We start from the raw sequence: 72,089 nt of genomic DNA on the forward strand, positions 1-72,089 counted from the left end.
AATAACTCACTGAAAATGTCAAGACAGTGTGTGGTTGCAATAAAAAAGGTCAACACCATGCTGGGAATTATTAGGAAGGGAATTGAAAACAAATCAGCCAGTATCACAATGCCCCTGTATAAATCGATAGTGTGGTCTCATTTGGACTACTGTGTACAATTTTGGTCACCACACCTCAAAAAGGATATTATAGCATTGGAAAAAGTCCAGAAAAGGGCAACTAGAATGATTAAAAGTTTGGAACACTTTCCCTATGAAGAAACGTTAAAACGCTTGGGGCTCTTTAGCTTGGAGAAACGTTGACTGCAGGGTGACATGATAGAGGTTTACAAGATAATGCATGAGATGGAGAAAGTAGAGAAAGAAGTACTTTTCTCCCTTTCTCACAATACAAGAACTCATGAGCATTCAATGAAATTGCTGAGCAGTCGGGTTAAAACAGATAAAAGGAAGTACTTCTTCACCAAAGGGTGATTAACATGTGGAATTCTCTGCCACAGGAGGTGATGGCGGCTACAAGCATAGCCAGCTTCAAGTGGGGACTGGATAAAAATATGGAGCAGAGTTCCATCAGTGGCTATTAGCCACAGTATATTAATGGAACTGTCTGGGGCAGTGATGCTCTGAATTCTTGGTGCTTGGGGGGGGGGGCAAAGTGGAAGGGCTTCTAGCCCCAGTTGTGAACCTCCTGATGGCACTTGGTTTTTGTTTTTGTTTTGGCCACTATGTGACACAGAGTGTTGGGCTGGATGAGCCATTGGCCTGATCCAACATGGCTTCTCTTATGTTCTTATGTTCTAAAAAGTCAATCGTGTAAGATGTCTACAGGAAATGCCAGCCAGTTGTCTTCATCTGACACTTTAAGAAAGGTACGGCTCTGTGACATCTAAATTTACAAGCAACATGGCTTCTAGAAGGTTCTAAAATGCCTCAAAGTTGGGTTTGCCAAAAACCTGGCTGTTCTTTTTTTTTTTAAAAATCATGCGCTCTTTTCCACACTGTGTAGGACTACAGGCTGTCAAATCCACACACGTACGCACATCTCTTTTTGCTCGACAAACGTTGGAATGCAGACAGCATAGACTGGGCTTTTGGGGAGATTTCACAAATGTAGGCCCCAGCATGTTTTTTCCTGCGCAGTTGCTACTCATATCCTCAGGAAAAGACTAGCAAGAGAGAGAGAGAGAGAGAGGTGTGGGGGTTCCAAATACCAGCTTGGTAGGATGCAAAAACACAGTTTCAGGCTGACCCACATAGAAAATTCTGCTGCAGAGAGGGGTTGCTTTTTGGGGGGCTTTGGACAAAAAGCCGGCATGGCTCAGTTCCCCCCCGGAACCCCACTTCCAGAACCGCCTCCCCTTATGCTGTCTTCTTTGCGTATTCCTAGCCTTGAAGGAGCATTAGTCTTTGGGGACCACATCACACAAGGCAGCTAAAATGTCTCCACAGCTTCTGAGAATCACAGAGAGATGCTTTGCTTCTGTCTCCTCTTCGCAGCCGACACCCCTCCCTCGCTCCTGTCATTTCGAGAACCTCAGAAGCCTTGAGGAAACCTTCCCCGCATCTCCCTCCCCCCCCCTCACCCCCATGAACCTGATCGATCTCTGCAATTATAGCGTAGATCAAACTGTGATTGTGACTGGGATGCTGTTGGAGCGTCTGAGTAAAGCACAAATACCCCAGCGGGGGAAGATGTATGTCGGCAGTTTGTAGCTGAGGCCGTGCGTTTGCCACAGCAGCTGGAGTTTTGGCAAGAACATCCCAGGATGGGGTGGGTGGGTGGGTGGGGTGGGAATGGGAAAGGCTAGACACTCTGCAAGGAACGGGCAACAGAAGGGGGTGATTTTCAGTTTCTCATCCTGACGGTTTTTGAATGGAAATTCTCCCGCTGTGAAAATCAAACCTGTGATTCTTTATTTTGCCTTCCCCATAAAACCTGCAATTCTCTGTTTTCCTTCCCCCTAAAATATATGCATTGTATGTCCATCAAACTATATTTGTATGTCCTCCTCCTTCTTCTGCAGCCCTGTGGCATAGAGTGGTAAAGCAGCAGTACTGCAGTCGGAGCCCTCTGCTCACAATCTGAGTTCGATCCCGGCGGAAGCTGGTTCAGGTAGCCAGCCCAAGGTTGACTCAGACTTCCATCCTTCTGAGGTCGGTCAAATGAGTCTCCAGCTTGCTGGGGGGGAAGTGTAGATGACTGGGGAACACAATGACAAACCATCCCATAAAAAGTCTGCTGTGAAAACGTTGTGAAAGCAACGTCACCCCAGAGTTGGAAACGACTGGTGCTTGCACAGGGGACCTTTCCTTTCCTCCTCCTCCACCATCACCATCTTCTTCTTCCTCCTCTTCTTCTTCCTCTTCTTCTTCTTCTCCTCCTGTCCTAATGGACTTCTAGGGGCTGGTGCCGCTGGTTTCCCCAAAGAGATGAAAGTTCTTCTTTGCTATTCATTCAAGCCAAGCCCTATAGCTCCTTTTAAAACTAGGCACACGTGATTAAAAAAACAACACCCCCAAGTCTTACTTGTTCTTTGCCTAGGACGGGTCTTTGATCGGGAAAGTATTAATTATGCTACAAAGTGAAGGCAGACGACTAATGAAGTCAAGATCAAAGTGGGAAGCAATGAATTGGAGTCCACAGCCATTTTTGCACTGTAGGGTTAATTTCTCTCTGCAGGGAATCAACCCAATATCAGTTTGGGGCCTGAAGATCCCATAGAATTACAACTGATCAGTCCCCCTGGAGAAAATGGCTGCTTTGGAGGGTGGACTTTAGGGCTGGGAAATACCAGGAGATTTGGGGAGCAGAGCCTGAGGAGGAAGGCGTTTGGGGAGGGACCTTCTCAGGGTACACAGTGCCCTCGGCCCCACTCTGCAAAGCAGCCATTTCCCCTGGGGGAACTGATCCCTATTGTGTGGAGAGCGGCTGGAACAGTGAGAGATTCTCCGTGGCATCACATCTTGCTGGGCTCTAGGGTTGCCGGGTCCAACTTAGGCAATATCTGGGGGTGGAGCCAGATTGTGACGAGCACGAATGAACTCCGATGGGAGTTCTGGCCATCACATTTAAAGGGACTGCGCTCTTTTAAAACGCCTTCCCGCCGCTGGAAATAATGGCGCATGGGGGCACCTTCTTTTGGCTCTCATAGAATCGGACCCCCTGGCCCAATCTTTTTGAAACTTGGGGAGGGTTTTGAGGAGAAGCACCAGATGCTATGCTGAGAATGTGGTGGCTCTGCCTCAAAAAACTGAACCCTTGAGCCCCAGATATCTACAGATTGATTCGCCATTATACCCTATGGGGACCAGTCTCCATTCCTATAATGCAGTGCCCTGTGGATATTCACTCCCCCTGCCACTTATTGATAACCCTGAAGCAGGGAGAGGGCCTCCAAACCAGGGGATCCCCTGACCCCAACTGGGGATTGGCAACCCTCGCTTCCTCCAATCCCCAAAGCGCTCTCCCCAGGCTCCGCCTCCAAACTTCCAGGAATTTCCCAACCCAGAGATGGCAACCCGACCCCAACCCCACCTGTTTCCATCTGGAAACCCGAAAAGGCAGTTCTCACAAACAAGACACTCAACAACCAAACCAAGCTTGTAATATCCATTGTTTTTTTCCTCTCCACCCAGGCACCCCATCTGTTCACATTGATGATTTGTTTGCAGATTAAACAAGCACTATTTCCAGCCTGTTTGCATCTCTGCACAGTTGGCAGCATTCATTATCACAGAGGCAGCTGGCTGGCAACAGCTGTCAGGGCATGCTCAGAATCAGAAACAATGGCATGGCATGATGGGAATGGTAGTTTTTTTTTTCAGCTTGGGAAGGCTGTGCAATCTAGCAAACCCATCCCTACCAGCAGGGCTTTTGTTTGTAGAAAAAGCCTGGCAGGAATAATTTGCATATTAGACCACACCCCCTGACATCACCATTGTTTTGCACAAGGCTTTTTTGTAGAAAAAGCCCAGCAGGAACTCATTGACATATTAGATCACACCCCTTAAAATCGTCATTGTTTTGCACAGGACTTTTTTTGCAGAAAAAGCCCAGTAGGAAGTCATTTGCATATTAGACCACACCCCCTGACATCATCATTGTTTTGCACAGGACTTTTTTTGTCGAAAAAGCCCAGCAGGAACTCCTTTGAATATTAGGCCACATCCCCTATTGCCAAGCCAGCCGGAACTGTATTCCAGCTCAAAAAAAGCCCTGAACACCTGAAGAGGGATTGATTGGAAATTAGAGCTCCAGAGCTTCTTCATTTTAAAGATGGTGGATTACTCCTCCCAGGGCTTTTTTGGTAGAAAAAGCCCAGCAGGAACTCTTTTGCATATTAGGCCACACCCCCTGATGCCAAGCTAGTCGGAACTGTGTTCCTGTGTGTTCCTGCTCAAAAAAAGCCCTGACTCCTCACTTTTTGGGAAAGGTGAAGTTTGTAGCTGGGGGAGGGGGGGAGAACTGGTCACGAACGGCCATGGCTCAGTGGTAGTGCATCTGTTTGGTATGCAGATAGCATTCGGTTAGGGTCACCAGCTCCAGGTTTGGGGGCCTGGTTCGGGGCCAGAGCATCTGCTTTGCCTGTGGAAGATCTCATGCTCACCCTGAGCATTGCCAGTTAGATGGATCTCAAGGACTGACTTGGAATAAGGCACTTCTGTGTGTACACAGAGAGCTGCAGATGGGCCTGAAGACAAGAGCCCTTGGGACAAGAGATCACATACAAAGAAGAATAAGCATCGATCCATGTTTAATTTATTCCTGGGGCTCCAAAGAAGGATTCTCTGTGATGTAAAACGTTGAGGAAGTAGCATCAAAACCACCTGTATAACGGGAGGGCGTCTCCCTTTTCTCTGTTTATGCAGTCTTCATATGTACAGGTGGAAGTGACTTTACCAGTTGAATGGAAATTACCGGTAGCTGGGGTAGCTGTTAAAGATTATTGAATTGTGGGAGAAACAAAGCTCTGATATGGTGGGTGCCAACAGGGACTGTCACTCAGCTTTATTTCAGTTTCTCCTGGAGGAGGAAGAGGCTATCTATCTATCTATCTATCTATCTATCTATCTATCTATCTATCTATCTATCTATCTATCTATCTATCTATCTATCTATCTATCTATCTATCTATCTATCTATCTATCTATCTATCTATCTATCTATCTATCCATCCATCCATCCATCCATCCATCCATCTAAACATAAGAGAAGCCATGTTGGATCAGGCCAATGGCCCATCCAGTCCAACACTCTGTGTCACACAGTGGCCAAAAAATTTATACACACACACACCCCGTGGCTAATAGCCACTGATATTTTTATCTAAACCCCTCTTGAAGGTGGCCATGCTTGTGGCCGCCACCACCTCCTGTGGCAGTGAATTCCACATGTTAATCACCCTTTGGGTGAAGAAGTACTTCCTTTTATCCGTTTTAACCTGTCTGCTCAGCAATTTCATCGAATGCCCACGAGTTCTTGTATTGTGAGAAAGGGAGAAAAGTACCTCTTTCTCTACTTTCTCCATTCCATTATCTTGTAACCTCTATCTACTTTGCACTTGGCCACACTGAACTATCTTCCACCCACCCACCCACCCATCCACCCACCCATCCATCCATCCATCCATCCATCCATCCATCCATCCATCCATCCATTATCTATCTATCTATCTATCTATCTATCTATCTATCTATCTATCTATCTATCTATCTATCTATCTATCTATCTATCTATCTATCTATCTATCATCTGGTTCAGAACATGCAGAACCTGAAAATCTTACAGACATGTTCTGAACCTTGTTGGTCTTTTATGAATGTATTGTAAAGATTGTGTTCCAGTGATAAATAAGCCTCCAAACTGAAGAAAGACGGATGAAACATCTTGATATCTAGAACTGACGTCTTTGGAAGGGCTTCCTTCTGTTCTTTGAACTAAATACTGGAATATTGTTACTGCTTTGTGATTGGAAAGACTGCTTTTGAACTGTCTTCTGTGAATGTATTTTTGCTACATGCTCTTGTCTATTTGAAGTTCTACGTGCAAGCTTTGTCAGAACACCACTGACCCCTACATTATACTGTCTTGTTTAAAATTTATGGTGTCTCTTAGCAGTTTTTTATTTACACAGCTGTACGCTAAGATCCTATCATTTCGCTAGCACCAGGAGGTTGGCAACCCTAAATATTTCTGTAGTCTGGCGATCCATCATGATTCCAGGAGTCCAGCTTCCACCTGGCGGTTGGCAACCCTGATCTGAGGCTTCAACCCCAAGCCCGTTTACTGCAGAGCAAGTCCCACTGAACTTTAGCGCTCGCCAGGGTGGAATTCTAGCAGGAGCTCCTTTGAATATTAGGCCACGCCCCCTGATGTAGCCAATCCTCCTGGAGCTTACAAGGCTCTTTTTTTGTAAGCTCTTGGAGGATTGGCTACATCAGGGAGGAGTGGCCTAATATGCAAAGGAGCTCCTGCTAGAATTCCACTCCCGGCGCTCACTCCTAGGAAGGCACGTGGGGGCTTCTTGTTAGCTCACCTCCGACGCCCTGCTGGTGACTCAGCTGGAAATCCAAAAGGCTTTGGGGCCAGATTTCCACTCTGGTGAGTTCACTGATGTACTTCTGCATCCCCGTTCTACGTCTTTGGGGAGCTGCTCCGTAGACCTCAGCATCAATTCTAATACGCAGCGGCAGGCTTTTCTCTCTTTTTTCCGGAGCATAATAGCGCACCCTGGGCTTTCCCCGGTAACAGAGATAAATTGCTTATGGGTGGTCTATATTCGGGGATTCTTATGCATGCATTGAAGGCTCAGGTTCATTTTATTCCACAGTATTCTGCATTCATTTTTTTTTTTTTGGTGGGTAGACCTCCTGTTCCTGTTCAAGCGCATTATGCGGTTTCTTCACCCATCTGGCAATTCTTTCCACTTCGTGACGGCATTAATCAGTCTTAATAAAAACCTAATCCCCACCCGCCCAGGTCCTCCGACGCTTCGGCTGGGAATCCAGATTCGGCTTTGTTATGTGCTAGAGGAGTCTCTAATGTCTATTCATGGCATTTTCTGAGCTTGTCACAACGTTTGCATCGCTAGCCATTAGGGGTTTTGTGTTTGGCTGGAATCAAATCAATCGGCACCTTTCCCATATCCAAGGGTGGAATTCTAGCTGGAGCTCCTTTGCATATTAGGCCACGCACCCCTGATGTGGCCAATCCTTCAAGAGCTTACAAGGCTCTTTTTTGAAAGCGATGTCTTAGAGGATTGGCACCTGGAGATCTCTCGGTATTACAGTTGATCTCTTGGTCATCAAGATCAGTTCCCCTGGAGAAAGTGGCTTTGGGGAGCAGACTTTTTGGCATTATACCCTGCTGAGGTCTCTCCCCTCCCCAAATCCCTCCCTCACTAGGCTACACCCCCAAAATCTCCCAGCATTTCCCAACCCAAAGCTGGCAACATAGGGCTACCAGTCCCCAGTTGGGGGCAGGGGATCCCCTGGTTTGGAGGCCTTCCCCCACTTCAGAATTATCAGAAAGTGTGGGGGACAAATTTCCACTGAACACTCCATTATACCCTATGGAGACCAGTCATCATAGGGGATAATGGATAATTTATTTTAATTTATTTATTTTTATTTTATTTTATTACATTTGTATCGTGTCCTCCCCTGACGGGCTTAGGGCGGCTGTGGGTATCTGTGGGAGTGCTGTGTTTTGAGGGAGAGACACCAAATTTTCTGCATAATATCTGGTGCCTCTCCTCAAAATCCTTCCCAAGGGTCAAAAAGATTGGACCAGGGAGTCCAGTTCTAAGAGCCCCCAAAGAAGAAGACTGCAGATTTATACCCCGCCCTTCTCTCTGACTCAGAGACTCAGAGTGACTTACAATCTCTTATATCTTCTCCCCCCACAACAGACACCCTGTGAGTTGGGTAAGGCTGAGAGGGCTCTCACAGCAGCTGCCCTTTTAAGGACAACCTCTGCCAGAGCTATGGCTGACCCAAGGCCATGCTAGCAGGTGCAAGTGGAGGAGTGGGGAATCAAACCTGGTTCTCCCAGATAAGAGTCCGCACACTTAACCACTACACCAAACAAGCACTTGCCTTGGAGATGTCTACACATCACAGTCCTGTTGGTGTTTGAGGAACAAGAAGACTGAAGATTTATACCCTGCCCTTCTCTCTGAATCAGAGACTCAGAGCGCCTCACAATCTCTTTTATTTTCTCCTCCCACAACAGACACCCTGTGAGGTGGGTGGGGCTGAGAGAGCTTGCCCAGAAGCTGCCCTTTCAAGGCCAACCTCTGCGAGAGCTATGGCTGACCCAAGGCCATTCCAGCAGCTGCAAGTGGAGGAGTGGGGAATCAAACCCGGTTCTCCCGGATAAGAGTCCGCGCACTTAACCACTACACCAAACTGGCTCCATCCCCCAGTATTTCCAATTGAGGGAAGGCATTTAAAAAGAACATGGCCCCTTTAAATGTGATGGCCAAAACTCCCTTTGGAGTTCAGTCATGCTTGTCACAACTTTGTTCCTGGCTCCACCCCCAAAGTCCCCGGATGTTTCCTGAGTCGGACCTGGCAACCCTAACTAGCCATGGCCTTCTGAAAAACCCGGGTTCTCTTTTGCTTCTCCCTCCTGTGAGTCAACAAGATCTTTTTTTCCTTCTGTCATATTCTATTTTTGTCACCCAACTTTTCCTGTATGCATTTTTCACCATAATTTGTGCACAGATAAATCAGGACTAGACATTATATGTACTCATTGTACAAACAAATGCTGTCTGCGTTGTGTACTGGAAAAATATATATATATGGTGTGTGTTCACAATACAAACAGGTCTCCAAATCCAAACAGAATACAGAACAGGGGAACCATAAAAATATAAAAGGATCCAAAGGGAGATGAAACAGGAAACCTCCAGACGAAAAGAAAGCAGTTTCTGACAACTTAGTTTGCCTCGGTTTTTCCTGGCGCATCCTTGCACCTCTCCCTTTTCATTCCTTCTGACCTCTCCCCTTCGAGCTGCTGGAGCATCTTCACACTTCTTTCCTGATTGGTACAGGACTGGCACACCTCCTGGACGGCTGCTAAATGGTTTGTGGCTTCCAGCGGCACAAATCTTCCCCAGAACAGTGTACTTTTAGGGGCTGATATTGGTTTAATAATAGCTGTGAGTGTCACTTGGTAAACATTATTTCGGGATAGGTGGATAAGGAAAAAAAAAAGACAATCCTATTGTCAGTGATAAATCTGATGCCGGTTTAATAGCTTTTGTGGGATGAAGATGCGGACTTGTTCTGCATGCTAGATTTGTTACTCATCTTGACCATAATAGACCCATTATTTTGAAGTGGCAGCATCAGACTTTTCATCTGCCAGGCCAGTCTGTCCCTCCCTCTGTCCCTCTGTCGCTCCCTCTGTCTGTCTGTCTGTCTATCTTCATCATCATCATCATCATCATCATCATCATCATCTATTTATCTACTGTATCTACTGTATCTACTATCATCATCAATCTTCCTTCCTTCCTTCTGCACACCAACACAGCTACCCTGTGAATCCATCCATCTGTCCATCCATCTGTCCGTCTGTCCATCTGTCTGTCCATCCCAAAGATACAGAGGGGTTTACAGCAGGTTTTTGTTTCAAAATGCATTTCCTGCACCAAAAGACTTATCATCTAAACAATTTTAAACAACTCACAGTAACTGAATCGATAATACAATAAAAGCCATTTCGTTTTGGCAAAACCGAGCAACTTAATTGGTTGGGACTGGATGAGACTGTGGTGAATCAACATTTGGCCCGTCAAACTATCAGTCAAGAGTACTTGTGTGACATTGGTTGAGTTCTCTACTCTCTCTCCTACCTTTACTGTTGCTAGCCAGCAAAGCTGATTCTGTCAGTAAAAGGCAACCGACCTTGGTTCTGGATCTGGCAGTTACTGGCTCTCCCTACTCTCTCAACCGCTGTTGTACTGATTCACAGAGGAAAGATAGAAAGAAACCTTTCCCTTGATGGCTGAGGGAGGGAGGAGGAAAACAGCCAGAGAAAGGCTTCCCTTTATTGGCTGAGGACTCCTCCCTATCATCCTCTCAAAAGGGGAAACCTCGGTGGGGTAGGACGGGATATAAATCGAATAAAAACCCCCAACAACAATGGCTTCCTGTGGCAACAGACCAGATACAGAGAGATATACAGAGGGAAAGCGAGACACAGAGAGAGACTGAAGTCCTGTGCTTAAGACCAACAAGGTTATCCGAGACCCACTGTTGGTCTGAAAGGTATCACTAAAGGCCTCTGAGGCAGAACTCATTGGGCCAGTCCTGACTACGGTTGCCAGTTCTAGGTTGAGGGGAAATTCCTGGAGATTCTGTGGTGGAGTTTGAGGAGGACATAGAAGTTAAGGCTTCAGAGAGGGGTCAGCTTAGACCCAGGTTTTTGCCGTGGAAGTTGACTGGGTGATTTTGGGCCAGTCACAGACTTCTAGCCTAACCTGCCTCACAGGGTTCAGATCAAAGTGGGAAAAGGAGAATGATGTAAGCTGCTTTGTTCCCATCCACACTGGTGAAAGACTGTCCTTTTCCTATGTAGAGGCTGCAGGGAGGGGAAAGGCAATTACTCATGGTTGTGAGAAACAAGCTGTGATTGCCCCTATATAAAATAAACAAAGGTTTGTTGTGATATCTGAATTTGGCCTCTATCAGAGTACAACTATCAGGAGGGAAAACCTATAAGCCTCTTACAGATTTTCATCTGTTGGTTGCTACATTTTAAAGAATGCTCTAGGACCTGCTGTTAACATTCCTCAATGTGCCAAAAATTTGCATGAGTTCCTCATTGGATTCCTTTCCCATGAATTGTCTCTTATTTTCTGGTTTCCCTTGCAGGAAAATGGTATGAATAGCACCACTGTTTGAACTGACTGTTTTCCAAAACTGCACGGGGAATGCACAATTGAAGCGATTCCCATGGAAACTTGATTCTTGGCCAGTGAGAAAGTTCAGCCCTGACCACATGATTTCCCAGTTGTCCTATGAAAAGGATCCCACATTTGAATATCAAGCGTTCCTAACGAGCCGTTGGCGAGAGAACCTAGTACTAAAAAAGAAATTAGGAGCAGGAAATTGTCTGTGGCTTTGCAAGCTGACAAGCTGGAGAAATATTGAGGAGGGTGGATTTGTCCCTGTTGCATCTAACACACATGGCAGATATCATGCTGGTTCTGACTTGAGAAACACGCATGATCTTCCCAGATAGTGCCATCCGGATACTAGTCGGGATCAACCCTGCTTAGCTTCTGAGATCCAATGGGATCAGGTTAGCCTGGGCTATCTAGGTGAGGGCTATGTGACTGTCTACTCAGCAGTAAATCCTACTACATTCAATGGGGCTTCTTATTCCCAGGTAAGCAGGATTTCTGCCCTAAGTACTGTGTTCTGCTTCCATCCAAGATGATGAAAGGATGGACCTCACCCCTCAGTACTCTTGACTGTCGAACAGTGACCACAAAGCAAGGTGTGACCTTGCAAGCACAGTGTAAAGCTCAAATCTTAGGAATTTTAAAACTTAGGAATTTCATCTTCCCCACAATTCATCTGTTTTTGAAAACTGGTTATCAATGTGGGAGGGGGGCAGAAGTTAGCCTTACCTAGGGCACCGGATAGTCTAGGGCTGGCCTTGGCTGTATAAGGCTGCCGTAGCAAAATTAAACAGACCTTACGCAAACACAGGGCTTTCTTTTTTGTAGCAGGGACTCCTTTGTAGCAGGAACTCTGTATGAAGAGCCCTGTAAGCTCCTGGAGGATTGGCTACATCAGGGGTGTGTGGCCTAATATGCAAAGCAGTTCCTGCTACAAAAAAAGCCCTGCACAAACATAAGAAGTGCCCAGCTGGATCAGACCGGTGGTTCATTGACTCCAACATCCAGTTTCACTCAGAGATCATCCAGTTGTCCTGGAGGGCCAACAAACCAGGGCGTGGGGGTCAAGGCCATCCCCTGATGCTATTTCTTAATATTAGTATTCAGAGGTTTCTTTTTCTGTATATGGAGGTTCACCTTAGTCGCTATGGCCAGTAGTCACTGATGGACCACTTCTCCGTGAATAATGACAATTCAAGGTGCTACTGCCCTTCTTTTTAATGATACCCAGATCTGCTTCAGTGAAAAGAAATAGGGGACAAGCCAGGGCCCATGAAAACAGAATCAGCCCAAAGGTCCCTCAAGTCCAGCATTGTATGTCCCCCTCCCCCCTTTTGTCAAGCTGTGGATAGCCTACGCAAGCTCATGGGTTTCTTCTCAGAATATCGTTCCAGCGAGGGCTTAGTTCATTAATCTTGCTAACTCGAAGGTTCCTTTTAGTAAATAAAGAAAGGAAAAAGAAGATAAAGAAGTAGAAGTGGTCAGTAGCAGGTCAGCCTACGGGGGCAAGTAGAGCATTTTAAATATTTAGGAATGGCCTTTCGAGTAAACCTTTCCTGGAAGGAACACTTGAATTCTGCTATTAGAGCTGCTATGAGCACTGAGAAGGCCATCTGAAGATATTATTGTTCCACAGGTGGCTGTTATGTTCCTGCAGCAGCTAAAGTATTCAGTGCTAAAGGTGCTGGGCAGATGCTATGTGCCACCAGAGTCTGGATCAGTGCAGGAACAGACAACATTGACAGACCTCAGGTGCAAAAACGGTAAAGACAATAGATCCCCCCTCTATTTTAATTTCCCCCCATAACATCTCTCAGTACAGGTTGATATACAGAATTAACATCTCTTTATCCACAGTTAAGTCCTGACTGGATAGCAAGGGCTAGCCCAACCTTGTCAGATCTCAGAAGCCAAGCAGGGTCAGCCTTGGTCAGTATATGGATGGGAGATCACCAGGGCTTTTTTTTTGACCGGAGCGCACCGGAGCGGAGCTCCGTCTGGGCTGGCCAGGACTGTTTAAATGCTTCCCTGATGGCTTCAGACTTCCCCAGTGTGCCTGCTGTGGTGGACGCACTGGGGATGGGATGGGGGGGCGCTCTTGCTGGGCTTTTTCTACAAAAAAAAAAGCCTTGGAGGACCACGAAGGGATGTCAGGATTGCTTTACAGAAACAGGCAATGGCAAACCACCTCTATTCTTCTGCCCTGATTTGGTTGGCCCAGGCTAGCTTGATCTCATACGGTTTTGGAAGCTAAGGATGACAGGCCCTTGTTAATACGTAGATGAGAGACCTCCAAGGAAGTCCAGGGTTGCTATACAAAGGCAAAGGCAAATCACCTCTGTCCTTCTCTTGCCTTGAAAACCCTACTGGGGCTGCCATGTCAGCTGTGACATCATGGCAAAAAAAAAATGACAATACAGGATGTAACAGCTAGAAAGGGAAGCAGAGTTTCAGCATCTTGTTTTATCATTTTAAAGTGTTCAGCTGCACCGCTTGTCCCATTATTGTTTGCAAGGCTTGCCCCACTGTTGTTTGCTACCCAGCCACCATTTTTCAGAATCAGCCTGCATCAAAACATAGAAACTCTGTTTAGTAACCATGGTTCTAATTGTTGGCAGTGTGGGGATCGCTCCATACTGCTGCCGTAGATTCTATCTATTGATAGATGCCTCGTCTGAAGGAAGATCTTCTTTTGTTCAACTTGAACCCCATGTCTGTTATGGGAACTCCTTGGCAACCAGAAGGTCCCAGGCTCAGTTCCTGGCATTGCTTCATGAAGACTGTCAGATGGAAGTGACCTTTGCCTGAGATTCTGGAGAGCTGCTGCCCATCAAAGTAGACAACACTTAGTGGGATGGACCAAGATTTTGCTCAGTGCTAGAGCGCGGCCTTTCCATGCAGCCTCCGATTGAGGGCTGTGGCCCATTGGAAGAGAATCTGCTTGGCATGCAGATGGTCCCAGGTTCAATCCCCGGCATCTCCAGTTATGTATCAGGTGATGTGAAAGACCCCCACCTGGGGCCCTGGAGAACTGCTGGAGTAGACATTACTGACTTTGATGGACCAAGAACCTGATTCATTATAAGGCAGCTTCACACATTCATGTAATTTCCTGGCAACCCACACAGCTCTTTCTTCTCAGGTACCACCTGGGAAGGTAGACAGGCACACCTCCAAATATTAACTCTTTCTTAGCTGTACCATTCTTTGTAACTCTTTAACATCATCCTATGTAGCCAGGTAGGAACCACATGGCACAGAGCGGTAGAATTGCAGTACTGCAGTCTGAACTCTCTGCTCGTGACCTGAGTTCGATCCCAGCGAAAGCTGGTTTCAGGTAGCCGGCTCAGGTTGACTCAGCCTTCCATCCTTCTGAGGTCGGTCAAATGAGTACCCAGCTTGCTGGGGGGGAAGGGTAGATGACCGGGGAAGGCAATGGCAAACCACCCTGTAAAAAAAAAAAGTCTGCCGTGAAAATGTTGTGAAAGCAACGTCACCCCAGAGTCGAAAATGACTGGTGCTTGCACAGGGGACTACCTTGACCTTTTTATGTAGCCAGGTAGAAAAATCAGGCAATAATATGGAGGGAGAACAGGACTTAGAAGAGGCATAACTTCTGAAGCCAAGTCCCTGTAGAACATTTATATGCTGCTTTTCTCAGAGCTTAAATCCATTTACAAATGTTCAAGCCGCAAACCATTTAAGACAGAGGTGTCAAACATGTGGTTAGAGTCCCGAATCAGGCCCCCAGAGGGCTCCTATCAGCCCCCAGAGCAATTGGCTGTCATCTGTTTCTTTCTCCCTCTCTCTTGCTTCCTTCTGCATAACAGCTTGCTTTGCTAGGCTTGCTCAATCACACAACAGAGCTACTGAGCCAAGTCTCTCGTGCGTCTATTGACTGAGGCTCCTTCCCCTCCTGTTCCTCTGGGAAAGGAAGGAAAGGCCTTCCTTTTATCCGTTTTAACCTGTCTGCTCAGAAATTTCATCGAATGTCCACGAGTTCTTGTATTGTGAGAAAGGGAGAAAAGTACCTCTTTCTCTACTTTCTCCATCCCATGCATTATCTTGTAAACCTCTATCATGTCACCCCGCAGTCGACGTTTCTCCAAGCTAAAGAGTCCCAAGCGTTTCAACCTTTCTTCATAGGGAAAGTGTTCCAGCCCTTTAATCATTCTAGTTGCCCTTTTCTGGACTTTCTCCAATGCTATAATATCCTTTTTGAGGTGCGGCGACCAAAACTGCACACAGTACTCCAAATGAGACGGCACCATCGATTTATACAGGGGCATTATGATACTGGCTGATTTGTTTTCAATTCCCTTCCTAATAATTCCCAGCATGGCGTTGGCCTTTTTTATTGCAAACGCACACTGTCTTGACATTTTCAGTGAGTTATCTACCACGACCCCAAGATCTCTCTCTTCTGTGTCATACTTTTAAAATAATATTTCATTCGATTCTTAGCCCGCCCTTCCTGCAGAACAGGCTCTGTGCGGGTTACATCATAAAACAGTCAACAGTAAAACCAGTAAAGGACCAATTTAAAATATATAAAATCTAAAATTACAAAGACTAAGATGGCAGATTCTGCCTCACAGATGTGACCTATTGACCAGGTCCGGCAGTTCTTGTAGTGCTGGGATGGAATGAGAGGGGGAGGCCGGTAACAAGTGATGCCCACTGCCTCAGCTGAAAGCCTGACAAAAGAGCTCTGTTTTACAGGCCCTGCGGAACTGAAGCAGATCCCGCAGGGCCCGGATCTCCAGGGGGAGCTCATTCCACCAGGCAGGGGCCAGGGCTGAAAAGGCCCTGGCCCTTGTCGAGGCCAGATGGACGTCTCTGGGGCCGGGTATTACCAAAAGTTGTTGGTTCTGAGCAGGGCTTTTTTTGTAGCAGGAACTCCTTTGCATATTAGGCCACACATCCCTGATGTAGCCAATCTTCCAAGAGCTTACAAGGGTCTTAGTACAGGGCCTACTGAAAGCTCCAGGAGGATTGGCTACATCAGGGGTGTGTAGCCTAATATGCAAAGGAGTTCCTGCTACAAAAAAAGCCCTGGTCCTGAGCTAAGATAAAAATGTGTGAGCTGGAGGCTAAAAAGTAAGCTAGCTCACACCAACTCAGCTTAGAGGGAACACTGGCCTGGAGATCTCCAGGAATTGCAACTGATGTCCAGACTGCAGTGATCACTTTCCCTGGAGGAAAGAGCTGCTTTGGAAGGTGGACTCTATGGTGTCACATGCCTGCTGATCTTCCCCTACCTCCTCAAGCCCTGAATTTGCCAGGTTCTGCCCCCCAAATATCCAGGAATTTCTCAAAGCCAGAGTTGGTAACCCTATCTCTAGCAACAGGATTGGAGCATTACAAAGCTCCTTAAATAATACCAAACATCTTGACTCATAACGCCCACAGTGCAACATGGATATTGCGAACTAAAAAAAGAGTGTCCCGTGGCCAAACTGTTGCTCTGAGCAGCCTTCTGCCCACCGTCCATGTCATTCGGCCATCTGTCCGTGTTCCTGCTGTCGTCCTCATGGCGATGACACCGAGCTTCTTGTAGAGACCCGGGGGTCAAACAGGATGCTCGGGAGGAGGAGGCAAGTGGCAACGAGCCTGTCAAGAGCTGTCAGCAGAAGTGTGAAGCTGGAGAGCTGACATCGGTAGACGCTGCAAGAACTGGCCATGCTGCCTTCTGCTCTCCAGGGCTATGTGGGATTGATGGGTGGGGAGCCCCTGTAGTCATCTCAGCCTCAGATTTTTGAGGAAGGGGATAGTCTGTATGGGGACAGAGGTGGTGTGTTATCGCCTGTGCTTTCCTTGCTCCCAATGATTGTGCCTATCAAGAGGGGCAAGGGGTCGTCTCTGGTTTTGCTATGCTCAGTGTAGGGTTAAGGGTGAGGAAACCAGACACTTTTGTTGCCTCTATAGAGCACCGCAGGGGAATAAGGTTGCCAGATCTGGATTGGGAAGTTCCTGGAGATTTGGGAGGTGGAGGTTTGGGGGAGGGGAAGGACCTCAGCAGGATATAAGGCTGAAGAGTCCAGCTTCCAAAGCAGCCATTTTCTCCAGGATGGGAGTGGCCAAACTGTGGCTCTTTCACACATTTGTGTGGTTTCTGAAGCCCCCACCATCCTGTTGGCTGGCTTGGAGAAGGCATTTCTCTCTTTAAAAGTCACTTCTCCAACCCAAGCCAGTCAGCAGCTTGGAGAAGGCATTTAAAGTTAAAGTTGCTTTCTTGCCACCCTTCCTTCCTTCCTTCCTTCCTTCCTTCCTTCCTTCCTTCCTTCCTTCCTTCCCTTCCTTCTTTCCTTCCTTCTTTCCTTCTTTCCTTCCTTCCTTCCTTCCTTCCTTCCTTCCTTCCTTCCTTCCTTCCTTCCTTCCTTCCTTCCTTCCTTCCTTCCTTCCTTCCTTCCTCTTACGTTCATGTCTTGCGGCTCTCAAACATATGACATTTATTCTACGTGGCTCTTATATTAAGCAAGTTTGGCCACCCCCAGTCCAGACCCGCCCAACTTTAACTTTAAAGGCATTCTCCAAGCCGCCAGCTGTCTTGGCTTGGAGAAGTGATTTAAAGAGAGAGAAATGCCTTCTCCAAGCCAGCTAATGGGGTGGGGTGCCACAGTTTGGCTACCCCTGGACTGGACCATCCTGTTGTCTCTAGCTGGACCTGTTAGCATTTCTTAAGAGGTCACTGAGGTGAGGATAGAAAGCCATTGAACTTGCTTCCCCCTTTCTGCTTGTTCTCTGCTCAGAGAGAAAAACTTTTAAACCTCTTGGTAAAGGTTTTACTCAGTTCAGACCTCTACCCCCAAAATGCATTTTTTCACTACCACCTTAAAAACACCCCCCCCCCTCACCTGGGGACTAAACAAGAGTGTAGCCACAACATTTTGGGTGTTGGGGTGTTGGGAAATCCTGTGGGGCAGGGGGTCTGGGGGAAAAAGAGAGAGGGAGAGAGAAAGAAGAGAGTTGGAAGCTGTTGACCACATGACTCCCTCACCCACAGCTCCTCTAACCAATGCTTCCTCTAAGCTGTCGAGTCTTGTGAGCAGAAATTCTACTTTGTGAGCTCCTGGCATTAAAGTTGTGAGCTCCTGCATCAATTATTGTGCTCCGGGGCCTTTTTTTCCTGAGCTAAGACAAAAAACGTGTGAGCCGGAGGCGAAAAAAAAATCTGTGAGCTAGCTCACGCTAACTCAGTTTAGACGGAACACTGCTCATGACTCTCCTGGCTTCCTTCCCTACCTGCGTCGGAGGAAATCTTTTGACTCCATCTCTGTCGCATTTTGCAATCCCGCCCCCCCCCAGTTTTTTTTTTATTTTGCATTTTCAAAATCCTATTTATTTCCTGCCCAGAAAAAAAAGAAAAGGAAATGCAACGGAAGCCTCCCTGACTGTGCCTGAGGTCATTTTAGAAAGTCCGCACACACCTGACATTAAAAAAATAAATAAAGCTTTGAATTGTTTTATTTTTAGAATATTTATTTTGGGTTCTTATTTTCTTCCTGCAGGGGCAGCATTCATCCAGGGGGGCACTGCCTCCAAATCTACCCCCTCCCAGTAAATTAATGCCTGGGAAATGGCAGTGCCTTGATAATAACTATGCGTCTCTCCCACCTGCAGATCCCTCTTTCCTCCGCTCCTCTCCCTTTCCTTCGCACCCCTCCTGACATCCTCTTGCATGGGGCGATTTGACAACAAGCAAAACAAAAGACGCTTGATTGGGAAAACGACAACAAATCCCACAGCAGGGTCCGTCCATCTCCCGCTTTCTCCGCCCCGAGAATGTCATTAATTTTGTTTTGTCGGAGGCACTAAAAAGGGAAAGGCATCTCATTAATGTGCCCGGATCACAGCATTGTAAAGCAAGAAAGGGACTCGAAAGGTCGTCTGGCTTGGGAAAAGATTAAGAAGGATCCGAGCGCACTTGAACCAAAGGATGTTTACAGCAGCCGCACAAGTGGGAGATGTCGGGGGAAAGCTGTATGTGCATGCACACGCCCACACACACGCCAGAGGAAGAGAAGATGATATTGGATTTATATCCCACCCTCCACTTCGAATCTCAGAGTCTCAGAGTGGCTCACTGTCATGAGCCCTGACAAGGAGGAGCTGGAAGGGTTAACAGACCTGGAAGAGTTGCCAGCCAGTTCCTCAGCTGAACAAACAGCAGCTGACCCATCAATCACTCTCTAGGCACCAGTGTCAGCTGTTGACGATCAATCTCCTCCAAGCTCTCCTCCTCCCATCTCAAGAGTTCGAAGCAGGCTCCAGAAAGAACTTTCAGAGCAAAGACATGAGGCACACTGATGCTTCAGATCTCTCAGCCCTGAGCTCAATCAGGGAGCAGGCTGATTGAGACTCCCATATAGCTTCCACCCAGGACCTAGTAACCTTGTGGAAGCAACAAGTCTATTCTCTGGCTTGCATCTACGCTCCTTCCTGATCCTGACCTGCTTGATTTCCTTGGCACCCTGACCTTTTGGCTTTTGGACATTGACTTTTGATTCTGGTTTGTGATTCTGCATTGGTGACTTGGCTCCTGCTTGACTTCCTGGACTTTGACCTTGGACTGGCTTTGGACTCCTGCCTGCCTGCACCCTGAGAACATGACACTCACAATCTCCTTTATCTTCCTCCCCTACAACAGACACCCTGTGAGGTGGGTCGGGCTGAGACGGCTCTAACAGCAGCTGCCCTTTCAAGGACAACCTCTGCAAGAGCTATGGCTGACCCAAGGCCATTCCAGCAGGTGCGAGTGGAGGAGTGGGGAATCAAACCCAGTTCTCCCAGGTAAGAGTCTGCACACTTCACCACTGCACTAAACTGGCTCTCCACATGGTGACACACCACATGGGGCAATACTTTAGGGAGGACAGGGGAGAGTTGATTCTTCACAATTCTGGACTTTCCTAATTCCTTTGGTTGTTGTAGATTTTCCGGGCTGTGTGGCCATGGTCTTGGCATTGTGAGCATGTGAGCATATGAACATATGAAGCTGCCTTATCCTGAATCAGACCCTCAGTCCATCAAAGTCAGTATTGTCTACTCAGACTGGCAGCGGCTCTCCAGGTTCTCAAGCTGAGGTTTTTCACACCTATTTGCCTGGACCCGTTTTTGGAAATGTCAGGGATTGAACCTGGGACTTTCTGCTTACCAAGCAGATGCTCTACCACTGAGCCACCATCCCTCCCCATATGAGACCTGATGTTTCGCCAGCAACTGTGACTGGCATTCTCAGAGGTGTAACTCAGAAAAGGGGAGTTCTCTCTGGGTTAAATTGAGCCACAAGATAATGACTCAGCCCTACCCCACCTGCCTGAGTAGATAAAAATTACCTGCCTTCTAACATCTTCTCAATTTGACCTCAAATGAATAGCAATAAAAAGCATATTTTGGAATAATACATTGTTCACTTAGGCACCCAACAACAGGAAACCAAACTACCTGAAACGATCTAAAATTGTTACCTGACTTAGAAGTTAGTATTTGCAGTTTTCCCTATTAAAAAATATTCCCGCCGTTTATTCTGCCGCATAAGAAGGGAAGGTAGGTTATTGTCCCTCCATTTAGATGCAATAACTATTCAATAACTATTCTCGCTATAGCAAGCAAAATGGATATTAAAAATGGATATTAAAATATTTGTGTTTTTATTACAGGCAGAGTCAGGCCAACAATACAAAAGAACAATTTCTGGCAAAGCTGGAACTGCAACCCCAGTTATTACCTGTATCTGTTGTAGAATTTGTTGGTACACATGGAGGCGAAGCCACCAGCAAGGTATGAAGTCCGCAAACTGCCCACTGTTTTTCCAGCATTTTGCAAAAGAGTCATTCTTGATGCAGTCATAAGAACAAAAGAACATAAGAGAAGTCATGTTGGATCAGACCAATGGCCCATCCAGTCCAACACTATGTCACACTGTGGCAAGAAAAAACCCCAGCAAGTGCTATCAGGAGGTCCACCAGTGGGGCCAGGACACTAGAAGCCCTCCCACTGTGCCCCCCCAAGCACCCAGAATACAGAGCATCACTGCCCCAGACAGAGAGTTCCAACGATAAGCTGTGGCTAATAGCCACTGATGGACCTCCTCTCCATACGCTTATCCAATCCCCTCTTGAAGCTGGCTATGCTTGGGGTGCGGTCACACTTACATTAAATCCATCACCAAACGCATCTTTAAAGCGTCTTTATCGCGTCTCTCAGATAATCCGTCACATCCAGTTTCCCGATCAGACAGCGTGGAGTTCCGATGCTATCCCATGTTGATCCCGTCGCTGCTCGATCACAGCGTCCTACCGGAACTATTTTCAGATGGCGGCAATCCGCATTAGTGCAGGCGCAGTGCTGGGCGCTAACAGCTTTTTGGATTCGTTTGAGCGCATGCGCGTTTGTGTTTGCGCTGGCCTAATTTAAAATAGTGGCAATCCGCATTAGCGCAGGCGCTGTGCTGCGTGCTATGCTTCTGCTGAGCGCATGCGCGTTTGCGTTTGCCATAGCTGGCCTATTTGCGCAGGCGCACTGCTGCGTGCTACAGCTGTGTCTCTGCTGAGCGCATGCGCGTTTGCAGTGGCGCGGTTTCCGGCTATTTAAAACCTTTTTTCCCCCCCGCCTCGTCTATCGCTGTATCGTTATATCGTTGCATCGATTCATCGACTCATCGTGATGATCCCCGAAATGGAATTTGATAGCCTTGCCACATTAGCATGCACGGTATCAAATGCCATGGTTATCATTGCCATGCTGCTTTCTTTCTTTGCTGCTTTCTTTGTTGCTTTCCGAGAGACGCCGATTGACCACGCTTCGGCAAAGGAGTGCTGTTCTGAGGCAACGGCGACGGCGTGCTGTTCTGAGGCGACGTTATGTCGCCATTCACAGAGCTCGCTGCCGCTACCGCCTTTCCCGTTTCTCCTTCTCTTCTTCCAGCCTAATTCGATTAGCGGAGGAGGTGCCTGCCCCGCTGGTGGTGGGTTTTCCCAAGGTCTTCGCAGTGGTGGAGGGTCTTTGTGAACTGGGTCTGGGAGGACGAGCATTGTACTTAATTTGACCACACTTGCTTTTTTCTTTTTCTTTTTCTTTTTTGCAGTGTTTTATCTAACCACATCCATATGCAGCACTAAGATAGATCCAGGTGGGCAGCCATGTTGGTCTGAAGCGGTAGAACAAAGCAGGAGTCAAGTTAGTACATGGACATCAATCTGCTTTGTTGTTGTTTCAGCACAGTTCACACTAACTGACGAACACCAGACCCCCCCCCCCTCCACTTGTGGTTCTTTTAATCTGCTAAAAAAACATTCCCATGACTCTGCGTACTAACTCACTGCCCACTTTCTCTACATTTAGGACTGTTTGCCTTTCCGCCCTATTGTCTGATGAAGCGTGCTTGGAGCACATGAAAGTTTACATTCTGAATAAAACTTGGTTGGTCCTAGAAGCGCAACTTGACTATATGCGGGACTAAAGTGGAACAATGAAAAAGTTGTTCTTGATATAGGCATACTTATGGTCAGGTCATGGTTGCTCTTTTGCAGTGTTTTATCAACTTGCATGCATACTTCAGTCATATAGATGTCTGTTTATTATCACATATTTGTCCAGCCCTTCTTCCAAGGAGCTCAGAGGGGTGCTTTATAAGTCTCCCTTCCCCCACCCCCTCTGACTTGCCTACCCAGATAAGCCTCCTAATCAGGGGTCATTTTGTAGAAAAATAGGTGGTGGAGCTCATCCACAGACTGTTATGCAGCTGTGCCTACTATTCAGTGGAGAAGGTAGGTAGGTGGGGAGGAGGAGGAGGGGGAACCCTCAGAAAGGTTCAGGAGCTGCGCTCCGGTGAGCTCCTGCTGAATTCAAGGCCTGTTCCTAAGGCTGTTCCAGATGTCAAAGGGCTATCTCCACTGGCTTCAAATTCTTGCTTTGCCTACAAACCTCCTCTCTATCTTTTTCTTTGGTATCACCCTCTCGCTGTTTATGTCTCTCCAGCAACCCACAGTGAATTGTCATGTTATACATAAAAGGTGGGATGACAATTCGGAAGAGATTGATAGCATACCGCTTTGGAGAGAAAGATCGAGGCGAGGGCGTCCCTCTGTGAAGAGCGAGAGAGTGCGCATCTCCTAAAAATAAACGTGGGTCGGATGCCATCCTGCCAATCATTCTCCAATAATCTCTTGAAGCGCAGGAGACACTGGGTAGTTCTTAGCCTAGCAACTGCTTCTTTTGATGTGTGGGTACTAAAGTCCAGTCTTCATACGTGGGTACTGAAGTCCACTTTCACTGGCCTTCCCTGAATTGCTGTTCACATCCATTGCCACTCTATCATCTGCCATTCACCTGTCTCGCCCTAGTATCAACTACCAGCAGGGGTGGAATTCTAGCAGGAACTCCTTTGCATATTAGGCCACACACCCCTGATGGAGCCAATCCTCCTGGAGCTTTCAAGGCTCTTTTTTGTAAGCTTTTGGAGGATTGGCTACATCGGGGGGGGGGGTGTGTGTGGCCTAATATGAAAAGGAACTCCTGCTAGAATTTCACCCCTGACTACTTAACTACAACACTGGAAAGTTTTGTGGGAGCAGAAGAAGCTAGAATAATTGAATGGCTGCCATTGACTACATTACTTGATATCAGGGGTGGAATTCTAGCAGGAGCTCCCTTGCATATTTGGCCACACCCCTGATGTAGCCAATCCTCCAAGAGCTTCCAAGGCTTTTTAGGGGGTGAGGCCTAATATGCAAAGGAACTCCTGCTAGAATTCCACCCCTGCTTGATATAGGAATTGATCTTACTGTAAACCGTGTTTATAATGGGATTTTAAACCATGGGTGTTTTCGCACTCACGTTTTACTGGTGCCACGACCCTCCTGACGCCGGCGAATCTGCATGGATTTCGCAACAGAAGCGCCGGCGCTCCCAGAAGCGCCGGCGCTTTCCGTCGCTAAGCCAGCGCAAACGTTTTCCTGCATCTTTGCGATTTCCGTTTGCGCTGGCTTAGCGATGGAAGTAGCCGGCGCTTCTGGGAGCGCCGGAGCTTCTGGTGCGAAAGCCATGCAGATTCGCCGGCGTCAGGATGGTCGTGGCGCCAGTAAAACGTGAGTGCGAAAACGGCCCATGTCTTGTGTATTATTGCTTGCTGTAATCCGCCCTGAGCCTGCTTCCAGGGGAGGGTGAGCTAGAAGTTAAATAAATAATAAATAAAGAATAATGGTACTAATAATAGAAGAAGAAGAAGAAGAAGAAGAAGATATTGGATTTATATCCCGCCTTACACTCTGAAGAGTCTCAGAGCGGCTCACAATCTCCTTTACCTTCCTCCCCCACAACAGACAGCCTGTGAAGTGGGTGGGGCTGAGAGGGCTCCCACAGCAGCTGCTCTTTCAAGGACAACTCCTACGAGAGCTATGGCTGACCCAAGGCCATTCCTGCAGCTGCAAGTGGAGGAGTGGGGAATCAGACCCGGTTCTCCCAGATAAGAGTCCGCGCACTTAACCACTACACCAAACTGTTTGCACTTACAGAAGCTCCCAAAATACTGTTCTCAGAATTTTGGAGTCCCAGGTTTCTAGGGGGTCTTGCTTCCAAAATGAAAGTGCTGCATTAAGAAATTTCCATTATTCAATGCAATTCTATACAGAGCTACTCCAGTCTAAGCCAATTGATTTCCATGGGCTTAGACTGGACTTGCAGGGGTGGTCGAACTGTGGCTTGGGAGCCACATGCGGCTCTTTCGCACATATTGTGTGGCTCTCGAAGCCCCCACTATTGGCCGGCTTGGAGAAGGCATTTGTCTCATTAAATGCATTCTCCAAGCCACCAGTTGCTTTCTTTCCACCTCTCCCACCCTCCCCCCATCTATTTTCCTTCCTTCCTTCTTTCCTTCCTTCCTGCAGCTCTCAAACACTTGGCATTCACGTCTTGTGGCTCTCCAACATTTGATGTTGATTCTATGTGGCTTTTATGTTAAGCAAGTTTGCCCCGCCCCCCCCCAGACTGGAGTAACTCTGCATAGGCTTTCTGAATTTTGTGACGAGCACGGCGGATGCACGATTCGCTGCCAATTTCGGTTTTGGTCATTTTGCTCTCTTCGCTTTTTCTCCTTGAGAGCCAGTGTTGTGTAGCAGTTAAGGTGCTGGGCTGAAATGGGGGAGACCTGAATTGGAGTCCCTGCTTCGCTGCCCAAACTCACCTTGTGCCTTACCTACCTCGCAGAAGCATTATGGGGAAGTGGGAAGAAGCACGCACTTCATCCCAAGCTTCTTGGAGGAAAGATGCTATAACATAGTGGGTTCTATGCAATGATGACACGAGGTGGTAGTGGATGTAGCTCTTTTATTGAATACAGCATAGTATAGAGCTGCCTCAGAAGACTGAAGACTGGGCCAACTATATATACACAGAAAGTTCCTGCACTAGCTTGCTATTGGACCACTCAAACCAGCAGGAGGCTCGTGATTGGAGCAGGGCAGCAGGGATTTGGATCCTACCGCCTATTGTTCCTGAGTCCCCAAGCTCAGTCCTACAGGCTCCAATGAGCCAGGCAAGAATTCCATACAATAGATACAATTCCAACCACATATACAACAGATGGGATTTTTTACAAAGCACAACAGTGCGATGCAAAAAAAAAAAAGCATCGTCCTGGATTTAGTTTGTCCGAATGGGAAGCCAAATGGAAACAGGGATGTTCGTGTCGAAACGGGGACCTTTACAGAATTCGAAATGGGTGGATCCAAGGAGCGCGGTCAGGTCACAGCAGGAAAGCCTGCGGCGGGAAATCCTCAGCAGAAGCACACCCATGAGCGTCAGGGGAAGGAAGGAACCTAGGCAACGCCGGCCTCCTGCTTGTGATGCCTTCCAAGAGCCGGGTGCCCTCATCTCCCGAGAGTTGCCAAAGAGCTTTCAGAGCTCCTCTGCTAACGAGGAGACACAGAAAGAAATATATTTCCGAAATGGGCTATTTGCTTCCCTTTACCATTCAACATAAACACCGCCTTCTGTCTCATAGCGAAGACTCGCGCCTGCTTTTATAAGCCGTCTTAAGTGGCACTTCTTACATCAATGACTTTAAATGGGGGGGGGGGAAGAAAAAAAAGGGGGGAGAATGCTCTTTGGAATACAAATGTGCCACTTCCTTGGCTAATGCCTCTCCAGCGCTAAGCTACCTTCAAGCCCATCAATGACACTTTAATATATTGAACAGAAGTCCCCTCATTTTGATGCTAATATCACTTTCCATGCAGGGACTGTGGGCGGATCATGCATTGAAAAAATACATTAAAGGTGAAAATCCTGCATTTCAGGAAGCCCACCTGTTGATTTGCCTGTCTTTCTTTTCCCCTTGGGAATCAACGCCATCTCAGGAGCATGGCACATGACACAGGGGTTCCGACCCAATGGACTGTCCTCATACAGCTCACTCTGGGACATTATGAATATTCTTAAGAATATAAGAGAAGCCATGTTGGATCAGGCCAGTGGCCCCTCCCATCCAACACTCTGTGTCACATAAGAACATCAGAGAAGCCATGTTGGATCAGGCCAATGGCCCATCCAGTCCAACACTCTGTGTCACATAAGAACATCAGAGAAGCCATGTTGGATCAGGCCAATGGCCCCTCCAGTCCAATGCTCTTTGTTACATAAGAACATCAGAGAAGCCATGTTGGATCAGGCCAATGGCCCCTCCAGTCCAATGCTCTGTGTTACATAAGAACATCAGAGAAGCCATGTTGAATCAGGCCAATGGCCCCTCCAGTCCAACACTCTGTTACATAAGAACATCAGAGAAGCCATGTTGGATCAGGCCAGTGGCCCATCCAGTTCAACACTCTGTGTCACATAAGAACATAAGAGAAGCCATGTTGGATCAGGCCAATGGCCCCTCCAGTCCAACACTCTGTTACATAAGAACATCAGAGAAGCCATGTTGGATCAGGCCAATGGCCCATCCAGTCCAACGCTCTGTGTCACATAAGAACATCAGAGAAGCTATGTTGGATCAGGCCAGTGGCCCATCCAGTTCAACACTCTGTGTCACATAAGAACATAAGAGAAGCCATGTTGGATCAGGCCAATGGCCCCTCCAGTCCAACACTCTGTGTTACATGTGAACATCAGAGAAGCCATGTTGGATCAGGCCAATGGCCCCTCCAGTCCAATGCTCTGTGTTACATAAGAACATCAGAGAAGCCATGTTGAATCAGGCCAATGGCCCCTCCAGTCCAATGCTCTGTGTCACATAAGAACATCAGAGAAGCCATGTTGGATCAGGCCAATGGCCCATCCAGTCCAACACTCTGTGTCACATAAAAACATCAGAGAAGACATATTGGATCAGGCCAGTGGCCCATCCAGTTCAACACTCTGTGTCACATAAGAACATAAGAGAAGCCATGTTGGATCAGGCCAATGGCCCCTCCAGTCCAACACTCTGTAACATAAGAACATCAGAGAAGCCATGTTGAATCAGGCCAATGGCCCCTCCAGTCCAATGCTCTGTGTTACATAAGAACATCGGAGAAGCCATGTTGGATCAGGCCAATGGCCCATCCCGTCCAACACTCTGTGTCACATAAGAACATAAGAGAAGCCATATTGGATCAGGCCAGTGGCCCATCCCGTCCAACACTCTGTGCCACACAGTGGCCAAAACCCCCCAGGTGTCATCGGGAGGTCCACCAGTGGGGCCAGGACACTAGAAGCCCCCCTCACTGTGCCCCCCAAGCACCCAGAAGACAGAGCATCACTGCCCCACTGCTTTTAAGCTCTGCCCCTCTGCATTTCCAGTGCTGAGCTTCTTGGCTATGCCAACACTCCTCAAAATGTCAGAGCCAGGGCGCTGACCTGGATAGCTTAGATCAGATCTCGGAAGTTAAGCAGGGCCAACCCTGGCAAGTACTTGGATGGGAGACCTCCTTGGAATATCAGGACTGGGAGGCAGGCTATATTGAGCCACTTCTCTGAGCGTCCTCCATGTGCCAGTAGAGAATGCCAGAAGTCGCCATGACTTCCAGACTGGAGAAGCAATTCCCGCAATTGGATTGCTTGAAGTCTGATCAGCCGGTACGTCATAGTGGTGAAGTTCATGGACTGTTATCTGGGAGAACCAGGTTTGATTCCCCACTCCTCCACTTGCACCTGCTGGAATGGCCTTGGATCAGCCGGAGCTCTTGCAGAGCTGCCCCTGAAAGGGCAGCTTCTGGGAGAGCTCTCTCAGCCTTACCTACCTCACAGGGTGTCTGTTGTGTGTGTGTGGGGGGGGGGGAAGGTAAAAGAGATTGTGACTCTGAGACTCTGAGATTCGGAGTATAGGGCAGGATATAAATCCAATATCATCATCTTCTTCTTCTTCTTCCTTTCATGACTGGTGCTTTGAAATATTAATCATGCTTTATATGGTAATTATGTTCTGCGTCTGAAGATGATTGGGAATGTTGACCAGATTAAGGAGCAGTGTCACTCAGTCATCTTTATCAACTTTTGAGGATGCCTTTATTGCAATCTTCGCTCCAGCTGGAAGACTTTCTGCTGATACGGGGCATTAGATACATTGTACATTTAAGTCCTATGGACTTGGTTGCTTGACTAGCGCTCTCCTTATTACATTTTTTTGGTAACTATTCCCTATTATGATTATTGTGGTTAATAATGACACAGAAAAACTGTGACGAAATAAGTTTATTGTAGTGCTACACAGCGGAATATTTTTTTTGGTTTAACTCAGGGCTTTTTTGGTAGCAGGAACTCCTTAGCATATAAGGCCACACACCCCTGATGGAGCCAACCCTCCAAGAGCTTACAGGGCTCTTAGTACAGGGTCCAGGGATAGAATTCTAGCAGGGGCTCCTTTGCATATTAGGCCACACACCTCTGATGTAGCCAATCCTCCAAGAGCTTACAGGGCTCTCAGTACAGGGCCCAGGTGTGGAATTCTAGCAGGGGCTCCATTGCATATTAGGCCACACACCCCTGATGGAGCCAATCCTCCAAAAGCGTACAGGTCTCTCAGTACAGGGTCCAGAGATAGAATTCTAGCAGGGCTCCTTTGCATATTAGGCCACACACCTCTGATGTAGCCAATCCTCCAAGAGCTTACAGGGCTCTCAGTACAGGGCCCAGGTGTGGAATTCTAGCAGGGGCTCCTTTGCATAATAGGCCACACACCCCTGGTGGAGCCAATCCTCCAAGAGCTTCCGGGTCTCTTATTCCAGGGCCTATTATAAGCTCTTGGAGGATGGCCTACATTAGGGGTGTGTGGCCCAATATGCAAAGGAGTTCCTGCTACAAAAAAAAAAAGCTCTGTTTTTAACTTCCAGGTAGCTGTCAGAATAATCAAGAACTCTGATCAGAAGTTGATGACGCCTTATTTTTCCTTTCTAATTTTTCTCTCCAGGACGATTGCATTCCGCTGCTTGGCCCCAGTCTCTGCCTCACTGATCAGGCTAGCATCAGCAAGCAAGGGCCACGATTATCTGGAGATCTCCTACCATAAATAGACCAATGGGAACCCAAGCCAGAACACATCAACCTGGACAACTCTTCTATCTGGAAAACAAAATGTAGATTACCTGCTGTCAGGAGAGTAGAGATTGACTTGCAGTTTCTATTATGCTGTGCCCTGGATTTTCTACAGTCGTGTAAGCGATGACCTACCTCCTTATGGTATTAACCAGGACAAGTCTTAGAAGCAGGAATCAGTATTTCCTGCTCTTTTTTTAAAATGTCCTCCACTGCAAATGGAGTCTTTTGCATTTTGTTGGCAAGCATAACGTCTTCTCCACTGTGGCAACCTGGACCTCCCTGCTTCTGCCACAGTCATAGTGTTGCCAGCTCTGATTTTGGAGCAGAGCCTGGAAAAGATGGAGCCGGGAGAGGGATCTTGGCAGGGGTGTGATGCTATAGCAGGGGTGGCCAGACTGTGGCTTCGGAGCCACATATGGCTCTTTCTCACTTATCGTGTGGCTCTCAAAGCATTTGAGAAGAGAAGGCATTTAAAGTTAAAGTTGCTTTCTTTCCATTTTTTCCTTCCTCCCCCATTTCTTTCTTTCTTTCTTTCTTTCTTTCTTTCTTTCTTTCTTTCTTTCTTTCTTTCTTTCTTTCTTTCTTTCTTTCTTTCTTTCTTTCTTTCTTTCTTTCTTTCTTTCTTTCTTTCTTTCTTTCTTTCTTTCTTTCTTCCTTCCTTCCTTCCTTCCTTCCTTCCTTCCTTCCTTCCTTCCTTCTTTGTGTTTCTCACGCATCTAACATTCATGTCTTGTGGCTCTCAAACATCTGGACTGTGATCACACACACTAAATAATACACTTTTAATCCACTTTCAATACCCTTTCCAACTGGTTTTTCCCGTTCACACAGTAAATTCCAGTTGGAAAGTGCATTGAAATTGGATTGAAAGTGCATTATTTAGTGTGTGTGATCACAGCACTGATGTTTATTCTATGTGGCTCTTAAGTTAAGTAAGTCTGGCCACCCCTACGCTATAGAGTCCACCCTCAAAAGCAGCCACATTTTCTCTAAAGCAACTGATCTCTGTAGCCTAGAGATAAGGTTGCCTGTCCCCAGGTTTGAGCTGGGGATCTCCCACTTCGGGGGGCTTCTTCAGCAGGGGAATCCCCACCCCAAAAGCCAGATCCCCATATGATGTCCCCATTGTGGTGATGTCAAATTCTATGACTTGAGGGCAATTTTGCCAAGAGTTTTGCCCACAAACCAGAGCGTCCCTGCGCGACATCCCCAGTGCGATGATATCACTTCAGTGTGATATCATTGTTGTGTGGGGATGTTGCTGTCTGGGGCTGAAGCCCTGCCCCACTCCTAGAAGTCTTCCCTGCTGCCCCTGCTGGCAAGAAGTAAGGACCTTTCAACCAGTATTCCCTCTAAGCTGAGTTAGCATGAGCTAGCTCACAGATTTTTAGCCTCCAGCTCACACATTTTTGTCTTAGCGCAGAAAGGATGACCCCAGAGCACACTCATTTATGCAGTAGCTCACAACTTTAATGCCAGGAGCTCACAAAGTAGACTTTTTGTTCACAGGACTCTGCAGTTTAGAGCAGCGATCCCCAACCTTTTTGGCACCAGGGACCGGTTTTGTGGAAGACAATTTTTCCACGGACTAGTGGAAGGGGGGCGAGGCACAATGGTTTCGGAATGATACAATTGTGCACTTTATTTCTATTAGTTTGGTGTAATGGTTAAGTGTGAAGACTCTTATCTGGGAGAACAGGGTTTGATTTCCCACTCCTCCACTTGCACCTGCTGGAATGGCCTTGGGTCAGCCATAGCCCTCTTAGAGCTGTCCTTGAAAAGGGCAGCTTGAACATATGAACATATGAAGCTGCCTTATACTGAATCAGACCCTTGGTCCATCAAAGTCAGTATTGTCTTCTCAGACCGCCAGCGGCTCTCCAGGGTCTCAAGCTGAGGTTTTTCACACCTATTTGCCTGGACCCTTTTTTTGGAGATGCCAGGGATTGAACCTGGGACCTTCTGCTTCCCAAGCAGATGCTCTACCACTGAGCCACCATCCCTCCTTCTAGGAGAGCTCTCTCAGCCCCACCCACCTCACAGGTTGTCAGTTGTGGGGGAGGAAGGGAAAGGAGATTGTGAGACACTCTGAGATTTGGAGTGGAGGATGGGATATAAATCCAATGTTGTCTTCTTCTTATTACTACATTGTAATATATAATGAAATAATTATACAACTTAAGGCCTGGTTGCTAACAGGCCATGGACCGGTACCGGTCCATAGCCCAGGGGTTGGGGACCCCTGGTTTAGAGGGAACATTGCTTGTAACCCTACCTTGCAATTCTGGAAGAACTCCAGGCTCCACCCGGTGGTCAACATCCCTACACCAACATCTCCTAGCAAATGGAGAAGATGAAGTCCTTTTTCTTTTGCCTTCAAGTCACACCTGGCTTATAGGGTTTTCAATGCAAGAGAAGTGCAGAGGTGGTTGGCCGCTACCCACCTCCACATCACAACCCTGGTATTCCTTGAGGAATCCAAATCCTAGCCAGGGTCAACCCAGCTTAGCTTCTGAGATCTGATGTGATTGAGCTAGTCTGGGACATCCAGATCAGTGCAGATAAAGCCCTACCCCATCCCAAAGCCACAATCCTCCCCCCAGGCCAGTTCGATGTGATCTGGTCCTACGAAGTAGTTCAGTGGCTGTCCTGAAATGATAGAGCTAAATTCCTCAGAACGTCTGCTAAGGATCTATCGCGATCGTCCTACACAGGCCTCATTTTGGGCAGGAGTTCACAGGAGTGGAGCTCCTGAACCTCTAAAATTAATTGTGTTATTTCTTTCTTACCCCTCCCCCCCAAAAAAAGAAATTTGCTTCTGGGCTCCATGGTTCAACCCCCCCTGTGAGAATTTCGCTGAACTCTAAGGCTGCAATCACACATGCTAAACAATACCGTTTCAATCCACTTTCATTGTGTTTCCAACTGGATTGTACTGTAACCAATTTCCTCCTAGCCTTGCCTTGCTCTCACTCTCCTCTTAGCAGGGCTTCCGTCGGATTTCACATAGGCTGCCCTGAGGCTGCAACTTGCTCCTCTTTCACACAGCAAGCAAGAGCCTCTGTTTGCTGCATGAAAGAAGCGAAGCTAGTTGCAGCCCCGGGTCATCTTGTGCGAAATGCGATGGAAGCCCAGCAGAGAAGAGGAGAGTGGGGTAAGGTTAGTGGGAAATGGGTCTGTGTGAACTAGCAAAATCCAGTTGGAAAGTGCATTGAAAGCGGATTGGAACTGCATTATTTATCATGTGAGATCGCTTCCTAAGATTTGACAAACTTTTAAAATATTTTTTCCCCTACGAAAAATGGGAAAATAGCCAAAACAGATAAAGCGGACGGATGGAAATCTTCATCGTGTCACTGTGACCACACAGGAGAAAGTAATTCTAAAAGTATGATGGGAGCAAGGCTTTATGTTGACAATTTTAATTCAAGAAGCATTTTAAGGTAGATGCTGAGCTGATACAATTAGTACACCTTCCGGTGATTTCAGGGTGTGTGGCATGTGCAAACGAGTTGTGCAAATGAATTGTGCTAATGAGCTCCGGCGCCTCTTTATCTACAAAATGACCCCTGATCCTACAGGAGAAAATAAAGCAATCCCTCTACCAAGCTGCATAACGATGGCCGAATTTAATCAGTGGCATTTTAATTTTGGTCCAAACGCACTGGCTATTTTCTTCGTGCAATCAAAACTGCCGTTTGTTTGCAGCAATGGGCTGGGGTGGGATCGAAAGGTACTTAGAAATCTAAAAAGCGTTACCAGCAGGCCGCTGTCCGCTCAAGGAGTGATGCAAACGGATCAAAGGCGTAACCTGCTCAGCCTTTAAAAAAGAAAGGAATAAAAGATAGTTCATGCTTTTGTGCCTGCTGCTATTAAAGCTGATGCCATTATGCCTCCAAGCAATCCTTTCCACTAATGCCATAAAGCGCCGAACAATTCGTGTTGTCGACGCCACTGCGAGTGTATTACATTAGCCCCTAATGGTGTGACGAGCATCTGCTGTCGTGCTAATACAAGTGTGATGTGTATTATGTTGCTTTATGGGGTTCTTCCAGAGGACGAGGCACATTTTTCTAACAGCTGTTGCTCTGCAAAGAAGGCAAGGAAGCAAATTCCACCCCCCCCCCCCCGGTCCATTGTCCCACTTGGGGACGCTTGAATATTCCTCCCCACAAATTGCTCAAATGCTCGAAAATTCCTTGCTTAACCGAACATTCAGATAATTGTAAGTGTTTTCACCCTGACCTGGTGGGCTCGGCTATTCTGATCTGAGAGCCAGCTGTGGTGTAGTCATTAAGAGTGGCAGACTCTGATCTGGAGAACTGGATTTGATTCCCACTCCTCTTCCACATAAAGCTAGCGATGACTGACCTTGGACCCATCACAGATCTCTCAGAGCTCTCTCAGCCCCACCCACCTCACAGGGAAGGTGATTTTAAGCTGCTCTGAGACTCCTTCAGGTAGTGAAGAGTGGGGTATAAAACCAGCTATTTTCCCCCTTCTTCTTCTTTGCAGAATCCACCTTTCTTAGTACGTAGATGGGTGACCACCAAGGAATTCCAGGGTTGCTACGCAGAGGCAGGCAATGGCAAACCACCTCTGAATGTCTCTTTCCTTGACCCAGAATATGGTCCAGGCTAGCCTGATCTTCTCATCAGATCTCAGAAGCTAAGTATGGTCAGCCCTGGTTTGTACTTGGACGGGAGACCACCAAGGAAGTCCAGGGTTGCTATGCAGAGGCAGGCAATGGCAAACCACCTCTGAATGTCTCTTGCTTTGACCTGGAAGATGGCCCAGGCTAGCCTGATCTTCTCATCAGATCTCAGAAGCTAAGTACAGTCGGCCCTGGTTTGTACTTGGACGGGAGTCCAGGATCACTACACAGAGGCAGGCAATAGCAAACCACCTCTGAATATCTTTTGCCTTGAAAAGACTATGGGGCTTTGACTTGATGGCACTTTTCCTCCTGGATTTGGGGGCGGAGCCTGGGAATAACAGGATTTGGGGAAGGGAGGGCCCTCAGCAGGCTATAATGAAATACGCTCCACATTTTCTTCAAGGAAACTGGTCTCTGTGGTCTGGAGATCGGTTGTAATCCTGGGAGATCTCCAGGGCCAGGCCTCCCTTGAAAGGTGGCATGCCTATTTCTAGCCCTGTCTCTTGAAAGATTTTTATGACAGTGGGGCAAACCCTTAATGAACATCTAAGGAAGCTGAGGAGACAGACGCAGATTATGTGTTGCTAACTAAAAATTGTCACGCTGTTTTGATGGCTTTGTCTATGTACTGATGCTGGAATCTAAATTTCAAGTGGCTCCTTTAAAAGTTCTTTTTTCAAAAGTTTTAATTTTTTTTTTAAGTTTATAGAAAAAACCCAGCAGGAACTCATTTGCATATTAGCCCACACCCCCTGATGCAAAGCCAGCCGGAATGGCTTTCCTGCTCGAAAAAAGCCCTGAATTAATGACCTCCAGAATGTCCAATCAACCTTACTCAAGTCTTGAAACTGTGGGCCGTGCCTTCCTTGACTGAGCCCTAGAATCGTAGAATCACACAGAGTTGGAAGGGGCCATAGAGGCCATCTAGTCCAACCCTTCTCAATGCAGGATCAGACTAGAGCGGCCCTGACAAGGGTTTGTCCAGTCACCGCTTAAAGACTACCAGTGAGGGGGAACTCACTACATCCCTAGGTAGTTGATTCTACTGTTGAACAACTCTTCCTGTAAAAAAGTTCTTCCTAATATTCAGCCAGTACTTTCCTGCTTGTCAAGCCCCGATTTTCCCAATAATGAAGTCCTTTGTTTGTTTCAAATAGACTGGTTTATTTAGGAACTCAAAGGTGCCCAAGGAACACGGTCCTTGGAAAGACTGAGATACCAGAGGTTACGTGTTGCTATATAGGGTATCATAAACTGGTACAAAAGCCCGCTTCATTCAAATCTAAAATTCAAAGGGTACAGCAGTAACTTTCTTTTACTCTACAAAAGCATTCTATCACTAACTCGTGAACTGATAACAGGCCTGTGAATTTTAGGGAGTACTTTCTTCAGACATGGCATCCTCTTCCCAGTAACATAAACATTCTAGGCCAGATGGCAGGGATCTGGAGAGAAACCAGAGCATGGGTTTAACATTTGCTCGACCATCTTATTTTCAACCCGTTATTGTGAGTCCTATCTTCTTCAGTCAACAGGAACAGCTCCCTGCCCTCCTCTAAGTGACAGCCCTTCAAAGACTTCAGAAGAGCAATCATGTCCCTCCACCCCAGTCTCCTCTTCTCCAGACTGAATGTTCCCAAGTCCTTCAGGCTTTCGTGGTAGGCTTGATCTCCAGCCCACCCACCCCCCATCCTCACTCTCCTCTGCACCTGCTCCATTCTGTCCTCATCCCTTTTGAAATGAGTTAATCATTTAGGGGAGCGACGGTGGCTCAGTGGTAGAGCATCTGCTTGGTAAGCAGAAGGTCCCAGGTTCAATCCCCCGCATCTCCAGTTGAAAGGGACTGGGCAGGAGGGGATGTGGAAGTTCTTGATCTGGCTTAGTGGTAGAGCATCTGCTTGGCATGCAGGAGGTCCCAAGTTCAATCCCCAGCATCTCCAACTAAAAAGGGTCCAGGCAAGTAGGCGTGAAAAACCTCAGCTTGAGACCCTGGAGAGCTGCTGCCAGTCTGAGGAGACAATACTGAGGGTCTGATTCAGTATAAGGCAGCTTCATATGTTCATATATTCATTTCTTGTTCAGTCATTTGATCATTTAGTTTCTCGTTTTGCAGTAGAGAAGCGTAAGTATCTGGGAGCATCTTAAAGACCAACAAAATTTGTGGAAGGGTGGGGGCTTTCATGAGTCTCTGCTCACTTCTTCAGATACATCTGTGAATCCATCAGTCTCACACACACACACACACACACACACACATTTGGTATTTTAAGTCTTTATTAAGAAAATAAGAAAAAGCAAAAAAAGTACATACAATGGAAGTGTCAGACAATACCTACAATAGAGGAATGGTTGGAGATATTGGACTTTGCAGCAATGGCTAAACCAGGGCGCTTTTTTGTAGAAAAAGCCTAGCAGGAACTCATTTGCATATCAGGTCACACCCCGTATGCCAAGCCAGCAGGAACTGCGTTCCTGCTTTTTAAAAAGCCCTTGGCTAAACTTACTGTGTTGGTTATGGAAAAGACAATCCGCTTATTTATTACAGATTGGAAACGCCTTATAGACTTTTTGGAGGAAAAAGACAATGGTGATGCAATGATTTGTGGCTTTGACGAAGTGGTTTTGATTATTTAAGATACAGAGAGAGAGAGAGTTTTTCATTCTATATATACAGTAAGGGAAAACTTTTAATCCAAACTTACATTTGTTGTGGAGAAAATTGGAAGCCTTCTTCTATTTTCCAGTGAGTCTTATCTTCTCACAATGTGACCGAAGTACGATAGCCTCAGTTGAGTCATTTTAGCTGCTAGGGAGAGAAATGGGATGGCAAAATTAGAGAGCAGGGCATGAAAACAATATAAAATGTACACTCTCACTCCAGTTCTAAGCAGAGTTGTGCTTTTCTAAGCCCAGCCGTTTCAGTGGAATTTCAAAGACGTAGGTCTGTTTGGGACTGCACAGTATAGTAGTTTAATGCACACCAGGGCTTTTATTTTGTAGCAGGAACTCCTTTGCTTATTAAGCCACACACCCCTGATGTAGCCAATCCTCCAATAGCTTACAGGGTTCCTAGTATGGGGCCTAAGCTCCAGAAGGATTGGCTACATCAGGGGTGTGTGGCCTAATATGCAAAGGAGTTCCTGCTACAAAAACAAATGAAACACTGTCTGGAGCAGGGATGCTCTGAATTTTTGCCCCCCAAAGCAGGAGGACTTTTGGAGTTCTGCCTTTGCCAGTGGACCTCCTGGTGGCACCTGGGTTTGGCCGCTGTGTGACACAGAGTTTGGGACTGGATGGCCCATTGGCCTGATCCAACATGGCTTCTCTTATGTTTTACAGAGGCAGACAGTGGCAAGTCACCTCTGAACAATCTCTCACTTTGCTAACCCTACGGGGTCGCAATAAGTCAGCTCTGACTTGATGCCAACAATGATTAAAAAAAATGCCACCGGACACTTGGTCTCCGGACAAACATAGTTCTCCCTCTGGAAAGGATTTTTGCCGTTGTGTGACAAACAACAATGACAACAACCCGACAGCACATTCTGGATGACAGTACATGGGGGGGGGGATAGAATGTGGCAGATTTCCTGTTAAGTCTGCTCGCTCTTACCGACCCGCTCTTCTGTTTCAGAGGATCGACACGTTTGGAGCCAAATCCCACTTGGAGGGGAACGCGTTGACAGCCTTCGCCCTAATCCATTTAGTGATTTCTGAAAAGAACCATATGGCGGGAGCTATTAAAGCTTCATCAGAAAGGGAAGCATGTGATTTATTTTGGTAGACGTCTCTCCCTGTTCTCGTGCCATCCCTCCGGCGAGGATCTTGTTCCTTGCTGTGGATAATGAGTTTGCCCTCCCTGGAGAGAAGCTCCCCAACCGTCAGTTAGTTCTCACGTGGATCGCATCCAAGGACCGAGGCCAAGAGGATTGTAGGGATGTACCATCCATTATAATCTACCAATAGGATTGGCCATCATCCAGTCCTGGTTGAGTTACAACCCAGGCTGCTGGATTTGAGTGGGCAAGTCATTTGAGAATAAACATATGGAGCAGAGGTCCATCAGTGGCTATTAGACACAGTGAATTGTTGGAACTCTCTGTCTGGGGCAGTGATGCTCTGTATTCTTGGTGCTTGGAAAGGGGCACAGTGAGAGGGTTTCTAGTGTCCTGGCCCTACTGATGGACCCCCTGGTGGCACCTGGGGTTTTTTTTGGCCACTGTGTGACACAGAGTGTTGGACTGGATGGGCCATTGGCCTGATCCAACATGGCTTCTCTGATGTTCTTATGTGACACAGAGTGTTGGACAGGAGGGGCCATTGGCCTGATCCAACATGGCTTCTTTTATGTTCTTATGTGACACAGAGTGTTGAACTGGAGGGGCCATTGGCCTGATCCAACATGGCTTCCCTTACGCTCTTATGTGACACAAAGTGCTGGGATGGATGGGCCATTGGCCTGATCCAACATGGCTTCCCTTACGCTCTTATGTGACACAGAGTCTTGGACTGGATGGGCCATTGGCCTAATCCAACATGGTGTCTCTTATGTTCTTATGAGAACCATCTTATTGCTTATTTGGAAGAAAACCAATGAGCCAATGGAGTGTAGTAGTTAGTATAGTGGTAAACATAGTCCCCTGTGCAAGCACAGAGTTGTTACCGACCCATGGGGTGATGTTACATCATGACATTTTCTTGGGTGGTTTGCCATTGCCTTCCCCAGTCATCTACACTCTACCCCCAGCAAGCTGATGGAACTTATCATTTCAAGACATTCCCTTATTTTAGTTTAGTCAGTGTGTTAATATGAAGACTTTCCCTAAGACCATGTGTTCAAGCCGGCAGTTCAATTAGTTGACAACATTTAGATAAACCAGCTGGCGTTGCTTCTTAGATTAAACAACAGTTCCAACTATTCATGAATGCTTACACCCCGAATAAAACTTCGTTGGTCTTAGACTTTGTTTGGTGTAGTGGTTAAGTGCATGGACTCTTATCTGGAGATCCAGGTTTGATTCCCACCTCCTTCACACGGAGCCAGTTGAGTGACCTTGGATCAGTCACAGTTCTCAAAGACCTCTCTTGTCCCCACCTACCCTACAGGCTGTCTGTTGTGGGGAGAGGAAGGGAAGGTGATTGTAAGCTGATCTGAGACTCCTTCCTGTTGTTCTGTTTCCTGTTCTTCTGGTCACTAACATTACTGTTAGTGTCTTGAACTATGACTTGGGAGAAAAGGCTTCAAATCCTGTAATAATTTCTCTTACAGTAGTTCATTGTGTTACAGTAGCTACTGAACCACCTGGAAACATCTAGAGCAGGGGTGTCAAACATGCAGTCCAGGGGCTGAATCAGGCCCCTGGAGGGCTCCTATGAGGCCCCTAAACAACTGACTGTCATCTGTTTCCTTCTCCCTCTCTCTTACTTCCTTCTGCATCACAGCTTGCTTTGCCAGGCTTGCTCAAGCGCACAGGCACTACAGAGCAAGCCCTCTATTTTCTCCATTGGCTGAAGCTCCTCCCTTGAGGACGAAGGGTGAGAGGAATAACTTACTTTGCCAGGATCTCTCAATCGCACAGCAGAGCTACTGAGCCAAGCCTCTCCTCCTTCTATTGGCTGAGGCTCTTCCCCTCCTAGTCACCTGGGAAAGGAAGGAAAAAGCCAGAACTTCCTTTGCCCAGTTCCCTGGGTCGCACAGGAGAGATACAAAGAAAGCACTTTTAAGTCCAATGAGTGCTGTGACGGAACCGGCCCGATTCTGCCTTCAGACCTGGTCCCGTCTACTCCCTCTTGAGTCGCCAACTCCTGGAGGGAGCTATTTCTCCTCCTGCCCCTTGGGCTCGCTGCCACCACCTGTTCAGTCTAGGGGTTCAGATTGAGAGGAACAGGACTCCCAATCCCCCTCTCCAGCTATGAGGCCAGGCCTCAAGGTCCTCTGCCACCCTGTACTTGGGTTTCACAGAGACCTCAGCACTTCTTTGGGGCACCCCTGAAGGATTGGCACCTTATCCAACTGCATGCCTTCCCCTTTCCCCGGGGCCCCCTTTATAACGCAGCATGGTCTAAAGCGGTTTGGGGATCTATGTGGTACAGAGATGGACTGCCAGCATTTAAAACAGTAAAAATATTTAATTAAAAGAGAAACAGAAAAGAAAAGAAGAACAAAACAAAAACAGTTGCTTGTAAAAGGTTACACAGCACAGCACCTGCACAGCAAACAGCATGACAAAGGAAATGTGGTTATAAACGCATCCTACTGTCCCTGATCTAAACACGCCCTGCCTTTTGGATGACTTACTTTGTCTGGCTGCCTGGGGGCCTCATTTTGCGTAAATAGGCCTCTTCCCCAGGCAGGAGCTCCCAGGCTCACATCCTTCTCCGTTGAGTGCTAGCTGAGAACTGGTTTCTCTTCCTGCCTAACACATGCCAAGAACAAAAGAACTTCCTGCCTCTCTAGGAGACTTTCCCCCTAGAGTTGTTGGTTTGGCTCTGGAAGGGAGGGGGGAGTGAGGGGAAGGCTAGGCCCAAGCCTGCTTGGCAGTTTAGTGATCCCTCCCAATGAAGCACCAACATTGACTAAGATGGCGTTTCTCCACAAGTGCTACTGTTTTAAGCATGTTTTATTTCAGCTTGTGTTTGTCTGTGTCCTTTATAAAGTTTATATCTCCAGTACCTGGCATGACATTTTATGACACACACGGCCCAGCCTGACAAGGTCCCATTTATGTCAGATCCGGCCCCCCTCATAACAAATGAGTTTGACACCCCTAATCTATAGTTTGCCCCACCAAACCAAAGAATTTTACAGGCTTTCCTGAACATCGATATTAACAATGTTTGGTGAATCTGTACAAGGAAGAACCTCTCATCATCCAGGCCAGGGCTGTCAAACATGCAGTTTGGGGGCCGAATCAGGCCCCTAGAGGGTTCCTATCAGGCCCCTGAGCAACTGTCTGTCATCTGCTTCTTTCTCCCTCTCTCTTGCTTCTTTCTGCATCACAGGTTGCTTTGCAAGGCTTGCTCAATTGCACAGATACTACAGAGCAAAACCTATATTTTCTCCATTGGCTGAAGCACCTCCCTTGGGCAGGGCTGGATCTGGGGGGGGGGGCGCAGAGGGGAGTGCTTGCCCCGGGCGCTGAAGGAAGGGGGGGCGCCAAATCAGGTATGGAGTCCATTATATTCTATGGGACCGTAAAATAGAATAGCCCATAAGGGGGCGCCATTTTTTAATTTTGCCCTCCCTCAAAAAACATGTAGATCCAGTCCTGCCCTTTGGGAGGAAAGGGGAAGAATAGCTTGCTTTGCCAGGCTCTCTCAATTGCACAGGAGCTACAGAGCAAAACCTATATTTTCTCCATTGGCTGAAGCTCCTCCCTTGGGGAGGAAAGTGGGAAGAATAGCTTGCTTTGCCAGGCTCTCTCAATTGTACAGCAGAACTACTGAGCCAAGCCTCTCTTCCTTCTATTGGCTGAGGCTCCTCCCCTCCCCAGTCCCCTGGGGAAAGAAGGAAAGAGCCAGAGCTTCTTTTGTCCGGTTTCCATGGGAGAAATCATCTTTAAAACCAAGGAGTGCTAATGTTTTAAGCATGTTTATGTTTTTTAAAAAATTATATATATATATATATATATATATATATCTTTGTATTTGTCTGTGTTTTTTATAATATACCGAGTCCGGTACAAGGTGCTGGTTATTACCTTTAAAGCCCTATATGGCCTAGGACCTGCCTACCTTAGGGACCGTCTCTTCCCATATGTCCCCCAGAGAGTACTGCAATCTGGCTCTCAAAATCTGCTCGTAATCCCCGGGCCAAAGGAGGCCCGCTTGACGTCAACCAGGGACAGGGCCTTCTCAATCACAGCTCCTTGCTGGTGGAACCAGTTACCGGAAGAGGTCAGGGCCCTGCGGGATATTGGACAGTTCCACAGGTTGGCTTATAACTGACCGGCACCAAAATACTGAAGGAAGTCTATAGATTGCACACTGTTGGATTGATGTACTGATATTAATGTTTTAATTATGTAAATTGCTATTGTATTTTTTGTATTTTAATGCTATTGTATTTTAATTCTGAATTTTATTGTTAGAACTTTTATGCTGTGAGCCGCCCTGAGCCCACTTCGGTAGGGTAGGGCAGGATATAAATCAAATCAAATAAATAAAACTTATATCTCTGCTACCGAATCTTAAATAGGTACACACGTAGCCCAGGCTGACATGGCCTGGCCCAACAAGGTCTCATTTATGTCTGATCCGGCCCTCGTAACAAATGAGTTTGACACTCCTGATCCAGGCCACGTTGGGATGGCAAACAGAGGTCACTTTGCCCTACATGGCTCGTCCCCTCCATGAGCAACTGCTGGACTTCCACATTGGCTATTGGCATTCTGGTCTAGCGAGAACTTCTTTGGTTTTGCTTTCCCGCAGGAGGAACGCGACAGCTTTTCAGGACCCGGCTGCTGGTGGAACTGTCTTGTCAGCTCAATTCCATCGAAAGGAGCTGTGGATTTTCCAGCTGTCAGAAGACATTTGCTTATTTTCCTGCTGGATGCCTCCCACCTTGCCCAGATTACCCGTTCTGCAACTCCTCCCCCGCCCTGTACCCAAGACTGGCTTTGTGACGGGACCCCGGCAGCACCTTTCGTTTGCCCACCCCTCCAATGCAACCCCCTTTCTGCTCCCTGCTCCAAAGACCATGAGACTGCAGGGGGACTCGAAGCGTTTGGTGGGGTCCCGGTGCGCGAAGACCGATCAATAAGTCAGATGCTGACGCTGCTGAAGCAAATTCTGCCTGAATAAGCCAGGCAGTGGCTTACTGAAAAATGTCAGCCGTGTCCGAACAAATAAGTCTGATTGCCGAGGTAGATAGGAGGGGATGGAGGGATGCCAAGAAAAGACAGCAGCAATGAACGCGCAGAGATGCGAGACCCTCCAGAACGCAGAATCCTATCAAATTGCAGAGGGCAGCGGCAATCAGGACCATTTGCATTTTGATGGAATAAAGACTTGCTCTTGGAAAGCCAGGTTTGCATTTCTTCGCAGTTTTGCATTTGCAAATGGGAGGAAAATGAGTGTAAATCTCAGGAAAGGTTAGTGAGGATCTTCGGAAAGGATGAATTTAAATTAATGGGCACGGTCCAAAGACCTTTGATTCAGCAAATGTGCTTGAATAGATCTATCACATGACCCGAACCTGATGGCCCCAGACTGGCCTGATCTCGGCAGATCTCAGAAGCCAAGCAGGGTCAGCCCTGGCTAGTATTTGAATGGGAGACCACTGAGGAATACCAGGGTCGTGACGCAGGGGCAGGCGATACCCAACCACCTCTGAATGTCTCTGGCCTTATACCGAGTCCGATTGTTGGTCTTAGGGTTCCCAATCCCCAGGTGGGCAAACCGGAAACTGCAGTGTCCTGATTAGCAAACACTAGAAATAAACCACTGCATTTTTATGTTGCAAATAAATGCGGAAGCCGTTTCTTTCATAATGGTGTAATTATATTAGTATCACCACAAACCAAAATTCATTAAATGTCCATAGAAAAATCAAAAAGTTATTTCACACCACTCTTGTAAGGTAGTTCTTTCAAAATCAGAATGTTATTTCGCACCACTCTTGTAAGGTAGTACTTTCAAAATCAGTTTATTTCACACCACCCTTGTAAGGTAGTACTTTCAAAATCAGAATGTTATTTCACGCCACTCTTGTAAGGTAGTACTTTCAAAATCAGAATGTTATTTCACGCCACCCTTGTAAGGTAGTACTTTCAAAATCACAATGTTATTTCACACCACTCTTGTAAGGTAGTACTTTCAAAATCAGAATGTTATTTCACACCACTCTTGGAAGGTAGTACTTTCAAAATCAGAATGTTATTTCATGCCACTCTTGTAAGGTAGTACTTTCAAAATCAGAATGTTATTTCACACCACCCTTGTAAGATAGTACTTTCAAAATCAGAATGTTATTTCACGCCACTCTTGTAAGGTAGTACTTTCAAAATCAGAATGTTATTTCACATCACACTTGTAAGGTAGTACTTTCAAAATCAGAATGTTATTTCACATCACTCTTGTAAGGTAGTACTTTCAAAATCAGAATGTTATTTCACACCACTCTTGCAAGGTAGTTCTTTCAAAATCAGAATGTTATTTCACACCAGTCTTGTAAGGTAGTTCTTTCAAAATCAGAATGTTATTTCACATCACTCTTGTAAGGTAGTTCTTTCAAAATCAGAATGTTATTTCACACCTCTCTTGGAAGGTAGTTCTTTCAAAATCAGAATGTTATTTCACATCACTCTTGTAAGGTAGTACTTTCAAAATCAGAATGTTATTTCACGCCACTCTTGTAAGGTAGTACTTTCAAAATCAGAATGTTATTTCACGCCACCCCTTGTAAGGTAGTACTTTCAAAATCACAATGTTATTTCACACCACTCTTGTAAGGTAGTACTTTCAAAATCAGAATGTTATTTCACACCACTCTTGTAAGGTAGTACTTTCAAAATCAGAATGTTATTTCACACCACTCTTGGAAGGTAGTACTTTCAAAATCAGAATGTTATTTCATGCCACTCTTGTAAGGTAGTACTTTCAAAATCAGAATGTTATTTCACGCCACTCTTGTAAGGTAGTACTTTCAAAATCAGAATGTTATTTCACACCACTCTTGTAAGGTAGTACTTTCAAAATCAGAATGTTATTTCACACCACTCTTGCAAGGTAGTTCTTTCAAAATCAGAATGTTATTTCACACCAGTCTTGTAAGGTAGTACTTTCAAAATCAGAATGTTATTTCACATCACTCTTGTAAGGTAGTTCTTTCAAAATCAGAATGTTATTTCACACCTCTCTTGGAAGGTAGTTCTTTCAAAATCAGAATGTTATTTCACATCACTCTTGTAAGGTAGTACTTTCAAAATCAGAATGTTATTTCACATCACTCTTGTAAGGTAGTACTTTCAAAATCAGAATGTTATTTCACACCAGTCTTGTAAGGTAGTACTTTCAAAATCAGAATGTTATTTCACACCACTCTTGCAAGGTAGTTCTTTCAAAATCACAATGTTATTTCACACCAGTCTTGTAAGGTAGTACTTTCAAAATCAGAATGTTATTTCACATCACTCTTGTAAGGTAGTACTTTCAAAATCAGAATGTTATTTCACACCAGTCTTGTAAGGTAGTACTTTCAAAATCAGAATGTTATTTCACACCACTCTTGCAAGGTAGTTCTTTCAAAATCAGAATGTTATTTCACACCAGTCTTGTAAGGTAGTACTTTCAAAATCAGAATGTTATTTCACATCACTCTTGCAAGGTAGTTCTTTCAAAATCAGAATGTTATTTCACACCACCCTTGTAAGATAGTACTTTCAAAATCAGAATATTATTTCACATCACTCTTGCAAGGTAGTTCTTTCAAAATCAGAATGTTATTTCACACCTCTCTTGCAAGGTAGTTCTTTTCAAAATCAGAATGTTATTTCACACCACTCTTGCAAGGTAGTTCTTTCAAAATCAGAATATTATTTCACATCACTCTTGCAAGGTAGTTCTTTCAAAATCAGAATGTTATTTCACACCACTCTTGCAAGGTAGTTCTTTCAAAATCAGAATGTTATTTCACATCACTCTTGCAAGGTAGTTCTTTCAAAATCAGAATATTATTTCACACCACTCTTGCAAGGTAGTTCTTTCAAAATCAGAATGTTATTTCACACCACTCTTGCAAGGTAGTTCTTTCAAAATCAGAATATTATTTCACACCACTCTTGCAAGGTAGTTCTTTCAAAATCAGAATGTTATTTCACACCACTCTTGCAAGGTAGTTCTTTCAAAATCAGAATGTTATTTCACATCACTCTTGCAAGGTAGTACTTTACAGTCCACTGTCTCAGTTCTCCTTTGCTTGAAAGTCGTAGACAGCACCACACTTGCATATGCTTCCTCCTATGGGTAGCACACTGAAGTCTGACAGGTGTGGCGGCTGCACAGGTCCTCGGTTCAGTTCTGTGTTTCGTTCACCTTCCACTGGCCGCTTTCTTTTAGCTTTGGAACTTTAACATAAATAAAATAATCATTTACCATACACATCACAACAAAGAATAACAAATATTCCTCTGATACAAACCAGTCAATGCTTACCCTGTGCTAAAGGCAATTGCTCACACATCACAATACAGTGTTACTTTGCAGCTTGCACAAATGGTTCTCAGACACAACTGATTCTCAGGCAGCATACAGAGTTCCATACAGCTGTAACCAATTTACACTTAAACTGATTTACACACACATATTTGTAATGCCATTTTAAAACAAATAAATTGCTTAAGCATTTATTTGCAACATAAAAAAGCAGTGGTTTATTTCTAGTGTTTGCTAAATCCCGGGGGGGGGGGGGCAGGGGATCCCCCGGTTTGGAGATCTTCCCACCGCTTCAGGGTCATCAGAAAGGGGGGAAGGGGAGGGAAATGTCTTCATTATTCTCTATGGAGACCAATTTCCGTAGAGTATAATGGATAATTGATCTATGGGTATCTGGGGCTCTGGGAGGCCTGTTTTTTGCTCTAGATGCACCAAATTTGCAGAACAGCATCCAATGCCTCTCCCCAAAATACCCTCCAAGTTTGAAATGGATTGGACCAGGGGGTCATATTCTGTGAGCCCCCAAAGAAGTATGCAGTACCTTTAAATATGATAGCCAGAACTCCCTTTGGAGTTCAATTATGTTTCTCATAACTTTGCTCCTGGCTCCACCCCAAAGTCTCCTGGCTCCACCCCCCAAAGTCCCCAGATATTTCTTGAATTGGACTTGGCAACCCTAGTTGGTCTGTTCAAATCAATATTGTCTACTCTGACCGGCAGTGGCTCTCCTGGGTCTCAGCATTTTCCCGTTGCCTACTGCATGATCCTTTCACCTACCACCTGGTCCTTTTAAACTGGAGACGCCAGGGACTGAACCTGAGGCCTTTTACATGCAAAGAAGATGCTCTACCACTGAGCCACAGTGCCTCTCCTTAAGGAGCACATGTGAAGCTGCTGCCTACTGAGTCGGACCACTGGTCTATCCAGGTCAGCACAGTGTACTCTGACTGGCAGCAGTTCTCCAGAGTCTCAGGCTGAGGTCTTTCCCATCCCCTACTATTGAATCCTTTTAACTGGAGGTGCCAGGGTTTGAACCTGGGACCTTCTGCATGCTAAGCAGATGCACTGCCACTGAGCCAGAGCCTCAGGTCAAGGTCTTTCCCATCACCTACTACCTGGTCTTTTTACCTGGAGATGCTAGGGACTGAACCTGGGACCTTCTGCATGCAAAGCAGAGGCTCTACCCCTGAGCTATTTTTCTGCAGTAGCTCTGAGTCTGGTCCCTGACTGTTTACAAGGCACCCTTCATGTGAGATTTTTGAATTCCACAAGCAGTGCCAGATTAAACCCTGTGGAAGTCCCTAGGCAGTAAAAATCTTGGCCGGGGGGGGGGGCCCTCACAAATTATCTCAGAGACTGAGTGCCCACCCACCACCCGCTGCCCCTGCTGCAGGCACCTTCTTAAAAAGCCCCTTTGACAATGCTGTGAGGGAGAGGCAGAGAGAGGCAAACTTGGCAACAACGCCAGCAGCAGCCACACCAGGCGAGTCGGGCAAAGAGCGGCTCAGTTGCTGGCTGCGCGTGCAGGCTGGGAGGGCTGCAAGCAGGGAGAAAACTGTGAGGGGAAGCCAGCCAGGGCCCCCTAAAAGTGTGGAGGCCCATAGGCCACTGCCTATTTGGCCTAATTGTTAATCTGGCTCTGTCCACAAGGATATAAATGTAGTAAAACCTGAAAAACGGAGTCCAGATAGAAAGACGCAAGTCACGAGATTTCCATTTGCGGTCGGAGATAACAATATTCAAAACCGAGCATCTGTTTCGATGTTCGGCATTCAAGTTTCTAGTGAAACTGGCCAGATGCTGGGCAAAAAAGAAAAAAAGAAAGAAAGAGGCAACTCTTCCGATCGGAGCACCGTCTTCATCACCGATGCAAGGGAATTAACATTTGGCTGTTAATCTTGTACATGGCTCTTACCGAGAGAGGGCACATGGGGGACTGCAGTTGCGACAGTCCCCCAAGATCGACAGGAACGTACACTATGCCAACCATCCCAGCTGGTGAGGATCACGCCACGTGCTTCACATCCAAATGGAAGAAAGCATCCAGGTGTGCCGCCGGATCTAATCTGCACAAGTAATTCCTGACCCAGCAGGGGAGTCTGCTGAATCGAGCCATTAGGGTTTTAACAAGGGATAAGCGCTTTCAGTATCACCCGCCTTATTTCTGGGTTGGTTTTATGAGATTTTTATCCCACCATTCCTCCAAGGGGGATGCGGTTTTCCTCTCCTCTGTTTTATCCTCACCACAACCCTTGGAGAACGTAACTTGGCGGCGGGGAGGCACATTTTCACTGGGAGGGAATGACTGATGCAAGATCACTTGCTCGCCTTCACGATCGATTCCAGATGTTCCCAGCCCTCCTCTGACATTCTGCACCCCCCCCCGTATGGACAGATGGACATCTGTACAGAAGGACAGACTTCTTTTTTGAAATCACACCCTTCCTTCCAGAAGTATAGAGCAGTGGTCGAAGAAGCTGTTTTTTACACCCAGCTTTTCTCTACCCTCTCAAAGCCCCTTACAATCGCCTCCCCTTCCTCTTCCCTCAACAGGCTCCTTAGGTGGAGCTGAGAGAGAACTGCGATTGGCCCAAGGTCACCCAGCTGGCTCCATGTGAGGGAGTGGAGAAGAAGAAGAAGAAGATGACTGCAGATTTATACCCCGCCCTTCTCTCTGAATCGGAGACTCAGAGCGGCTCACAATTTCCTTTATCTTCTCCCCCCACAACAGACACCCTGTGAGGTGGGAGGGGCTGAGAGGGCTCTCACAGCAGCTGCCCTTTCAAGGACATCTCCTACGAGAGCTATGGCTGACCGAGGGCCATTCTAGCAGTTGTTAAGTGGAGGAATGGGGACTCAAACCCGTTTCTCCCAGATAAGAGTCCACACACTTCACCACTACACCAAACAGGCTCTCTTTACGATCAGTTCCAAGAATCAAACCACATTCGCCAGATTAGAGTCTGCTGCTCTTAACCACTACACCACACTGGCTTTTCAGCCCCCCCCCCCCAAATCCGTGGAAAACTTTACAACAAACATAGAATCATAGAGCTGGAAGGGACCCCAGGGTTATCTAGTCCAACCCCCTGCACAATGCAGGAAGTTCACAAATGCCTCCCCCTAAATTCACAGGATCTTGAACATGATTGGCAGATGAATGTGCCATTTTCAATGGTGGCAATCCTTTGCCGGCCAAGCATTGCACCAGCTTTTCTCACCTTTGCGGTTCACCAGGAAAAGAGAATGACCCCGTGCGGGAAGAGGTGACTTCATCATGGAAGCCACGGCCCTCATTTTACAAGACCTGAGCAAGGCTGTTAACAATCGGACAGGGGTGGCCAAGCTTGCTCAACGTAAGAGCCACACGGAATAAACAACAGACGGTTGAGAGCCGCAAAACAGGAAGGAAGCAAGCAAGCATAGAGGGTAGGGATGGCAAAGTGGAAAGAAAGCAACTTTAACTTTAAATGCATTCTCCAAGCCACCAGCTGGCTTGGCTCGGAGAAGTGGTTTAAAGAGACTTTAAATGCCTTCTCCAGGCTGGCCCATGGGCTGGTTGGGGGCTTTGAGAGTCACACAGTATGTGTGAAAAAGCCACAAGCGGCCCCTTAGCCACAGTTTGGCCACCCCTGCGATAGGATGTTTTGAAGGTCATTGATGTGCAAGTCAGAAGTGACTTGATGGTACTCCACATGCATCACACTTGATTTCAACACCATGCTAAGCAGACCCAAGGCCATTCCAGCAGGTGCAAGTGGAGGAGTGGGGAATCAAACCCAGTTCTCCCAGATAAGAGTCCGCACACTTAACCACTACACCAAACTGGCTCTCCAGTTTGTACTGACAATCAAATCTCCAATGGCCAGTCAGAGTCCTTGCTAGGCTAAAGATTTATATCCCACCCTCCACTCCAAAGAGTCTCAGAGCGGCTCACAATCTCCTTTCCCTTCCTCCCCCACAACAGACACCCTGTGAGGTGGGTGGGGCTGGAGAGGGCTCTCACAGCAGCTGCCCTTTCAAGGACAACCTCTGCCAGAGCTCTGGCTGACCCAAGGCCTTTCCAGCAGGTGCAAGCGGAGGAGTGGGGAATCAAACCCGGCTCTCCCAGATAAGAGTCCGCACACTTAACCACTACACCAAACTGGCTCTCCAATTTGTATTGACAATCAAATCTCCAATGGCCAGTCAGAGTCCTTGCTAGGCTAAAGATCCACTCCTTTTCTAAAAACACTCAGCAACTGGGCGGGTGTCTGGGAGGGGTCTGGCACCCATGAACACCCTGTTGGAGACCACCTCCCCATAGTCTGACAATTAAATGGTGAGATAATAATCTAAGCCCCTGAGAACCACACTGTAAATGGTGCTGGGTGGTGCTGGTAGAGAACTACTACTCCCATAAGGCAGTGCAACAACGTACACATGTAATAATGTGTTATAGATCCAGACAAAGAGGTTACCATCAACGCTGGTATGCGTTAGACAGACTCAGGTGAACACACCAAACTGTTAGGCTTAAAAAAAACAACAGTGTTTGTTTGTATTTGACTGTTTTTCTTCATTTAACCAGTTGAAAGAGGAGGATGGCACGGCAATAGCAATGGAAAGGAAAGGAAAGGTCCCCTGTGCAAGCACCAGTCGTTTCCAACTCTGGGGTGACGTTGCTTTCACAACATTTTCATGGCAGACTTTCTTACAGGGTGGTTTGCCATTGCCTTCCCCAGTCATCTACGCTTTCCCCCCCAGCAAGCTGGGGACTCATTTGACCGACCTCGGAAGGATGGAAGGCTGAGTCAACCTGGAGCCGGCTACCTGAAAACCCAGCTTCCACCGGGGATCGAACTCAAGTCGTGAGCAGAGCTTAGGACTGCAGTACTGCAACTTGAACACTCTGCACCACGGGGCTTCTAATAGCAATGGAGGGAAGGTTAATTTTATTTACATTATTTTACCCGCCTTTCTCCCCTATGAGAATCCAATCTTACTTACTTCCTTTTCCTTCAGTCTGGCGTAGTGGTTAAGTGTGTGGACTTAACCAGGTTTGATTCCCCTCTCCTCCACTTGCAGCTGTTGGAATGGCCTTGGGTCAGCCTTTGCTCTCATAGGAGTTGTCCTTGAAAGGACAGCTTCTAGGAGAGCTCTCTCAGCCCCACCCACCTCACAGGGTGTCTGTTGTGTTTGTGTTGTGGGGGGGAGGTAAAGGAGATTGTGACCACTCTGAGATTCGGAGTATAGGGTCGGATATAAATCCAATATCATCATCATCTTCTTCTTCTATCATGAGGGGGAGGATAGGAAGGGTTGCATTAGTGCATGGTGTTACGACTGTATGCATGGAACAGACCTGGGATGCTCGCAAGCTACCTGAGCTGCCAGCCAAACATTTGGTTCCCTTCTTCTGACATGTGATTGGCATGACAGCCAAACCAGACAGCTGTTTGAGCATCCCTGGTAGGGACGGGCACGAAACTGAACCACAAAGCAAAATTCATCATGAACTTTACCCTGTGTGCGGTTCGCTAACTAAAGTTCGTGTTGGGTCTACCATTGCGAACTTCCACAGACTTTTAAAGCAATTTGTGGTGGTTCGTGGACAGGGCACGAATCAGAGTTTTAGACCGACTCCTTTAAATCCTTGCTTTCTGTTTCCCATGAAAACTGCAAAAATAGCTGAGCAGCGGGTTTTGCACAGTCTCCTTGAAGCTCCCCCCAAACTCCATCCCTAACCTGTGGTCCTGTCCAGGGGTGGAATTCTAGCAGGAGCTCCTTTGCATATTAGGCCACACACCCCTGATGTAGCCAATCCTCCAAGAGCTTACAAGGCTCTTTTTGATAAGCTCCAGGAGGACTGGCTACATCAAGGGTGTGTGGCCTAATATGCAAAGGAGCTCCTGCTAGAATTCTACCCCTGGTCCTGTCTCTTATTTATTTCTTCATTATGACATTGTTGACTCTGCTTTTTTCTCCCCAGTTTATCACATCATTCTCCCCTCCTCCATTTTATTCTCTCCGCAACAGCCCTGTGAGGTAGGTCAGTGTGAGAGTATACAAGTGGTCTAAAGTCACCCAGCATGAACCACAGAATCATAGAGCTGGAAGGGACCTCCAGGGACATCTAGCCAAACCCTCTGTACAATGCAGGAGATTCACAGCTTCCTTTCCCCATACTACCATGGCAGAGTGAGGATTTGAACCTGGCTCTCCCAGATCCTCACCCAACACTGTAACTTCCTCACCACTCCAGTTTTCGTGATTTGCCTTTCTTAGCTCCTCTCTCCCTCAAAATGGTTGCATTAAGGGTAGCCTTAAGAGCACAATGACCTTGAGTGTCTCTCCAGCAGCCTGCCTGCCTTGTCTTCGCCTCGTTCTAGAGGATGCTGAAGCAGAGAATTGGTCTCTGAGTTCTGTCTCAGCACACACTGCTTCCTGTCTGCTTCGGTTGCTTGTTCTCCCTCCGGGCTCTCCCTACCAGCTGTAGGTAGAGATCAGCTTCAAAGGAAGTGGCAGCAACACAAGGACAATTGCTTTGCACGAGCCTCGCTTGCCAACAAAACATGACTTAAGCACACTAGCAACATCGCTCCAAGAACTGCATCTCTTTTACAGCTTTTTCAGTGGGTGGGAGGTAGTGGCTGTGGAAGAAGAGATACTTAGCAAGCCCCAGTGGAATCTCAGTTGTATTTCTGGTTATGAGCATAAGAGTGTAAGAAGAGCCCTGCTGGATCAGACCAGTGGTCCATCTGATCCAGCATCCTGTCTCACACAGTGGCCAACCAGTTCCTCTGGGGGTCCAGCAACAGGCATAGAGACTGAGGCCTTTCCCCAATAAAAAGAGCCCTTCTGGATTCCCCAATAAGAAGAGCCCGGCTGGATCAGGCCTGGGGTCCATCTAGTCCAGCATCCTGTCCTATACAGCGACCAACCAGTTCCACTGGAGGGTCAACAACAGGGCATAGAGGCTGAGGCCTTAATAAGAACAGAAGAACCCTACTGGATCAGACCGATAGACCGTTTAGTCCACCCTCCTGTCTCACATATGGATCAACCTGTTCTTCTGGAGGTACAACAGTAGAGCCTAAAGGCTGAGGCCTTCTTCAGAACATCAGAAGAGCCCTGCTGGATCAGACCTGCGGTCCATCTAGTCCAGCATCCTATCTCACACAGTGGCCAACCAGTTCCAGAGGCAGAATAAGAATTTTAAACCAATCAGTGAACATTAAATAAGTGATCGATGTAGTTGGGAAATCAGCTATAATTCTGGGAGTTCTCTGGCCCCCACTTGAAGATTTGTGATCCTAGACTGAGACAACAGGAAGTAAATCCATCACATTGATGTTGTGATGTGATTTCTTCTGCACCGCCGAGGAAAACAGTGTTAATTTCCACGACAGAGCATTATCAGTTCTTCTGGAGTGAACAGCAGGCAGTGGGGGAGGGACACGCCCAAAGAAATGTAAGAGACGTTTCATCCTTAATTGAATTGTGCCTATTAACGATGAAGAGGCAGTGAAATAATGCGAAATAAAAGTTTTATTCACTTCTGCCTGAGAGGCGCGCTGGTATTAATAAAGTGCCAGATAAAGGGGATTTGGCAGGGTTTGTTAGAAGGATTAGCTCTAAAAAGATTATTAGATTCCCCCCCCCCCCCCCGAGTAAACTGACTGATATAAACAAGAGAAGCGGCAGAGACTTTGACAGAGGGAAGATGCGATGGTTTCCTGATAGGTGGGTTGTGAGGTGAGATCTGCAAATAAAACTGCTTCTGTGCGTGGAAGGGGGCAGAGCCTTTACCTGCTGGAGCTTGGTGGATGCATTGTTCTGGAAACAGTTTTTTTTAAAAAAAACCTTTAAGACACTGCTTTTCTTACAGGCTTTTTTTTTTTTGTAGCAGGAGCTCCTTTGCATATTAGGCCGCACACCGCTGATGTAGCCAATCCTCCAAGAGCTTACAGTAGGCCCTGGACTAAGAGACCTGTAAGCTCTTGGAGGATTGGCTACATCAGAGGGGTGTGGCTTAATATATGCAAAGGAGTTCCTGCTACAAAAAAAAATCCCTGCTTGCTTAAATTACAGACATGGAGCTTCCGTGATCAGAAGCAGTATATCTAGGGTTGTCAGCTCTGGATCGGGAAATTCCTGGTGGTTTTGGGGGGGTGGATTCTGGAGAGGGTGAGGTGTGGGGAGGGGAGGGGAGGGACTTCCAAAGTAGCCAATTTCTCCAGGGGGGACTGATCTCTGTTGCCTAAAGATCATTTGTAATCCCAGGAGATCTCCAACTACCGCCTGGAGCCTGGCAACCGCTTGTGAAGGCTACTTGGTGGCAGAGAAGTGACCAGGAAAGTCTGTTGCTAGTGTTGGACCCAGGGCTTCTTTTTTTGAGCAGGAGCGCAGTTTCGGCTGGCTTGGCATGAGGGGGTGTGGCCTAATATGCAGATGAGTGCCTGCTGGGCTTTTTCTACAAAAAAAGCCCTGGTTGGCACTACAATGTAGACAACTGAGGCGGCTACCACAGGTGGTAGAATGGGAGGGGCAGTAACCCCCAAACACCATCTGTCACCCCCTTGAAAAGCCAGAGTATCTAATCCCTCTTGCCTATGCATTCTGTCATCTGTCTTTATGAAATGCACACTCCTAATGTATAGGTGGACTAGGGGGCATCAGTCAAACACTGCAAAAAAGCATTCTGATGCAATCATAAAAAGGTAAAGATAGTCCCCGGTGCAAGCACAGGGCCGTTGCCAACCCATGGGTTGACGTCACATCACGATGTTTTCACAGCAGACTTTTTTACAGGGTGGTTTGCCATTGCCTTCCCCAGTTCATCCAGCTGGGTGCTCATTTTGCCAACCTCGGAAGGATGGAAGGCTGAGTCAACCTCGAGCCGACCAACTGAACCCAGCTTCCGCCAGGATTGAACTCAGGTCGTGAGCAGAGCTTGGACTGCAGCACTGCAGCTTTACCACTCTGCACCACATGCCATCTGTTGATGCCATCATAGATACAATCATATCAAGACTTGCTTTATTGCACTGTTTTACCAATGTGCAGACTCTTATTTGTAACACAGGCATTTTCCAGATTGCCCTAATGTTCCATTTTCATTTCTCTATGTTACTGGCCCCCACTTGTATCCAGATAACTTTGGTAACATCCTCATGCCTTCCTGGTTTTTCCTCCCCCCCCCCCCTCCAAGTTTTTTCCTAAACCAGTTTTTCCTGTACTCCCCCCCCTCCATTGCAGAAAGGAGAAAAAAAAGAAAGAACGAGATGACATTGCAGAATGAACACCGGCAAAAACCTGAAATCGGAAAAAAATACCCCAGAGAGTTGGGAGAAGGGCTCTAATCGAGTTAAAATTGTGACAGATGATCCCTATTCTTATTCTGGAAATAATGTTTAGCAGGGTTTTGGAATTAAGGAGACATGAGAGCTGTCATAATAAAGAAATGGAGATGGAGAAATCATCCAGCATTCACCATACAGGGCAAACGTTTTGCATTTCTGTCCCTGTGGACCTGTCATCCCATCAGCCAGCGTGGTGGTTAAGAGCAGCGGTCCTGGACAACCAGCTTTGGTTCCCCACTTCTCCACATGAAGCTTGTTGGGCGATCTTAGACCAGTCACAGAACTCTCTCTGTGAGAGCCAGTTTGGTGTAGTGGTTAAGTGAGTGGACTCTTATCTGGGAGAACTGGGTTGGATTCCCCACTCCTCCACTTGCACCTGCTGGAATGGCCTTGGGTCAGCCATAGCTCTGGCAGAGGTTGTCCTTGAAAGGGCAGCTGCTGTGAGAGCCCTCTCCAGCCCCACCCATCTCACAGGGTGTCTGTTGTGGGAGAGGAAGATAAAGGAGATTGTGAGCCGCTCTGAGACTCTTCGGAGTGGAGGGCAGGATATAAATCCAATATCTTCATCTACCTCACAGGGTGTCTGTTGTGTGTGGGGGGGAAGGTAAAGGAGATTGTGAGCCGCTCTGAGACTCTTCGGAGTGGAGGGCGGGATATAAATCCAATATCATCATCTACCTCACAAGGTGTCTGTTGTGGGGGAGGAAGGGAAAGGAGATTGTGAGCTGCTCTGAGACTCTTCGGAGTGGAGGGCAGGATATAAATCCAATATCTTCATCTACCTCACAGGGTGACTGTTGTGTGGGAGGAAGGGAAAGGAGATTGTGAGCCGCTCTGAGACTCTTCGGAGTGGAAGGCGGGATATAAATCCAATATCTTCATCTACCTCACAGGGTGTCTGTTGTGGGGGAGGAAGGTAAAAGAGATTGTGAGCCGCTCTGAGACTCTTCAGAGTGGAGGGCGGGATATAAATCCAATATCTTCTTCTTCTCCTCTCAGCCCCACCTGCCTCACCAGGTGGCTGTTGTGAGGAGAAGATGGAGACAAAACAAGAAAGCCATGCCAGAAGTTGACTTTTTCAGTCCTCTACCTTGACACGGGAAGGGAAGGCAAATTTGCATAGCTCAGTCTTGTCAGATCTCAGAAACGAAACATGGTCAGTACTTGGACGGGAGACCACCAAGGAAGGCTCTGCAGAGGAAGGCAATGGCCAACCACCTCTGCTTCTCACTTGCCTTGAAAGCTTCTTGCTGGGAGAAGCTAAGCAGGGTCGGTACTTGGATGGGAGACCACCAAGGAAGGCTCTGTAGAGGAAGGCAATGGTCAACCACCTCTGCTTCTCACTTGCCTTGAAAACCCCTTGCTGGGAGAAGCTGAGCAGGGTTAGTACTTGGATGCAAGACCACCAAGGAAGGCTCTGCAGAGGAAGGAAATAGCCAACCACCTCTGCTTCCCACTTGACAGGAAATCCCATGCTTGGAGAAGCTATGCAGGGTTAGTACTTGGATGGGAAACCACCAAGGAAGACTGTGCAGAGGAAGGCAATGGCCAACCATCTCTACTTCTCACTTGCCTTGAAAGCCCCTTGCTGGGAGAAGCTAAGCAGGGTCGGTACTTGGATGGGAGACCACCAAGGAAGGCTCTGTAGAGGAAGGCAATGGTCAACCACCTCTGCTTCTCACTTGCCTTGAAAACCCCTTGCTGGGAGAAGCTGAGCAGGGTTAGTACTTGGATGCAAGACCACCAAGGAAGGCTCTGCAGAGGAAGGAAATAGCCAACCACCTCTGCTTCCCACTTGACAGGAAATCCCATGCTTGGAGAAGCTATGCAGGGTTAGTACTTGGATTGGTGGCCACCAAGGAAGGCTCTGCAGAAGAAGGCAATGGCCAGCCAGCTCTGCTTCTCACTGGCCTTCAAAACCCCTTGTTGGGGTCACCATAAATGGGTTGTGACATTTGTATATAAACCCTGAAATGTGATGAGGCAAATTCTTGAGGATCTGAATAACCTTGACTCACAAAATGCAGCAGCCGGATGGGTTACTTGAAGCAAAAGAGGGGGGGAAATAATAATTTCAGCATGCAAGGCTGATCACCCTCTTCCCTTGTCAATTCCCAAGATCGGGAGCATCTATTAAGCATTCAGCGATATCCTTTGTTGCCCTTGACAAGGGCACAAGCTGTGCTGTTGTTCCTCCATGAAATGCCATTCATCAGGCAGAGCCGGCCCTGAATGGGCTTCTGCATTACTATGGATGCAGCAATTATGACCTACTTCGGCAACCGATTGAAGGGAATACCCTCGTTTTCCAAAGGAGCCGACAGGCAGAATCAGTGCAGAAAGGAGACAACCTTATACATTTCCTTGGCCAGTGACTTGGAAACCACAGGAGTCCAATGGCCTGATGCATGATGGTTTGGGAGGGGCCATGGACTTGGGTTTCATCCCCAGCATCTCCAGTTAAGAAGACATAAGAGAAGCCATGTTGGATCAGGCCAGTGGCCCATCCAGTCCAACACTCTGTGTCACACACAGGCCAGAACCCAGGTGACATCAGGAGGTCCACCAACAGATCCAGAACTGCAGAAGCCTTCCCACTGTTGCCCCCTAAGCACCAAGAATACAGAGCATCACTGCCCCAGACATAAGAACATAAGAGAAGCCATGTTGGATCAGGCCAGTGGCCCATCCAGTCCAACACTCTGTGTCACACAGTGGCCAGAACCCAGGTGACATCAGGAGGTCCACCAACAGATCCAGAACTCCAGAAGCCCTCCCATTGTTGCCCCCCCCCAAGCACCAAGAATACAGAGCATCACTGCCCCAGACATAAGAACATAAGAGAAGCCATGTTGGATCAGGCCAGCGGCCCAACCAGTCCAACACTCTGTGTCACACAGTGGCCAAACCCAGGTGACATCAGGAGGCCCACCAACAGATCCAGAACTCCAGAAGCCCTCCCATTGTTGCCCCGTCAAGCACCAAGAATACAGAGCATCACTGTGCCAGACATAAGAACATAAGAGAAGCCACGTTGGATCAGGCCAATGGCCCATCCAGTCCAACACTTTGTGTCACACAATGGCGAGAACCCAGGTGATATCAGGAGGTCCATCAGTGGGGTCAAAACTCCAGAAGCCCTCCCACTGTTCCCCCCCCCCCCAAGCACCAAGAATACAGAGCATCACAGCCCCAGACAGAGTATTCCATCTCTACCTTGTGGCTTATAGCCACTGATGGATCTGCATTGCATATGTTTATCCAACTCCCCCTTGACGATTTCTGTGTTTGTAGCCGTTGGCACTTTCTGCAGCAATGATTTCCGCGTGCTAATTCCCAGGCAGTAACTGATATGAAAGACCTGCACCTGAGATTCTGGAGAGCTGCTGTCAGTATGAATAGACAACACTGACCTTGGTGAACCAATGAGTAGACAACACTGACCTTGATGAGTCAATGATTCAGCACAAGGCCACTTCATGTGGGTTCCTGGGTGTGACCCTCTTCTTTATGGAATTGCGCTAAATGATGAGTTGGACCTCTCATAGACCTTGACAGCGAGTTGCCTCTCAAAACTCTTAGGTAATTTGAAATAATCTGGTGGCATTCTGTTTCTTAAATGCTGACTAGCTGAGGTAGTGGGCGGGGTTACTAAGTCCAGCTTTGGAAAAGCCTGGAGGCAGGTCACTGGGAAGGGCATAGTTTGGGGAGGGGAGGGCAAATATGGAGTCCCTGATCAAGACCAATACAGGATCTGCCTGTTTATCCAAAAGGAGCAAACTGCAATTCAATGGGGCTGTTATAAGATGGGTAAATACCGGGGTGGGAGGGGGATGGCTCAACTTGATCTTCCCTGTTCTGTGGTCCCAATCTGAATCAGGGACCTAAATCTCATGAGCAGGGCCTTTTTTTGTAGAAAAAGCCCAGCAGGAACTCATCTGCATATTAGGCCACACCCCCTGCTGCCAAGCCAGCTAGAGCTGCATTCCTGTGCGTTCCTGCTTTAAAAAAGAAGAAGCCCTGCTAATGAGCCAATTTAGAATTGAAATAAAGTCCTGTTCTTCTTGACTGTTTTTGAGGAAAACTTGTAGGTATAGACCAGGGCTGGCTAAACTTACTTAATGTAAGAGCCACATAGAATAAATGTCAGATGTTGGAAGGAAGGAAGGAAGGAAGGAAGGAAGGAAGGAAGGAAGGAAGGAAGGAAGGAAGGAAGGAAGGAAGGAAGGAAGGAAGGAAGGAAGGAAGGAAGGAAGGAAGGAAGGAAGGAAGGAAGGAAGGAAGGAAAATAGATGGGGGGAAGGAGACATGGAAAGAAAGCAACTTTAAATGCATTCTCCAAGTTGCCAGCTGGCTAGGCTTGGAGAAATGATTTAAAGAGAGAAATCCCTTCTCTAAGTCGGCCAACGGAGTGGTAGGGGCTTTGTGAGCTTCACAATGTATGAAAGAGCCACATGTGGCTCCCGAGCCACAGTTTGGCCAGCCCTGATATATTCATGTGTGTGCGGGGGATTCGCCCATGGCTAAATTAAGGGCTTTTTAAAAAAAAAATGGAAACCCAGCAGGAACTCATTTGCATATTAGACCCCACCCCCCAGACATGAAACCAGCCGGAACTGTGCTCCTGTGCATTCCTGCTAACAAAAAAACCCTGGCTAAATTTATTTTATTGACTTCCTTTGTACCCCACCTTCCTCCCTAACAGGGACCCATGACAGTTTGCAGCGTTCTCCTCAGCTCCATTTAATCTTCACCACAGCCTTGTGTACAGGTCAGACTCGAAGCATGTGGCAACTGACCCAAGGTCACCCAGCGAGCTTCTGTGGCAGAACGGGGATTCGAACTCGGGTAACCCAGATCTTAGCTTTGAGCCACTGCAGCAGGCTGATAAAATCCATCAGCAGGGTTAGTGCCGTTAACAGATGAGATGCAATCTATTGCATCTGGTTGCCCAGGCTCTCTGCAGGGGTGAAAAGTCTGCCTCCTCCCTGTTGCAAGATGAATTTCCCTCCATGGTTCTCCATTCCCGGTTAGTTCACTCCTTGCACCTGCCAAAAAGGAAAAGCCGTAATTCATCACAACACACTTCCACAATTTTCTTGCCCGCCTCCTGCGGGAATGCTTTCGCAGCAGGCACTCTCGTGCTTGCCCTATATCTCATGTCCTAAATATTTTCCAGCTACAAAAGCAGCTCTGAAACAAGGCAAAAGATGGATGGTAATAGCATTAGAGATCAATACATAGATAACGTTTCATCACCTCCTTTTCCTCCGCAGTACTAAAGTTTAAGACAACTTCTTTAAAAGGAGGCAGAAAGGGTTTTGATTCACGATCATAGCCTGGAACAGCTGGTCAATCGCGGACATGCAGCAGGAATGACAGGGGTGTTCACCCACCACAAGATTAAGCATAGTGAGGGGTAGAACAGGATAACATTGAGGTGTTTAGAAGTTTGTACGCTGCCCTTTCCAAACATTTAAAGCAATTTCCAAAAGACCATCAAGTTCATAGTAGCATCAAAATACAATTGCAACGTACGTCAAAGTTGACAGAAGCTCATTATCTACCATATGCATGTCCTTTGATCAAATATCTGTCCCCAAAATAAAATAACTTTGGAAGGTCCAAAGATTTGACCTCTGTGAAGAGGTTCAGAAGGCCATTCCAGAGTGTGGGGGTAACTAGTAGGGTTGTCAGCTTCCAGGTAGTGGCTGAAGTAGGGTTGCCAATCCCCAGGTGGAGGCAGGGGATCTCCCAGTTTGGGGGTCCTTTGCCCTCTTCAGAGTCATCAGAAAGTGGGGTAGGGGGTAGGGAGGGAAATGTCTGCTGGGCACTCCATTATTCCCTATGGAGATCGATTCCCATAGGGTATAATGGAGAATTGATCCACGGGTATTTGGGGCTCTGGGGGGGGGCCTTGTTTTTTTGAGGTAGAGGCACCAGATTTTCAGCAGAGCATCCAGTGCCTCTCCCGCAAATACCATCCAAGTTTCAAAAGGATTGGACCAGGGATCCCGCCCCCTTGCCTTACCACACCCTCCACAGACTCCCCCTCCCCCAAATCTCCAGAAATTTCCCACAGCTGTTGACCCTAACTGAGCAGCATCTTACATGGGTTTGAAGTCTCCCACTTTGGGTTGTCAGCTCTAAGATGGGAAATCTCTGGAGCAGGACATTTTTTTTTGTAGCAGGACCCTCCTTTGCATATTAGGCCACACCTCCCTGATGTAGCCAGTCCTCCAAGAGCTGACAGCACTCTTATTCCAGGAGAGTTTGTGATTGGAACCTGGGGAGGGACCTCAGCAGGGGAGAATGCCATAGAGACCACCTTCCAGGGAAACTGATCTCTGTTCGCCCAGAGATTGGTTTTGTTGTGTATGTGACTTCATGTTTCAGTTAGTTCCTGCCTGGCTCATTGGAGCTTCTAGAACTGAGCTTGGGGACTGAAAACAATGGGAAGCAGGATCCAAATCCCTGCTTCCCTGGACCAATCACCAGCTCCCTGCTGGTTCAAACGATCCAATGGTGCCTCAGCGTGGGAATTTTGCAGCATATTAGGGCTACCAAGCCCCCGATCTGGGTGGGGGTTCCCCCGCACGGGAGATGCCCAACCCACCGGCCCACAATGGTACCATAGAGTTTCCCCGGAAACACCTAGAGCGGCCGCGAGCGACATTGCCAGCAAGATGATGTCACTTTCAGGTGACATCATTGCATTGCATGGGCGCCTTGCGCGAGCGCGAAAGTTCCCTGCCAGAGAACGCTGGGGACTTGGCAACGCTACTGTATATATATTGGCAGGGCTTTTTTGTGTGCAAAAAGCCCAGCAAGAACTCATTTGCATATTAGGACACACCCCCTGACACCAAGCTAGCCGGAACTGCATTCCTGTGCGTTCCTGCTCAAAAGAAGGCCTGTATATTGGGCCCCATTGGCCTAGTTTAGTAGTCTTTTAGCCAGCCATTACCATTCTGTTACTTTAATAAAGAGCTTTGATCACTACAACCTTGCCTTTCCATGCATTGAACCCACTATTTAACAGGTTGTAATTCCAGGAGATCTCCAGCCACCAACTTGGAAGTTGACAACTTGACTCAGACCTAGGGCTGCCAATCCCCCCTGGTCCGGGTGGGGAATCCCCCACCTGGGAGGTTCCCAACCTGCCAGCCCACCTTGGGCCGGCAGGGGGAACCTCCCCCTACATCACTGGTGCAACGACATCACCCGGAAGTGATGTCATCAAAATGGCGGCGCCCGTGTGGGACCATTCTAGGCGTTTCAGGGAAAACTCTGTGGTTTCCCCGGACGCTCTAGCCATTTAGGAGGGAAAACTCTATGGTACAACCCTACTCGGACCACAGGCTAGGTTTGTAAAACAGTGAATCCAAGACCTGTTTCAGCTGAATCTGATTCCTCCTCCCCAGCGCTCAAATATCCAACCAGTGATAGAACAACCTTTTCTTTCTCTCTTTCAACAGAACATTTCTCTCTCTGGAGTCATAGATTATTGTGCAGTCATTCTACAAAAGATACCTGAAATCCAGGAAGATATGATGAATGGGTGTTTTTTTGTTGTTGTTGTTGGGGAGGGGGGGAGATTGAAGTTGAGGGAGCATCTCAAAGAGAGAACGGTCGTGATCGTTAAGTAGCTAGATGGAGGGAAATGAAAACAGGATTTATGTCCCGCGCTGATCAGAATTCTCTCTGGGTAAAAAAGGCAGGGAGGGGAGAGTAAACAGCAATCAAATGACCTTTTGGATAAATCAAGAGCTCCTGGCCCCTGCAGGTTTTGCGTCTTAATAAACATTACATCTGCGTTGTCGCCCCCCCCCTTCCCTCCCCGTTCCAGTGACATAATTAACAAGGATGAATTGTTATTACATTAAAATGGATTATGCCGCAGTTTCTTTACATAATAAACTGGAGCAAGGCAACTTCCTTCGGACGAACAGCACGGGTCCCTGGTTGTGAAACCAAGAAACCTACAGGGAGTTAGCTAGCCCAGGGATTTCTGGTTCCCAACATTCCATTGAGTGAGAACTGTTTTCTTCCAGCCTTCGTTCCATAAAAGGATGACGCCAAAGTGCAGGGAGGCCCAGGTTTGTTTGTTTTTTTAAATGAATTTGATGTATTTATTGAACGCAGAAGCAGGCCAAGGCAAACTGCCTCTTGTTTCTGCAGCTCTTCACCATGTGCGTGTCAAACATCCATATTTCTCAATAATCAGTCTTTTGTTGTAAAAATCAAAAGTTGCTTTATTGTAGAAACTCTGAAGCTTTACCAAGGACAGAATCCTTGGAAGTAATGGCGTATACATGATTATACTGTTACTAATAGGATTAGTTCAAAGGATAACATACAGATGCATTTTGAGTCACGGGTTCAAAGGTTAGTACATAATATCTAGTTTACTACTAAGGAATGTAGATTGTTAAAAACATCTCTGGTTCTCACACTTCTTCCAGACCTGATAAGAACTGTCTGTGTGAATGTGGGGGAGAGGCACCTCGCAGCCCGGCTGCAGCTTAAACATCCTTGGGCTAGATGGATTTACTATTTGCCCAACCTTTGGGGAAAAAAGGGAGGGAGGAGGTGGATATTAACGGTCTCCTTTCTGTCTAAGAACCCACCATTGTGCTTAGAAATATGCATGCTTGACAGTGCGTTTAAGGAAGCTCTGCCAAACTTTGTGGTGTTTGGTTTCGGCTCTCGAAAGCACAGGATCCTTTTCTTCCCCGGTTGTCCTCTCAAATGTAAGAGCCCCGTGGCGCAGAGTGGTAACGCTGCAGTCCGAGCTCTCTGTTCACAACCTGAGTTTGATCCCAGCGAAAGCTGGGTTCAAGTCGGCGGCTCAAGGTTGACTCAGCCTTCCAACCTTCCGAGGTCAGTAAAATGAGTCCCCAGCTTGCTGGGGGGAAAGTGCAGATGACTGGGGAAGGCAAGGGCAAACCACCCCATTCAAAAAAGTCTGCCATGAAAACGTTGTGATGTGATGTCCCCCCAGAGTCAGAAACAACTGGTGCTTGCACAGGGGGACTACCTTTACTTTTTTTTTTTTTGTCCTCTCAGAGAAGTGGTCTCCTTTTCCAGAAAATATTTGAAACTGTTTGGCCTCCCTTTTTTTTCTTTTTTGAGCAGCTAATTCTAATACTATACAGGCGACAGACTGTGGTTATGTAACTGTGCCCAGCATCAGGACATCACAACACAGGAAGGGACAGATGTCAGTCGAGCTTTGTGACTTCCAAACAATTTGCAAAACAATTAGGGGCGGGGGGGGGGGAGAATCAATGAATATTTTGCAAGGGAACCCAATGCGGAAGTTGGGAAAGAGGGCCAGCTTTTGGGAAGCAGCCGACACTCGCAAAGGCACCCTTCAGGCAGGATTTCAGAAACAGGCAGGCATTCCACAGGTGCAGCGATGAGCAGATTCCTCTCCCTGGAGAACCAGATTGCCATAATATAATGTAGGGTTGCCAAGTCCAATTTAAGAAATATCTGGGAACTTTGGGGGTGGAGCCAGGAGTCTTTGGGGGTGGAGCCAGGAGCAAGTTTGCAACGAGCACAATTGAACTCCAAAGGAAGTTCTGACCATCACATTTAAAGGGACCGCACACCTTTTAAATGCCTTCCTTCCATAGGAAATAATGAAGGATAGGGGCACCTTTATTTGGGGCTCATAGAATTGGTCCACTCTTTTTGAAATGTGGGGGGCATTTTGGGGAGAGGCACTGGATGCTGACTGAAAATTTGGTGCCTCTACCTCAAAAAACAGCCCCCCCCCCCCGAGCCCCAGATACCCGCGGATCAATTCTCCGTTATCTCCTATGCCTCCACCTGGGGATTGGCAACCCTAATATAATGTGCCCCATAACTTTTTGCACCATAGCCCCAGTGATAGCTCTGGGGGAGCTTTGAGTTTCCAGCGTGAAGCTATAGTTGATTTTGCTGTGGATAAAAGAATTGAGATCGCTTCAGATCTAAATGAGGGGCAAGAATCAGAATTCCAACCATTGAGGAAAAAATGGTCAGGATTAGGTAGGGATCAGGACTTCGATACCAGTTACTGTGTGGATTTGTTTAAGAACTTGTTCCCAAAAAGAAGGACTATAAGAGCAGGTGAGCCAGCAGGGCAGATAATCTCCACGTTGTCCACATTCTTTCCAGTGATGTGGACTTACTGAACTCGAAAATGTGTGCCAGTTTTTCTGGGGTTAGATACCACTGATAGCAGCTTAAAAGCTTGAAGTTTCAACAATATTTTTGAAATCTATCTATCTATCTATCTATCTATCTATCTATCTATCTATCTATCTATCTATCTATCATCTATCTATCTATCTATCTATCTATCTATCTATCTATCTATCTATCTATCTATCTATCTATCTATCCATCTATCATCTTCTGTCCATCTATCTATCTATCTATCTATCTATCTATCTATCTATCTATCTATCTATCTATCTATCTATCTATCTATCATCTATCATCTTCTGTCTGTCTGTCTGTCTGTCTATCTATCTATCTATCATCTATCTATCTATCTATCTATCTATCTATCTATCTATCTATCTATCTATCTATCTATCTATCTATCTATCTATCTATCTATCATCTATCATCTTCTGTCCATCTATCCACCTATTTATCTATCTATCTATCTATCTATCTATCTATCTATCTTCTGTCCATCTATCCACCCATCCACCCATCTATCTATCTATCTATCTATCTATCTATCTATCTATCTATCTATCTATCTATCTATCTATCCATTCATCCATCCATCCATCCATCCATCCATCCATCCATCCACCCACCCACCATCCATCCATCCACCCACCCTCCATCCACCCACCCACCCACCCTCCATCCATCCATCCATCCATCCATCCATCCATCCATCCATCCATCCATCCGTCCATCTATCTGTCTATCTATCTATCTATCTATCTATCTATCTATCTATCTATCTATCTATCTATCTATCTATCTATCTATCTATCTATCTATCTATCTATCTATCTATCATCATCTATCTTATTCTATTTCCCATGGAACAGGCTCAGGGTGGGTTACATCATAAAAACAATCAAGCAGTAAAAATCAATTTAAAATATATAACATCTAAAATTACAGAGACCAAAGTGGCAGATTCTGCCTCACGGACATGGCCTATTGTCCAGGTCCAGCAGGTCTTATAGCACTGGGGTGGAACGAAGGGGGAGGCGGGTAACAAGTGATGTTCACTGCCTCAGCTGAAAGCCTGGCAAAAGAGCTCTGTTTTACGGGCCCTGCGGAATTGAAGCAGATCCCACTGGGCCTGGATCTCCACATTGTCCAGATGGAGGTGAGCCCCATGTATTCTGCCAATCTGTCAACATTAATTCCCTTTCAATATATGTTTTCTTACCAAAACCGTTGATATTTCAAGTTTGATGAATCGGTCTGGTCAGATAAGACCGGATAAATTTTTGAGATGTGTCATGTTGACTTGAGATTGTTTAAGAATACATTCAAAGGCTGTCAGCGGTTGCTTTAGAATATCACGTCATTTACGAGGGGAGCATCGGTGATTTACGACAGAGATAACTTTTAAAAACTTATCCCAAAATACAGGAACTTGCAAGCACCAGATGAAGCTGATGGGTAGATCCCTATGCAGGTGAGGGAGCCGTGCTTTCCCTTCTTTTCCCCATTCCAGTATTCAAGGGATTGTGGTGCCGACAAGTCGCTGCTGACATAAGGCAACCCTGTAGGGCTTTCAAGGCAAAAGAGGAGCGGAGGTGGTTTGCCATTGCCTGCCTCTGCATAGCAACCCTGGTCAAAGTCGTCTCCCATCCCAATACTAACCAGGGCCAATCCTGCTTAGCTTCCAAGCTCTGATGAGATCAGGCTAATTGGGTCCATCAGGTCAGGATGAGAAAGGAGCAGAGGTGGCTTGCCATTGCTTGCCTCTGCATAGCAGCCCTGGACTTCCTTGGTGGTCTCCCCTCCATGTACCAACTGGGGCTGATCCTGCTTAGCTTTCAAGTTCTGACGAGATTTGGCTAATCTGAGCCATCCACCTTCCAAAGTGGCCATTTTCTCCAAGGGAACTGATCTCTATCGCCTAGAGATCAGCTGTAATAGGAAGAGATCTCCAGCCGCTATCTGGAGGCTACAATGCTCGTGAGAGAAGCCTTAAGCCTGTTGAGCAATTGCCCGTTGAAGAATTTTTGGAGACCTGCGGTCCCATTTGGAGGCATATTTTCAAGTCGATGTCTTTATTGACTCATCTGAACTTTTCGAATAGTCCGGTGCCTGACGGAAGATTTGAAACAGGAAGAGGAAGCTGGCGGTCCTGTAGCAACATATTTAATACTTCTTGGGATGAATAAGAAATTGAACCGAGGTGGCCAAACTTGCTTAACGTAAGAGCCACATAGAATAAATGCCAGATGTCTGGGAGCTGCAAGACATGAACATCGTATGTTTGAAAGCCATAAGATGGACGGAAGGAAGGAAGGAAGGAAGGAAGGAAGGAAGGAAGGAAGGAAGGAAGGAAGGAAGGAAGGAAGGAAGGAAGGAAGGAAGGAAGGAAGGAAGGAAGGAAGGAAGGAAGGAAGGAAGGAAGGAAGGAAGGAAGGAAGGCAACAATTATTATTATTATTATTATTACTTTAGATCTCTATCCCACCCTCTCCGCAAACGGAAATGCATTCTCTAAGCTTGGCTTGGCTTGGAGAAATGTTTTAAAGAGAGAAATGCCTTCTCTGAGACAGGCGACAGGGCGTTGGGGGCTTTGAGAGCCGCACAGTATGTGTGAAAGAGCCGCAGTCTGGCCACCCTTGAAGTGAACTGACACCGCATCTACATTGGAGTATCAGCTTCATTAGGAGCATTGCCTTCAAGTGGACTTCCAAACCCTTTTTTCCAAGTTTGTATTACTGCATGCGTGGATAGTGCACGATATACTAGATATTTTTAAATGTTATAATGAATAGCACGTAGTAGGCGCCATAGTCATTTGAGTCACAGTTTATTGTGTTTTGACTATCTGGAGGTTGGCGACCCCAGGGGGAATTGATTTCAGCTTACTTCTTCGGTTTAGAGATGAAGAGCGAACACAGAAGCTGGCTTCTCTGGAGGCTGAGGGATTGACCAGGAGGATCTATAGGTCATCCTATCAGAAAGCACCTCTATCTAGGCTCTATCTAGGCACTGACACTGTACCCAGAAGAACAAGTGGGAGAGACTGAAGGTTCTTTGACACCCCTGGTATTGTGGATCACCAGGGTCTGAAAACTCTCGGGCCAGCAAGAAGAGCCCCTGAATAAGCACAGGAGGATGTCCCAACACACACGCCACCGGAGCGCCCAGTCCGAGCAACAGGAGCGCAGACTGTTCCCAAAGAAACGACAACGGATTTTATTTACGGCAGAAGCCAACGTCTTAAACAAAAGGGATAACTATACGCAGCCATAAGAACTAATACGTAAAAACATGATGAAAGTATTATAACATTATTGAAATAGAAAAATATACAGAAATGGCCATTAAAACAAACGTACTCCGGCATTTTAAGCTGCCGGCAATTTTCTTGTCCTAAAGGCGAACCAACCAAATTTAGCGATTTTTAAGAGTAACTGCAGGATATTTGCCCTCCAGGAGTTCTTCAAGTTGGCATATTTTTGACTGCTAGTAGGAGGGGAGTAATCATGGAAGGCAGGAGGGTTTCCCTAGGCTCACTATGCACCTTGCAATCGTAAAAGACATGAACGAATGACTCTATGCCATCATTACAGCAAGGGCATATATGAGCTTCATAGGGGATTGTCCTGTATCTACACTCTGTAACTGCGGAAGGGAGAATATTCTTCTGTATTCATGGTTTTCTAGGTGAGACAAATACGGCATGGGGGATAACCTATGAAACAGCTCTGTAAAGGTGTGCCATTTTTGTGAGTCATTTAAGTCAGTTTGTTTGGGGAGGGACGGTGCCTCAGTGGTAGAGCATCTGCTTGGTAAGCAGAAGGTCCCAGGTTCAATCCCTGGCATCTCCAAAAAAAAAGGGTCCAGGCAAATAAGTGTGAAAAACCTCAGCTTGAGACCCTGGAGAGCCGCTGCCAGTCTGAGAAGACAATACTGACTTGGGTGGACCAAAGGTCTGATTCAGTATAAGGCAGCTTCAGATGTTCATATGTCTGGCAGTATCTTATATCCATCACTCTTGCCTTATCGTATGCCAGGTTGCTAAGGTATTGACTTGAGAGGCCATAAAAGGGAAGTCTTTCCTCTATTTCTTTCAGTCATGGGGGCTCTGTAATATCTTGGACCAGCAAGAAGAGCCCCTGAATAAGCATTAAATTCTCTGTGACATCATCCACGACGTCCAGTGTATGGCCCAATAGGTCCTGTGAGACTAAGGCAATGGCACGATAGACAGAGCTTGCAATTGCAGCATCCCAATTAGCTGGGGAAATATATTGCAGAACCGGGAGTAATTCACTGTCTCCGAATGAAAGCGATCCCTTGAGGGAAGACATCTGGATCCTGTACCATAAATTAGCAGCTACTGTGTGCTTTATTGTAACATAAACAGATCAGGGCCAGAGAGAGCTTTTGGAATGAGTTGGCGTATCAACCAGATCCTACTGCAAGGATTTGTTGCCATAGACATTTTTATCGAAGGTTTGTATGGTATTTATGTATACAGTGATGCCCACTGGAAAATGGATGTCTTTTACAGGAAACCAAAGAAGATGCACAAATGAAGAGTCAGGGTGTTTTTAGGGCGTTTTTTTTTTTTTGCCTTGCGTGTTCACACCCATGTTCACACGCATGTTCACACCCATGCCTGGAAGTCATGGTGACTTCTGACACCCTCTGCTGGGTCATGGAGGATGTTCATAGAAGTGGCTTGATAGAGCCTGCCTCTGCCTCCCAGCTCTGGTATTCCTTAGAGGTCTCCCATCCAAATCCTTGCAAGGGTTAGCTTCTGAGATCTGATGAGATTGGGCTTGCCTGGGCTCTCCAGGCAGGGCTCTCTCTCTCTCTCCTTTCGACTTCAACCTGAATATGAACTGAAGCTACTCGAATAAGCGTTACATTTTCCTTTGTCAATATGCCAACCCCATGCAATATCATGCTTCTATGACTGAGCAAACTCTGCTATATTAACCAAATATTCCAATAGGTGAACCGATGCTCTGATTCAGTACAGGGCAGCTTCAGGTGTCTTCAGTCGAAACTTGAGCCCCTGTTGCCTGATGGGATTAAGACCAGGGTTGGACGTGTACCTTCTGAAGCTGTCCAGAAAGGCAGGGGAGGCATAGCTCTCCTACACAACCCTAGGGGGGAAGAGGAATTACATCTCTGTGACATCATCTGTGACATCCAGTGTATGGTCCAATAGGTGCTTGCCCGTTTATCGGTTGCCGTTTCCTCCAAGAGGACCTTCAAGTGATGTACGTCTGTGGAAGAGAAGATGGGGAGGCTTTCTTAGCCAGTTTAGTGTAGAGGTTTCTTAGTTCGGTGTAGCGTGAGCCAGTTTGGTGTAGTGGTTAAGCGTGTGGACTCTGGGAGAACCGGGTTTGATTCCTCACTCCTCCACTTGCAGCTGCTGGAATGGCCTTGGGTCAGCCATAGCTCTGGCAGAGGTTGTCCTTGACAGGGCAGCTGCTGTGAGAGTCCTCTCAGCCCCACCCACCACACAGGATGTCTGTTGTGGGGAGTGGGGAAGGTTAAGGAGATTGTGACCGCTCTGAGATTCAGAGTATTGGGTGGGATATAAATCCAATATCTTCTTCTTTCAGTTCCAGTGAAGATAGCCGTGAACAGGGCTTTTTTTTTTGTAGCAGGAACTCCTTTGCATATTAGGCCACACCTCCCCTGATGTAGCCATTCCTCCAAGAGCTTACAGGGCTCTTCGTACAGGGCCTACTGTAAGCTCCAGGAGGATTGGCTACATCAGGGAGGATGTGGCCTAATATAGGAGTTCCTGTTACCAAAAAAGCCCTGGTTGTGAAACATCCCCCCTCTTCTGACAGCCTTCATTTAAAGCATAAAGCTGACATCCCACACCATTTCCAGTGCTCAAAAAGCCTCCATAACAGTAAAACCCGTGCGCAAACAAACAAGACTGGAGAGCCGAGCAGCAGAGAAAATATATAGATATCAGCAGCAATTGGCAGCAGCCGTCAGAAATCTTCCTGAATAGGAAGGCTTTGGAATAACGGCCAGTGCTAAATATAGAGAAGGCGAGGCGTGCGTTGCAGGGAATTCCGGAGAGTGGGCATGGGCATACAGCCCCTCAGATCTCACTATAATCAACCAAGGAACATGCCTCGCAGGGCGCTAGAGATGAGTGGTTGGCAACGGGCTAATCAAGATCTGACCTGAACAATGTCCATTTATAAATCCCTCGAATGCACTGAATAGAAACACAATTATTCAGCACTTGGGAGAGAGTCAGAAACCTTCTGAACTGATAACTTACTCCCGGCATCTAGT

Source organism: Heteronotia binoei, chromosome 19, assembly GCF_032191835.1.
Source record: "Heteronotia binoei isolate CCM8104 ecotype False Entrance Well chromosome 19, APGP_CSIRO_Hbin_v1, whole genome shotgun sequence".
Lineage (NCBI taxonomy): Eukaryota > Metazoa > Chordata > Lepidosauria > Squamata > Gekkonidae > Heteronotia > Heteronotia binoei.